Genomic DNA, 72,089 nt, shown 5'->3' on the forward strand with positions numbered 1-72,089 from the left:
ATTATCTTTTAAATGTCCCTCAACTTCAAATGTGGATACAATATCAAAACCAGGAAACTACAATAAATATGTGTTAAACTTCTGTAACACAAAGGCTTAATTACAATCTGCAATATGAATGGTGTGGTATTTTGGGAGTTATATAGGTCTGTTCATGAAGTAACTAACAGCCACTAACTATATAGATGGCAGTATTGCTAAATTATGACTAAGCACAACTCAAAAGTGTGGAGAAATTAACAATATAATAATTGTATGGTGATATATTTAGATTAAGTGCATCTTATTAAATCATTTTCCCTATGTGAGCTGGCTTGTTTCTTAGTTGAAAACGGACTAATTCACGTTTGTCACTGAACGATTTGAATAGTAGACGTAGTCACAATGACATCATTGGTTTTGAAGCCTCATGTTGGGCATTTTAGCCGACACCATCTTGTTTTTTGGAACAAGCATTGACACAAGAGGGTGTAGCAGAGTACCACAGTGTTGAGCAACACATTTTAAGATGTTAAAATGTTCCTTTTCCTTTTATGATCTAAAAACAAACCGTGAAAGAGTTACATTTGTAGGACTAAAACTCGAAGAGCACCTAGAATGGCCTTTATTGAAACCTGTCAATCACAAATGAACCATTCCCCCTATCTACTTAAAATAAATACATTTCCTAAATAAACATTATCCTGTATTGAAGAACACTTTAATCTAGCAGGTCATTAGCTAATTTGAAAGTGGAGCCATTATTAATCCAGGACAACTTTAAAAAAGGGAATTTATATGCCTAAATATTTATGTTTTTCAAGATGGTGCGTTAATGAACTTAACATGCATTGTAACTGAGCACACTCGGAGCACAGAGCTGATCGTAGAATTGTCCCATTTATTTTATACAGACAGGTACATCCCTTCTCAGATGGCTGGCTATAGATGACATGGAATGTTACAGTAAGATTTGTTTTCTTGCATAAAATCCTTACTGTTGAAAATGTTGGAAAAGTTTAAGTGTTCATTTTTAAGATCAAGAAAGCCCCAGTTGTTGCATTTTTTAGTTAATTACATCATCAACACTATCACCACACACTGTACATCGATTCCGCCTCATCAGGAGAATAAAACAAACAGAGGCAACACTGCAATTTTTTTTCAAATCTCTGTAGTTAACTCAAGAGTGCAGTCAGTCTGAATGAGAATGGAGGGGGCAGATGAGTAATCGGCTCACATGAGAAGCATACGATGATGCGCATGAAGGTCGGGGGGCGTTGGCCTCATTGGATCTCTCTTCGTCAGGGGTCACTTCATGTCACTGTAGATGGGGCTCACGTTGAGTTCATGTCCGTGCACTTTTGAAGCACGTGGGTGGAGAAGACACATTCAAGATTTCTTTGTTATAAAAAAAACAAATTTGAGTGAGCCTGGTCAGGACTCTCCGTTCTGGACTCTGGACACAGGTGGCTGCATAAAGTCTTTAAAGGGCCCCAGGGCCTCCTTCAGGGCCGAGCTCACCTCAGTCGAGGAGCATGTAATGCACTCTACAAGTGTCGGGTACAGGGCGATCACTTGAGCCCATGTGTTGCCATCCACTGTAGACAGTAAACAAGAGAGAACAAGAGGGAAGAAAATACAAAGGGGGGAGTGGGGAGGGGAGGAAGAAGAGAATATGAATTGTGATGGAAGGCAATCAAAGAAATAATTTCCATCATGAAATTCCCACAGGCGTACGGAAATGAGTTTTGCTCTGAATAAAGGGCGATGTAGTGCAAACATCCTGAAGGGCACTTCAAAAATGTAATTTTCAAATGCCTCACTTCAGAACGATTGCGGTTAAAATAATGATTTCTAGTAATTGACCTTGCTGGAGACGTAAACAGCTCCACCCAGATTGGAGATAAAAACTCATTTGAAAAACGGTCCCAACTGTACTCTGACACATTTAGCTGAAATGAATAGATGATGTTTGTATCATAGTGTCACCTCTTCCAAAGATCTATTTAATCCATTTCAAAAGTTTGATACTCACCATTCTCTGGCTGTGTCTTTTTAAGCGAGTCCATCAAAGTGCTGATGGCTTTCAACACAAAGATAATCTCCGTCACTTGTTGCCTAAAAAGAGAAATACCAAAGACCTTCATTAGCTACACCTACATACTGTACAAAAAACCTGAAGATGTTACAGTTAGAAGAATTTTGTGTTGCTCAAAAGATATAAGCTAACAAAGGAGATGTGGATTTAAGGTATTTGACCACTATGACTATGTTCAGAAAGAAATAAAGCATGTGTTCGGCACTTTTATTGAACGACATATTTTAGTTTCTTAAAATGTGTGTGTCTGAATTTAAATAACCTTGCAATTGCTCTTCATATGTATTTTCTAATTATCCTATTTTTCTCAACCCCCCCCCCCCCACCACCGTCCTTTAGTCATTTTCTGTACTAATGGTGCAATTTCCCCATGGGCATAATTTAACTTCTATCATGTCTTGAGGAAAAAGAAAAAATGCAGTATGAAGCATGACACCGAACCCTTTAATGTGGTGCCAGTTTGTAAAAGTGGATAAGTACAGTGGTTTTTGTGTTGTTTACAAAAAGAGAAAAGGACAAGTGATGGATGCAGGGCTGAAGCTCGGTGGTCTTTTTTCTTTCTTGCGAAATGTCTCAGGGTTAATGATGACACTAACAATAAACAGTATTATGGGGTACGTTTCTGGTGGAAAATCAGTTCAAAATCATATAAAAAGATGTTTTTTGCAAAAGCAGGTGCAAGATTCATATTAAGAGGTGTATGGTTGGGTGTACCTGGGCAGGGGGCAGCGTCCGCTCAACCTCTCGTCCTCTACGTAGCGTCGGAGAACATCCTGGGACCGCTTGAGGAGCACAGACAGCGCCATGCGAGAGATGTAGCCCTCCTGTGGAGTGGACACCTTGTTGCTGAAGGAAAACTGCAGCAGCGTCTCGAAACACACCTTAGAAAACTCCTCCCTCATCCTCACATCGATCTCGGCCTCTGTCACGAGAAAACACTTTACATATGAGACGTTCTGCTGAGGCTGCTCTCCAGAGTGATTTACAATGAGGGCAGACACAGGGCTTTGCACAACACATGAAGAGTTTGACAGCAGCCATTGTTAGTGATGAGCCACAGGGAGGGCCCAAGGACTTAATAGTTTCAGTGTGCGGCCACCCTGCCGTCCCGTGAGTCGCAGAAACACAAAACAACAGAGCTGAAGTCAAATGCAAAAGTGACATCTTACCTGTAAATGAGGGCGACTGCGAGTGAATGGAGCCTTTATTGAGCATGGCCATTATCTGGCCAACAAAGTCTTTGGGGATGAAGTTGGCAAACGGTAAAATCTCTGTGCTGATCAGCTGGACCACCTAAAATAAAAAAGACACAATGGGTCACCTTCAGAATCCAAATCAGAAACAGGTTTATTGCCAAGTAGGTTTACACATACGAGGAATTTGCCCTGCTGTATTATGTTATTATAACATTAAAATATAGCAATATTTACATGGAATATAGAGGAAATATAGATACACCCGTAAAAATAAAGTATAATACAATTAAATATGTGCAGTATTGGTATGTTTCCCATTTCGGAGGGTTGTGCAGGTCTGACAGTATTCAAATGTGTGCATTAATGTAAGGCATAGAGTCTATGAAGTGGTATATATATATAATAAAGAGACACTGATATACTGGATGCTAGGAAAGTATTTACCTCTACATCAATGGCTTCATTCTTCTGAAACTCTTGGATAGAAACGTTATCTGGGGGTGTGCTATAAATGGAAAAAAACAACGAAATAATGAGTTTGGTACCTTAAAAAGGTGCGTATTCAACCTTATATTGCCTGAATCTGTACCTTTTGGTAAAAAGAAAGTCTTCAAAGGCATTGGCCAGCTCCGGCCACATAGTGTCGAACTTTCCAGACGAGGCGTGCTGACGCGCCACCGGCAGCCCGATAGACAGCACCTTGAGCAGAGATGAAACGGCCAGCTTCCAGGTGCTCTCTGATGGACAGGCGTACTTCAAACCCAAGGGCATTCTTAAAGTCTTGAATGTGAAAGGGGAAACAAAGGAGAAGACGGCAATTACAAAACATCTTGAGACTGAAACACAGAGAATGGAGGTAAAATATATCAAACGAAATGCAGCTGAAAACCTTTCATCTCCTTCTCTTTTAAAACTGAAATGTGGAGAAACTGTTATTTATATAGCTAACATCAAAGTCAGGACATTCTCTTCACTAGCAGTATTCATTCTACAGAACGAAAAAAAATAAAACATATTTTTTGACAACGTCCTCTTCTGAGAGAACAGCTGGGCTCCCTTAGGTTGGGATTTTGCAAGCATTGCCTTCTTGTTTTGGAGACGAAAAAGGATGGGAGCCAGATTTGGATTTGCCTATGGGGAACCTTTAGTGCTTTGGTTTTAGATTTCTTACAAACAGACTATGGGAAAAGTGCGTTTAAACACAGGTGTTAGAAACGAGACGGTCAACTTTGAGAAAAATTAAGGATTTCCATGACTTGCACTAAGGACATATTTCAGAAAATGCTGCTGATCTTGTGCCGCAACTTCACTTTACACTTACCTTATGTAATATTTCAACCTTAAGATCGATACTATCAAGTCAGAGAGACAAGTGAAGTGAAAGTTGCCCAGAGGCAGATGGACATTGACAGATTCCTTTTAGACAGCAAACAGAATTAACTAATGATTTCTAAATATACTAAACGTTATGCATACAAATTATCTGTATTACATTTTACTTTAGACAAACATCCCTTTGGAAATTAAATCACAAGATCCAGTCAGTCAATTCACCACCCATTGACGGTTTGCCGTTAGAAGAAATGGCATGACACAAACAATTATGAATACAGACTATTCAATCGCATAGTTGTCTATAATCAAGCTGAATTGAATGGGACACTTTATCAACCTGTAGGTCTGTCACTATGAGCAACTAGATACATGCAGTCATTTGATCCATTGTTTATATAAACTAGTGTTTACAGTGCAGCAAAAAATAACACAGGGTTTAAAGAATTGGTGGTTTGCCTTAGTCAGCATATGTAAAACACCTGCTTTGACGTCATTGAGGGTATGCCAGAAGATCAACTTGCCTAGGAGGTTTCTTAGGAGTGCAGCAGCAATGTTCTACCGTGTGTAATTCTGGGTCAACAAACTATATAATAAAACACCCAATTGTATGACTGAACAGGCTTCAACAACAGCTTCTGCTCAATGGGCTGCCAGAAGGAACAGTTGAGAAAGAAAACTTAACAAGTCACGGTTCATTTGGGCAAGTGCTCAACATTTTGACATTGTACACTCGACAATGCACATGTAAACTAACTTTAACAGACGCTTTAAAATTGACAAAAAGTGTGAGATTGTACATCCCAACTTTTAGTTTTGTTGCTTTTGGTACAATTTGTCAGAATGATAGTCTTGGAAAACATTTCCAAAACTGTGCCAGGATTTTCTTGCCCACGATGACCCTATCTTGGTGACAATACCTTGATGATGTTCTGCAGAACTTTCTCGTTGATGACAGCTTTGTGGCACGCCGTTTTATGGTGCAGGTCCACCACCACCTCCAAGGAGCGCTCAGCAAAGGGCACGTAGTTTAAGGCAACCCATTCTGCCTGCGGGGCAAGAGCATTGAAGAGAAACAGGATATTTAAGTCGGACTCATCTGAAAACCTTTGTTTGTACTTATAACCAGAACCACATTGAAAGCAGTTTTTTAAAGGCACACTTTGTATACGTTTATGAGTAACACAGAATTTGTTTTTCAGGTTTTTCGTTTAGTTTATTAGGCTTACCCAAGCTGACATGTTACAGCCAAACAAATGACTTAATGCTACAAAGTGTGTCTTTAAGAAATATTAACAAAACCACACATGTGCGTATGAACATCACCAAAAAACACAAAATCAACTGAAAATGGAGCTGCACAGGGGCTGTGCACACAGACGCATAACCACCAGTTAGTGGCAGGCAGAGAGGGGGGGGGGAGCATGGAGTGAGGAGACGCAGATGAGACGTGAGAGCCGACCATGCGGTGTGATATCTCATCTACCGCAGAGGGAGGCTCGCCACCTTTCAGCACAGCTTAGTAAAACTATAGAGGGGAGGGGGAGGGGGGGGGGGCTGAAGGAGATGATGACGGAACTCACCGGTGCAAAGAGCTGGATCTAAAATGGTTATCCAGTGAGAAACAGAATGAGAGAAAATCGCAATTAAACTGGTGTTTCGGTTGTAACCCATTTGCAGGAGATTCTAACCAGGACTGAATTAGGGGAACACTCCTATATGGTGTCCGACAGGTGCTGACGTGCTACAACGCTCAAAAACACTTCCATTATGCACTGCAAGTTTCAAAAAAACAATGCTAATCTGCCAAAACACATTGAAATGAATGAATATATTTACCAAATTGACAACACATGCGCAGCGTTTACTAAAGGCGCTGCACAAACGTAATGCAGCAAATACAAAACACAACCAAGCTCAAAAGACAACGGAAAAGGGGACCAACAGTTACAGTTTAAAATCCCCGAGCTTCAACATTGTTTTCTAAACGCTGCGCATGTGTTGTCAAGTTGGTGAAGATGTTCCTCTATTTGCATTGGCACTTTTGTGTTTTTATATTTGCATAGTTTCTGATGCTGCCAGGCGTTTCTCTTAAATGGAAATGTTTTGGGCGGTGGTAGCGCGTTTGCACTTGTCGGCCACCGTACTCTTAGCACCAAAAGCCAACGAGGCATTATAAAGACCACCCAAAGCATTTGTTTGGCTGGGTGGAAATGTTGTTTGACGCTCTCAATTAAACAACTTAAACAGATTCAGATTCTGAGGGCCAAGTCTGGACCCCACATGCAGGACTAACAGACTGGTACTCAGGATGTCAGACAGGAAAATGTGTGGCGCTAACATTTCTCTGTACCAGACTGCAACTCTCAGCGTTTCCCTGAAGACATAGCACCTGCTGGATGTTGTAAGTTTAGGCAACAACAATGAGTAAGTAAGATATCAGTGTTGTGATAAGACTCCTCTGATCTTAAGAAGAAAGGAGAATTGTTTGTGGTTTTATAAATAATGTAGTCTTGCTTAAGATCACTGGCAAACAAATGTGTTCTTTAAATGACTTTGAACTGTGTTTGAACTTAAAAGTAGTGAAAGATGTCTCTGGTGTGCTGCCAGCAGGATGTAGCACGAGGAAGGGAAGTGAGGAAGAAATGGCTCGGGGCCACTAATGGGGGTCCTGAGGAACCTGTCAATCTCCCTGAGGGCCGTGATAGGGGCTTCATAAGGACAAGACTAAAGGGAATGGGAGCAGGGGTGCTTCATGAACATCAAAGAAGAGGGATGATCTTGTAGAGGATGGCTGGAGAGAGAAGCTCAACGAGTAACAGAGTACACCATCCAACATTTTTAATGAAACAAACTGTAAAAAGGACGTAAATCGCAAATGATAACCAAGCAGTTAAACGGCCGATTCTGTTTCCTCGTACCTGGTTGTATTTGGCATTGGCCACGTGTTTGGTTTCCATCCTGCCGTACTGAGGAGGCTTGCAGGAGAACTCCACGAAGAGTAGCAGCTGTTCGAAGATGGCCGGGTACATGACCTGCAGGTTCTCCGGTCCCACACAGATGGCCTGCAGCAGGGAGGGAAGGGAGGAACAAACACTGCTGACATCCACCACGGGACTGCGTATTGCATCATTTAGCACACTGACACATTGTTTCCTGGACTGAGTTGACACTGAATGGGAAGAAATAACTTTGGCTCGACAGGGAAGGTAAGGGTCTGCTTTTACCAAAGACATGGTACTCATTTAGAGTCATAACTTCAGTTAAAAAGGTACAAGAAAAAGCTTTGTTCCGATTACATTCACTATTTCAGTCCAATAAAAACATTGCTCACATTTTGTGGGTCCTATGTCTCAAATGGAAGGATTTGCTTTGCTTTTATATAACTGTTTGGTGAAGTACAACCAACAATTTATCACCCTAAAATTATGACATTATCAGAATAATTAAAATAGTAATTAGTTGCAGCCCTTAAGAAGTTATTTGTAGTATTGCGATATATAGGTTAAGCTGCTCCTACCCCGGGATTAGGGGATAACTATGTTTTCTTGCTATAATTTATCTCCTTGGCTCTGTCTTTAAAGTCTAGAGATGGACAGGAAACTTGGAGAGAGGAGGATGAATTCAACAAAGGGCTCCTGCTGAATTCAAAGTGGAGACCTCATCATCTTCGACCATAACTCAACATAATGGACAATAAATGATAAGAGCCTTTTTTCACCCTTATTCTTATTTTAACACATTTCTGCTTTGCCCACCTTCTGCAAGACATCCAGCGCGGTGAGCACAGCCTCCTGCAGGCTGGTGAGCACCGCCTCAGTGTAGGAGGGTAGGATGAAGGGCGAGGCGTCGCTGCTGATGGGCACGGACACGGCCCCGTGGAGGATGACCCCCAGCTTCTTCAGGTCTTCCATACTGAAGTTGGATTTGATGTGCTGGTAGAGCGCCGGGAAAATCTGGATCAACGCTGTGAGGAAGGGCTGGCTGGGGATGAAGGAGAACTTCTCCGTGGGGCCGCTGGGGGGCCGCGTGCTGTCCGTTCCTGTTCGATACCACGTGTTCCAAGCCGACCACCACAACGCAGAGTCCTCTAAGGCTGACTCCTCTCCAGGGGGAGGGGCCTGCAGCTCGGCGCCGTTGTACCGCGTCAGCCGCTCGACTAGAGAGTCCGAGCGCACCAGGGGTCTGCCGGGGCCGTACGCCGAGAGGGGGTCGATGAGCACAGGGGGGACGCCGATAGCAGTGAAAGCGTCCCCTGCTTTGTCCCAGTCTCTAACAGGCGTGACGATCTGGAGGATCTCCTGGAAGCTCTTGAGGGCCGCCAGGGACACCTCGTTGTTTTTGCTGAGCGCCGCCGACTGGATGTGGTTCAGCAACACCTCCCAGGCCTCGAAGAAATCCCCTGCAGATACACAGCACGATGATGGAGGGGTGTGAGACTGACAATTAGCGGCATTACTGGCAGTTCATATTTGCTAATTCATATTTTTTTATATTTTCACTTACTTTATAATGCTGCTACTTTTGTTCTTATTTTTAATACCATGCATGTGTATTTATTAGATTTTTATCTGCACTGCGCTCTTTCCTGTTAATGATGTTAATGGTGTGTGATGAATAAAGGATTTCTGATTCGGATTCATGTTGTACATAAAGTGCCACAAATAGCACTTTGATCAGAAGTTAAAGAGGACACATACTGACAACTATACTTAGAACTGCAGGTCACAGTTGTCTGTTAATGTTATCATTATGAAAATGTGCCTATTTAATTAGCGGCACTACTGGCAGTTAATATTGGCTTAACATGTTTTTTTATATTTTCACTTTCACAGGTTTTGAAACCAAGATAACACATTGAAGTTAAAGAGGACACATTCTGACAACTATACTTACTGTTTCTATTTTCATCATTATGAACATTAGCCTATTTTCAATTACATAAATGTACCCCAGGAGGCCCATATGATATGCTACTGCCAGCAACAGTAATTACTTTTATCTCAGCTATATGTAGGAAGAGCAGAGTCTAAGTGATTAACTGTAGTTGGCTGGAATGTGTTGTATATTAGGAGTCACCTGACCTCGGCTGAGCTGTTCAGAGGGATGAGTGCAGTTAATGAGGAGCTCATGTTGTATCATACTTATCTCTGTGGAATATTAATCCTGTCCACATGGGGCTCAACATGAATGGATGTGTGGTAATAAATCAGTAAAAACAGCCTGAACCTTTGCTTCGCCTGACAGACATATGAATACATTTGAATATGTAATTGCTATTGTTTACAGTTCCGTGGTGGCAAACTGCAGAAGTGTGGCATACCTTATGTACAGCAACATCACATAAAGGGCTTGAGTACCATATCAGATGAAGCCTGGCTCACCTAGCTGCTGGAGGAGGTACCGCCTGGTGTTGAAGATGCGTGCCACCCCGGCTAGTGTCAGCACCCACGTCTCCGCCCACTGCTTTTCAGCGGTGTCACGTGAGTGGTGGATGAGGATGTTCCCGCCGCCAGACTCGATCTTCTCCTTGTCGGCCGTGGTGGAGGATGTCCTCACGCGGCCTAGCAGGTGGAACAGTACCTGATGGTGACATGAAGAGAGTTCAACCGTCAGAAAGAGATTAGGAGACAGCCTTTTGAGGTCTATAATCATTTAAATTAAGATTGTAAGTACAAATAAAAAATGTGTTTGTGTGCCAGGCTTGAAGCAATGTTTTGTAGCCGCCGCATAGTAAAATTACAACTCCTGCAATTGGGCTACTATTTCCCATTGACTGGAAAGCGCCGTCTGTAAACAAGAGTACGGTATTTTGAGGTAAATCAAATACCCAGTAAATTGCACTAGTAGACAAATCCAGAGGTATTTTTCCTCTACGGCGTGGTGCAGGAATTAAACCTGGACATTATCTAGGCTTTTAGCACTTCTGACCTCCCTTGTCCCGATGTCAATGACTTTTTGATTATATTTTTGGTTAGATTCCCAAATTAAGGTCTGTACTTAATACAATTTCAGTCAGTAAACACTCACTGGCGTCTAAAGCTCCTACGCATCTTTAAAACAGGGGTTGCTGATAAAGAAGATCCAGGACAGATCAAAGTAATGTTGCACTCAAAAGTCAAGACATTTTGGTTGCATGAACCACCAAGCAACTCTCATAGGAAAGAACAGAGCCGCTCCTCTGACTCTGTACTCAGTTATTTTTATACATCTTTGATTATTCAATACAATTAAATATCATTTACAACTCCTTGGGTGTTACCTTCCAGACCACAATGTGCCATGTGGGCTGCTGCAGCAGGGTCCCGTGGGCGGCTATGGTGGAGAACATTGTCTGCCCAGCGCTTTTACGCACAGCAGGCCGGGGGTCCACACACATCTCGCCCAGCTTGGCGTACAGACAAAGCCACAGGCAGTCGAAGGGGGGGGGCGGGGTGGAAAGGCCTGTTCAGGGTCTCTCCCTTCTCCTTGGCCTGCTTCTGCAGAGCCTCCTCCTCCCTCTCCAGATCCTGTGTGATGGCCTCGCCTCTTTGGAAGAAGTAGTCTGAAATGTTCCACTGTGGGTGAAAATGGGAAGTGGGGTTAAGGAGTGCGGGCATTAATTGGAGAGGAAGGTCGGTAAAACGCTGCTGGCAGTTTTGCTATCATATTACCATAAAGTAATCTCGCAGGAACAGCCACACTCCCAAGATAAATAATTCCGCAAACCACAGATCAATATTGGGTTTTGCATGTCCTGAATACTGTAGAGAGAATCTATAAAATGTCTGCAGAGTGCTTCAGTGCTGTTGAATTAGATCAAATAATGCAAAACAAGGAATTATCAACTTTAATACTATTGGAAAAGAGACGGACCCAACCTTTCACAAACAAGTCAAAAATACACTGTAGTAATATAAGGCAGACATTTTGTTTTACTATTTATTTAACCATATTCTTGTTAGCGTAGCCTTGCTACAAATTATAGTAACACACAGTTACACTTGAGAATTGACACCTATTAAACTTAAATTGAAACAAAATCAAAATGCGTGCTTTTTCCTTGAGCCAGACATATTGATTATAATAATCTGCAGCAAACAAATCTATTATTGATATTGGTATATAAATATTTTGGCATCCGGCTGAATTACAAATTCCATACCAAATCTTGTGAGCTAACTGCAACAGTAGATTAGCTCCTCATACAGAAAAGGAACCAGCTTTTATATGATTAGTAGAAAGGGGATGCGTTTGCTTATCAGTTCTGGACTATAGCGATGTGATTGATAAACATAAAACCTTAGACTTGCTCTATCTTTGACTATGACCTTGTTACCTGTATAATCATTTTGTTTGGTCTTCTCTTGCAGAGAGGCAGGAGAAATATTGATATTTTCTTATTTACAAAGTCGTTACTGGGTATCCGCCATATATCACAATAATACTGGACCATATCTAACCCACTCAAGTGATTGGCGTATGAGTAAGACCCCCTGAGCTCGTTCTGATCTTGGAAAATCTGTCTTTCCTTTAGTTTATATTGCATAATTTGACCTATAGCCTCTAGATCAGGGGTGTCAAACTCAAGGCCCGGGGGCCAAATCCGGCCCGCAACTTCATTTTATGTGGCCCGCAAGAGCTTGCAAAGAATATGATACGTTTATTATATGGTTACATGCCGCTTTACAGAAGCACGTTGCCAATAAACTACATGTCCCACAATGCATGCGCACTGAAGAGACTTGCAATTATTTGCCCTAGACTTTTGCCTTCAGACGTAGTTAATTATGAAGTTATTACCCTATCCGATAATAATCCAATGCAGAGGCAATAATGTCATAGAATACATTATTTTATATATATTATATATTTATATAATCTTAAAGTAAACTGGCCCTTTGAGTGCAACCATAATGCTAATGTGGCCTGCGATGAAATTGAGTTTGACACCCCTGCTCTAAATGAGTTGACCATATGTTTTACTGAGCATCTTAGCAGTAACCCCGAGTGTGTGTCTGAGCAAAACACTAAAATAAAAACGTCTACAAGACAAGGTATCTCACCAGTAGGCCAATGGAGGTGAGGCTGATGTTGAGCTCCTGGTTCTGGAGGCCGAAGCTGCCGGCTACATCCACTACGATCTGGAGGCACGTGCAAGGCATTGTGGGTAGGAAGTCTGTCACCACCAACTGCAGGCACTGGAAAGCTGTGCGGATTAAGGACTCGCTGAAGGGGAAAAATAAACAAGGCACGCTTCGGTTGAGGTCAAATTCATGGATTATTCGCAACAGATATTTAGGCTGATTCCCTAGATTTGTCCATCTCTTCCTCCTTCTCGGTTCTCTTACCCTTGATCATTGCGGATGGCCCCGATGACTCCCAGGACGAGGGGCCAGCCGGGCCCCAGGCCGTCTCCCTGGCTCTGCAGGATCTGCAGGACACTCTCCAGCTGTTTCTGCCGGATGTCTGCATGCAGCACGTTGGACAACTCCTTCAGGGGGTTCAGCAACAGGAGCTGCAGTCGCTGGGGGACAGAGAGAGGAAGATGTTGACCGATTTACCAGAGATAAAAGAGTCATCTAAAACATTTGATTTAATACAGTTTTGGGGAGACATACGGGTTTAAACCGAATAATGAGAGATTGCTCAATGCTGTTGACTGCAAGTTAATTGTTGATCACTTTTTTGGCAACAGTTATTTTTTTAAGTCATTTCAGATATCTCTGTGCTTTTGCAGACGGTTGTTAAATGTGAGTCATAACCGTCTTTTTTGTATTTGTTCTAACACAATGGATTAGTTGCATAAACCCAGTCCTCTGAGTGGCAGGGATGACACACAGACAAGCTAAAAGAGCTACATAACTAAAAGAGTATGGAAAAATATAATGAAAGCAGAAGCTTGAAAGTGAAGCAAACTAATCGATTTTAATATAAAGTAGTCATTACAGGCATTTTGGTGCCAATATATAAAATACATTTTATAAGAGTTAATATACTCAAGGAAAGCCGTCTGGAAACTTAAAGATGGGTATTCAAATATCTTACAACTTTTTTGGGGTGATTGGTTGTTATAAATATTTAACATTAAAAGGTCCCATGTCATGCTTTTCTGGTTATTACCCGTCCCCTTGTGTGTTATGTAGCTTTTTATGCATGTAAACGGTCTGCAGAGTCACAAACCCTCAAAGTACACCCTGTAGCGAGTAAAACCCTAACAAAGAAAAGACCTGTCTATGCTGCCCCAGAACGCCTCGTTGGACATTTCTCTTTTTCTTCCTGGGTACAGTGACGTGCCCATACCCAAATGGACCCATTGGTTCAAATGGACCAATCCGTGGAGCCATTACGTTAACACACACACACACTCAATCTTTTCTCAGCTGCAGCTCTGCCGATTTCTCCTCCCTGAGACGGCGGGACGCGGCGAGGCTGTGAGTCGGTGTGTGAGCACACACACAAACTCCCAGCCAGGCTGCGGGTGTGTGTGTGTGTGTGCTCGGGCTGGTTTCGGGCTGGTTTCGGGCTGGGTTTCGCTGTGTCTCGCTGTCTCGCAGACGGCCACTGGGCTCATAGGGAGGGGGGGCAGGAGCTCCAACAAGCCGTGTAGGACAGAGAGTGAATACACATACTTTACAGAGATGCTGTATGAGAAACCAATGTGAGTTTGGAAAATTGCACAATATAAATCTATTTTAGTATAGCTCAACAATGGAATCATGATCAGTAGAAATGGCCATGACATGGGACCTTTCAAATGAATTTCCACTGCAGGATTTAGACAATGAGTCTGACTCAAATGTCTCTCTTTTTCTACCTTTTTTTGAATAGATGCATTATTTAACATTAGTAGAGTCGTGGGCATACTGCACGAAAGGCATTGAAGAAGTGATTGTATTGTGCATTTCCCACAGTGCACTGCAGTCATTGCTGGTATGGCTCTGTGCTGTTTCCATTAACCTCCACACAGTTCTCCTGCCCTCTTTCAGATAAGCTCTGCGCCGTTCCCTTTATCTGTCTGAGTAGGTGAAGGTCACAGTCTGCGTTTGTGAGTGACAAGAGAGAGTGACTGTGACATTTCTGTTTCCCACACTTTAAGCATTTGGCACTCTCTTATCTATCCTGACATAAACTGTGACGGTGGAGGAGATTTCTCAAATGTCAGCATTTGAGAAATCCTAATATTTTTAGAAGTGAAACCCAGAGAAAATACACCCATCTTATAAATACTCCCTACACTGTTCATATTATGGATAAGGGCTAAGAGCAGAGAGGTGACCTGGAAGATGTTTAGTTCAGTTTGTCCTCAATGTTGATACATATAACTTCATAAAGCAAGCAACATCCCCACCATTTAACCATAAAACCCCTCGTCCTTAAACATTTGCATATCCCCCTTTTACACTTCCTTTTGCCCTCCTGCAATGTAAATCCTCAACATATGTCTCTGTTAAACACATACAAGACTACAAATACAATTTAACAGTGTAAAAGGCAATCAGAGTATAAGACTATGTTTTAAATGATTATGAAGAAGAAGATTGAAGATTCAACTTATTGTCATTACGTAGTACAGGTACTATGTAACAAAATGGTTTCTCTGCATTTGACCCATCCTAGTGTTAGGAGCAGTGGGCTGCCATTATGAACGGCGCCCGGGGAGCAGTGTAGGGAACGGTGCCTTGCTCAGGGACACCTCGGTAGCACTTGGTCTTTCCGGGACTTGAACTGGTGACCTTCCAGTTACCAAGCCAAGTCCCTGTGGACTTCTCCACCACCGCCCCTATTATATGATCATTTGACACGACAATGTGTAATGTACCTGATTTTGGGCGAGGGGAGGGTCGTGTTTGTAGGCCAGGCCAGCCTTGATGAGCGCCGTCAACGCCTCGGCCCCCCACTCTCTCATCCTGGAGTTTGTGTGCTGGCAGACCTGCAGGACATAACACACAGACACACAAATGCAGAGACATGCGCACAATGATAGATTTGATGCAGAGAACAGTGTTTTACCCAGCAGTGGGTGAGTGTGAAACAATTGGGTGACATACACCAGGGTCTGTGCAATAAAGACTGGGATCCCCTGTGATCACAAGATATGTTGTGACAGATATATATAGATACACATGAAGAGGCCAGGCTCAGTAGAGAAAGGTACACAAATGTAATATAAACACTATTTTCTTTTTAAGATTTTAAGTTCATCTGTGATCCAAATGAATCATCTTTGGTGTATAGGGAGGTTTACTTTTATACAGGGTTCATACACTTTTTCACCAATGATTTTCCATGACCTTTACCTAATTTTCCATGACCAAAAAAATTACTCTTTCTCAGCGGTACCACTGAAAATGGTTTATTTGAACATGGAACAGGAAAATAAGGTCTGAAACATGTTGTGCCTATCTAAAACAAATCAAATAGGCTTACTAGCTTCTACAGGCGAAAGCAACTAAAATCTCTCACCAGCAAAATACCTCGACAGTTAAATGCCAAGTTTCATTACTATACGATACAGTATGTATTATCATTATAGTATTACTATTTCGGCGATTAGATAAAATATAAATTATATTTGATGCAACTTTAGTTACAATTCCATGACTTTTCCAAAACTTTGAGAAAAAAATTGTTTTCCATAACTTTTCCAGGGCCTGGAATTAGCATTTTGAATTTCCATGACTTTTCCAGGTTTTTAATGACCGTAAGAACCCTGTTTATAGCATCAGACGTACAATTCCTAAGAGGATCAAATCTCTGTTTTGCTTAGGGGAACAAAGACAGACTGTTAAGTACCTGTTCCCCTGCAGAATCTAGATGGCCCATGTGTATCTATGATTGCATTTTAATGTTAATCTTTATTATACTGTACATCTGTTAATCAAGACACAATAAACCTGTTATCATTTTCACATTTCAATTCAAATATAGAAGCTGCATTTGAATTTGAAGTCTGCAAAGAAAGATAGGCAGCGTTTTATCGGAGCATTAAGAACATATTGGCAGGTGCTGCGTCAGATTCTGATTCTGTGACAAATCAGAGCTTCACGTTGGAAATTGCGCACAAGAATGCAAGGTCAAACAACACAGGAAGCGGAGCAAATGCACTGTGGACACATCTCGACTCCAACGTGTGGAAGCCAGACTGAGAGGAAGAAAGGAAATATCGGGGGAAAAAGGAGATTGGAAAGCCAAAGATTATAGAGGAGGGAATCTCAGCTTACCTTCTGCAAAACAGACAGGAGTGCAAAAAAAGAGAGGGGAGATAGACAGAGTAAATGTGAAGAAAACCTCTTAACACACACCTTTCCACACATAACAATGAGATTCCACAGATATGAAGACGTGTGCCAATACCCACAGTGAGTAGTGAAAAGTCAACTCAAGTTAAATCAACTTCTATGAATAACACGGTTGACTCCATATGTTTTAAATCCAAATTTGTGTCCAATATATTCTTACATTAAAAAAGCACTTTAGATAATAATAAGAAGTTGAATTTAAAGCATTCTGTATTCATGTTGCTTCATCAGGGAAAATACGCATTGGGGCTCTCTTTCTTAGATATTCCTGTGCCACAAACAAAAAGCTATGTCCCATGTACTGTCACACACACTCAAAATATGCTGCGAATAATATTGCTTTATTATCTGAATTTCCAAAATCAGAGATATGCTCTAACAAAATGAGCTCAACTTGGTACTGCCTTAAAACAGATGTGTAGACACAAAGAGAAAAAGCATCATTTTGCATACACTGGGCATTATTCAGCCCATCCCTCTGATTTGATCAAACTCTGTAATACTTTTTACAAACTTTCAGCCCCTCTACAGCTCATTAAACTAGATGTCTCCTTCGTGACTGTATCCCACCACACGTGTGCCCCAGACTCCATGGAAAAACGTTCATTATTAGAGCTTTGGTCCAGGGTAAGTGACCAACCGGGTAGAAGGGGGCAATTTTGACATTCTTTTAGGTTTGAGCTTCCATTTTTATTATAGAGTTTGGTTCCAAATTACAATGACATCATCATCACTGGAAAAAGTGACAATCACTGTAACCAAATTTACACGAACTGCTTATTGGACAAATTCATTCTGCGTTTATTTGACCAATGGAAATGAAGTCGGATCAAAGTGTAACCGGTAAAATAAACACGACACAGCTATTTCTGTATGAGGTCTGTTGACATCATTTCAACAGATTTATGAAACTAGGTCTTTACAGGGTTTGAATACACTGTGTTGACATTGGCTCTGCACATTATGGGATGTAGCTGTAAATAAATGTTACCTCCAACAGGTGGCCCGTGAGGGGTCTCCACAGGATCTCTATACGATCCATGTTGACCAGGCCGGTCTCCAGCAGCTTGGCCACAGCAAACAGAGAGGGCTCCTGGAACAAAGAAAATAGAAGCCATTTATAAAGACTTCTCACATTATACCCGGAGCTTACTGATGATCAAAGGCATAGGAATGGATACCTATGATAGACAGGGAAGACAACATCCATTTCTTGTACAATTGTATGAAGAAGTGTTATTCTTAGCCCACAGTTGATATTTTAACCAAAACAAAAAAATGACATATCCAAAACGTACACCAACCAAGTTAACGAGTAATACATTATAGAAATATTGACCTTGTTGTTTCCAGAAGCCATTTCCATCGCCTCCAGTGAGAGGGAACACAGAGCGTTGATAAGGTGATGAAGGGACACATCATCCAGGTACCTAATCGCATAATAAAAACACATAATGCTTTTTAATTGTGCATATTTTGTATCATTTCATCAGACACAAAAAAAACATATTTATGTCCATTTGGTTATTATTAGTTCTAAGCAGAAATTGTAGCCATTTTGACCGTTACCAGCAAATATAGGATAAGCAATTTGAGTTTATATAATTCTATTTCATTTAACTTTACTTACTGAGAGCTCTCAAACAGTCTGGACAGGATGTTGGCGATGAAGGGCAGGTCTGTCATCACGGCTGTGGTTAGCACCTTTAGTTTAATGACACACACACACACAGCCAGTTAGATCACAACCTTTAACAACGAGGTGGAAAACTAACAGTGTCATGCAGACTAAACACACACTCCCTAAAAAAACTCACTGTGCTGGGTCCCTCCACAGCTCGGCCAGGCTTCAGGACCCCGCCCGGCCCCGGCTTCAGACCCAGGATCCACACTAAGTGCTGGGAGAGAAGTGAGAAGGTGAATTAGAGTTGAAAAGCGGAGAAACTACACTTACATTCACAGACAAGGTCATCAAATGTACACTGACATACTTGAAGACAAATGTATCAAATGCAAATGATCAACCTAAATAAGAAGACATTTAAATTATTCAATTAAACTCTACATCATCTCCTGTTACTAAAAAAGCACAAAAAAAGGACATATTTTTATAGTTTAGTCTATAAGATGTATTCTTAGCAGGTCATGTGTTTTCTAATAGGAAGCAAGCAAACATTTATGCATGTTCAAATGTAAATTTGCTTTATTAGAGAAGTGGGGGAATTGTAAATTCACGTATGTGTGTGAGAAGTAGGGAGAGAACGTGGACTGTCTTATCTAATTAGAAAAGCGTGTGTGTGTGTGTGTGTGTGTGTGTGTGTGGTTGGTTAGGTGTTAACGTGTGGTATGAGGTGGTAGAAGTACCTGCAGTGTAGCCAGCACCAGCTGCCAGGAGGTGCCCAGCACGGCCCCGTGGCAGTGGGCCAGGTTCAGCAGGGTCCGCATGCACTGCAGGTTCTTTGAAGTGAGCTGACAGAGGGACAGACAGTCATATTATAGCAGATTGTAATACGCGTCATCATGGCGTTAGCTTAATCACACCAAGAGAAATAGCAGAAGAAACTGAAACGTGAGGTATTACTAAAACTCAAATCTGTAAGTACCATAAAAGAAACACAGCCATCCGACTATGGTAACAAAAAAAAGTGGGACGCACACATAGTAATGTAAGAGCTTTGACCATAAATGCAATAAAAAAAACTCCTAGTTTTATTATTACTATGGGGATATTTCTAATTACAGCATATTGGTTCCAGGTTAGGGTCAAGGTTACTGCCCAAGTATGTTCAAATGTTATTTCCCTCAAGGGAAATTTGATGCACATACTTGCCTGATCTATGTTCTTAACAGTTGTCCCTTACCTGAACTATTAACAATTTAATGTGGCCGTTGCTACACATCAGACGTTGTACATAATATATAATGCATACTAATAACCTGATTTGATGTGATTGCAATCTTAAGCTTTGATACTCAGGACTCCCTTATCAGGGAATTTATCTTCCCAAACAGTTTGCTTTGTTTTTGCAGCTGTTTTCTGAACAAGTGTTGTATAATTTGTCTGGTTATATAAAATGGTTTGTTTTGGGAAAACTGCTAAATTAATTCAATTATAATAATACTTAGTGTAACCATAGCCTCTTCGTAATTATGTGTGTGTGTGTGTGTGTGTGTGTCCTTACCACCACAGTGCCCTGGGGCTGGGAGGCGAGGGGCTGCCCGACAGCCACCACCTGCTGATGAGATTCACTGGAGGGACTGATGATCTGCACAGTCTGGCCCAGGATGGAGTACGCTGTGGAGAAGACACGCACACATGTGAAAACACACACAGGAGGTCTTACCATGAGAGTCAGTAATGCACACAAACATGTTTTGTAACAAGCTCACGACATGCAAGAAAAGCTTTCCTAATTAACTCCAAAGCATCGTTATTGGAGACCCAATTTTCCGGCTTTATCTCTACAAGCTAATATGCAAATAACGTCTGAGTGTCTGAGCGGTTGGTGTGAGAGCAGCTGTGTGAGTGTACGCCTACATTCCCCAGACACGTTACTAATTAGAGCCTGCAGTTAAAAAAGTTATGGATTAATGCAATAAGAGCGGGGCAACAGGGACCGGCAGACTGCCATCATTTCACATGTTAAGCTCAGTTTAGCAGCATGCACGTCTCACCATATGGGAGATGAGAAAAGCTCATTAGTGTAACAAACACACATGACCAGAGGACATCCTCAGGGTCGGAAAGGGGACTTTAGGATGTGTGTGGTACAATTAAGCAAATCTAGGAATACAAATGTGCATACCGGCCCCAAATGGTTTGCAGTGTTATCAAGGTAATTCAGGTATTTTTGTGTATGTGTACAGGCAATTAGCAGTGAAAGCCAGGGTCTACTGGGTTTTCTATGTAGTTTTGGATGGTTTAATAAGTAAAGATATTTACATTTGCCGGTGAGGCTGGCGGCGTTGCTGTTCAGGACAGTCAGGGTGTAGTGTGGCGGCAGAGAGGCCTTGCAGATGGCGGTGATGAAGGCGTCGCGGGGCGTCACCAGGCCCAGGCGCCCACACAGCGAGGCCACCGTCAGCTCTGCCTTCAGGATGTTCTCTGTGGCCGTCTCATCAGTGCTGACAGGACGGGACAGGAGGAGACAGAAATGCAGACAAAGTGAAAAAAGTGTGCTGTTAATAGCTGTTCTGTTATTTGTTTGCATGTAATGGATACAATTCCATCAAGGGCAGAGGGGGGGGGGGAGAGCATGCTCGTGAACTGTCAACGGGGGGCGGAAAATATTCGGTTGACGCGACCTCTGATCAAGGGTGATTGCAATGATTGAATTTGTTATAAGAGGACGATACCTCTGGAGAATAGAAGCAGTAAGTGTGTGATGCAGTAAGACTAAAGCATGCTTGGCTTGAAGAGTACTTTGCATTCAAGTTGCTTGTACAAATGTGAGTATCTGACTAAAACAACTACGGAACAGCCTATAAGACTGTTTCCTCTGAATTGCATTGCTAAAAATAACTTTCAAACACTGCAAAAAGAAATCAATGTGTCCATGTTTGTTTTAAACTAAGCACACACATGAATGGTTTCTTTTTCCGTATCTTGAGGTTTTCCTAAGGGACATTTCGTTATTTCCCTTTGGTTCCCAAGTGGACATACACTATGACTTTAATAAAGCAGTTTTGTCAGAAACAGAGAGTAGAGAGTCCAGTTACCTGGCGTCTAGCAGCAGAGACAGAGCAGCGAGGAGACCGCACCAGCAGGCGCTGACCATCTCCTCCCACACCTGATGGGCTCCTGCGACAAAAACACAAAGCATGAGTGAGTTTAACATATGTATTCCTAACATATGTAATATGACTTTAAAAATGTTTGATTATCTTTTTAAATGATGTTATGGTTGATTGTATTGTGAACTGTATTTGAACTTCTATGACTTTTCTGGTATTATGTTGTTTTTGTTTTTGCCTCTGAAGGTGACTTTGATGAGTCCTACCTTGAGACTTGAAATATTATTGTTTTGTTTTGTTACTGAGCTTCTTTATTATGGAGTTTGTAGTTATTTTTAAATGTCAGATGTTGATCAGGGGCGATGTGATTGGATAAATCAAGGGAGGGCTTTTTTCTTCCTCTATTTTCTACCCGCCTGCTTCAACTAACTCTGTTTTCTTGTAGCTTGTCTGTATGAATTGTCTGTTTTAATATTGAATAACTTGAACAAAAAATATAGAATCCAGGACTCATTTCACTCCATTATCACCCGGGAAAAGAAACATGCCTCCATTTTGATCTCTTATTGGAAAAAGAAGACATACTGGCCACCAGGGGTCATGGAAGTGCTTCCACCCACAATCCCCTTGGGTTTGGCCATGACGCAGTAAAACAGTCTCACCGGGTTGTGGCTGCCACTGCTGACCAGGATGAGTGTCCCTGAACTCAGCAGCGGCCCCCTCCTCCGCGGCCAGCTCCCTCTCGATCATGGAGGTGATGCCCCTCACCAGGTCCAGCAGGGCGCTGAAGGCCACCGACATGGCGTAGCCCTCGGGGATCGACGGGGGCTCCACCTTGTCCAGCATCTCCAGACTAGACGATGAAAGAAAGGGACGGAGCAAATGAGATAAAGATTGTATCCTGAAATCAATACTGTCTATGAATGAATAAAAGTCTTTCCGTAAATGTTTGCATGTTCAAGCAAGGCAGGCATATTTGTATATATTGCATCTTGTACTTAGAGGCAGTGCAAGGTGACTCAATAATATAATGTGCATATTGTTTTATATAAAGTTTAACAATACACAGGAAGCAAGAATGTACATAAAAGTATATATTTTTCTTTGAGGGTCATATCATGGCATGACGCCTCCCTATACACAAATAGTTATCCTGAGTATTCAGACTTCTTATTACCATGCACCTTACATCCCAAAACTGCACATATTTTCATTTTATTTTCAGAATACTACGCCATATAATACTGTGCTTAGTCTATTTCTTGGTCCTTTTCTTACAATTTATCTTCTCTAACTGTGTTTATTTATGCAAAATACACCCCAAAGCAAATTCCTTGTTTGTGTAAACAGGGTATATGCAGGAACCCTGAAATCAAATTTAAGACCTTTTAAGACCTTTTTTAAGACCCTTTCCATACATTTTAAGACCTCATCGCCACTTGGAGTTCTAACCGGTTACATTGGCGACACACTTTACCTCACATTGACTATGTACAGTATTGATTGTCCTTCCTCCTTATCTTCCAACCATTTGGACGCAAACTTGCATTTCCCCATAACGATGTTGTTTAACAACCGGCGTAAACAGAACCTTCGCGCGCTATCAAGCAGTGAGCGTGCGATGTCCTGTTCAGATGACGTCAAATCCAACGGGATGCCATAAATAAACTACACAGAATCACACTACACACCTACGCAATGATTACATTCAGGCACACTGTAGAATACAACCTCTTTGGACAATTTATATACTTATTGAAAACAAGCTACAAAATGTAATACCTTGGAAAATGCCATTTAAAACTTTTTAATAGCCTTAATTTTCGCTAAATTGATTTATCAACTTTTAATACTTTTTAAGACCCTGCGGACACCCTGGTAAACCTACTTGGCAATAAGCCTGTTTCTGATTCTGATTCTTCTGTTCTGATTCTTCTGTGCATAAGCCCAAACAAATCTTACAAAAAGGTGTGTGCCTAACTCTCCCTCATACTAAGAAACAGCCTAAAAAAACCACCAGCAAGAATCCCAATTACAGCAAATAGACGCCAATTTAGACTCTCTTTGCGACAGGAAGGCCTCTGGCTAATGCAATTCCCTGTATTATCCTACAAACACCGATGGCGCACAACAAAAGCATTTAAACTCCTCAAGCAGGTTTAAGCCTCTGATCTCTGCCCTACACTGATCCCCTGTTGTTTAACACTGAATCGTTTATCACCGCTTGCAGGATACAGCTAATTGAATAGAGATGCTACAGGCTTATATTTAGGCAGAACCAAGATAGTTTCCCTACGCTTGTTCTCTGCAAGGAATTACATTTGTGTACATGTGAATGGAAAGAGATAAAAAAAGGGAGTCAGAAAGGTGAACTTCTTGAGTCTTTGTAGAAACAGTACTTACTAGGTGGCTTTGGCGCTGCCCTGGACGCTAACAGTCATGAGTGGGATCCAGGTGCCGCGGTATTCAAACGCAGCCTGCGTGGTCTGGTTGCTGTTGATCCCTCCTGGCCCCAGACCCCCCTGTGATGAACCCTGGGCCCCCGAACCTGAGCCCCCTCGAAAGAAAGACAACATGGAATAAAGGAAAAGAGATACAAAAATACGAGGACACTTGCTACCAAATATCCATGACATTCCCATGATAACTTGTACATCATGTGTATTGATTTAAAATGTTACTTTCTGAAGTTATTTGTTTAAGAATTCATGTACAATGCCTCTTAATCTGGCTTACAGGTTTATTTGAAACATCTACAGACCTTAACCGACACAAAAAAAAGTTGTGTATGTCTTCTCTATGTCTCCGGGCTCAAGGAACCACATTTGTTGAATAAAATACTTTGCAACACACTGTACCACGGTCTTCCAGAGCTCAAAATGAGGGTTTAGTTAGTCTTAAAGATCAGTGCACTGACCAGCAGGTGCGCTAAGAGCAGCGTTGTTGCCCAGGTTGGGGAGGATGAAGAGGGATTGGATGAAGGATCCTAGAGCGTTGACGATGTCTCTGAAAACCTTCGTGGAGTGCTGCTTCATGTCGTATGACTGGCAGAACGAACTGTAACGACACAGAACACAACATTAGTGATGGGGAAAAAGAAAATGGCCATTTGGGTGCTGATGGTGCATTATTATACCGTCACCGACTCTGCTCTATTTTTTCAGACTTTGCTCAACTTTCATGACTTAGCTTGCCATCAGGTTTGCGCTTTGTCAGCCCCAGCACTGCATAGTAGCTGTTAGCATGCTAACGCTACATGTTACATATTGGTAAGTTAAAGTCAATTGTGCACATTGTACAATTCATATATGGATGTAACAGTGTATATATTACAATATATGCAGTGGTGTTTAAGTAATAATACTAAGATGTTAACACAAGTTTAACAGGTGTCACTGACCAACATTAATTACAAGAATCATGCTGATGGAAAATCAAATATTTGGATGGTAGTGGAGAGTGTGTTCCACAGTGGGGTTTGTTTTGTCCGTCCTCTATAGTTGTATCAGGGGGTAGATGAATCAGCAATTATAGAAACATTGAGCCATTATGAGCAGATACATCACTGCAGTTATCTGCCAACTAAACTAAAGGAGATTTAACCCATTCTCAAGCAGTCTGAGGCACAAAGTAACTCCAGTCGTTTTTCACACCATGCAGCTGTGGAATATGAGTTCAAGAAACACTTCAAAGTTATGAAACTCATTAATTAAAATGTGCTATTGCTTACCGTAGTAGATGTGGCTGAACACAGAGCCTATGGACTGACTCTACAGCCACCGCCCTCAGCCACTGTGGCTTCTCCCCATCCAGAAACTTCACCAGCAGAGACAAGAAGATCTCACACTCTGTCACCTATATAAAACACACACACACACACACCATCAGATTGGGACAGATGTTTGGCCAGCTTTGTCCTGTAACTGGAATCTGGCTAAATCCCATAATCCCTTTAGGCTTTGATGAAGCTATTTTGTAGCTCTCCTGACAGACGGGGAAAAACCAATTTCCATTTCAAATGATATAATATCACTAATTAAAAACAGCTGCATTGGTTAATTGCTCGGATGCAGCTAAGCTCATTAAAGTGCCTAAAGCAGAGCTAAAACAAAACTAATACTACGCTAATCCAATGCTAATCAGACCAGATCAATTAGCAGTTCTCTAAACCATCCGTCAGACAGCAGTTCTGGCCTGGTGGACCATCACTGCAGACCCCTCCCTTACCAGTAAGCTGTAGAAGTGCTTGATGAGGACCGAGACCACGCGCAGCAGCCTCATGCAGATGGGGAAATAAGGTTTCTCCACAGGAGCCGGTGAGGCGGAGCTGCTGCCCTGCCGGAACTTGATGTTGGGGGAGAAGAGCTTGATGACGAGGGGACACACTCGCTCCTTCAGGAGGAAGCTGAACTCCTGGTGCTGGGGAGGAAACGGAGAGAGAAAGAGAAGGATATTACCACACACTACTACCCAAAACATAAGGCATGTTGGGATCAGGTGAAGCGTAGTAACATTAAGGATCACTACTGTTAAGGAGAGTTGGCTTCACTGCATTAAGATGCATCTTTGATGTTAAGATACAATAATAAACACAGGTGGAAAAACTAAACCGGAATCCAGTGATGTTGATAGAATCTGTGACGCATCGAAATCTAAAAGGACAATGACACTAAATGACGTTGCAGAAACATACTTGTTAAATTGTATTGTATCACTAGACCATCAAAAGACAGTGCTTTACTACTTTACTGATGCTTGTGATAAAATATCTTACTCAATACATTTTGGTTGATATCACATTTGATTTGTGAAAAGTAAAAAAAAGATAATTGGAGATACATTTTTCAGATCATAAGAATATCCCCCAAATTATAACCAGAAAACACAAGATTAACACCACAATTTGCAAAACATAAAATAAAACTATGTTAGGGATGGGATCAAATCAATTTCTCTGGGACCCTACATATAAAACGTATCAACATAACTTCAATAATAAATATGAACATAAATCACACAAAAAAAATCAAGGTCATTATTTGTAACGTGCGTTTCCTTGGGTTTTATATAAGTGCTATCTTAAATTATTTATCTGATAAGTGTCCATCAGTGCATGTACCTGTAGGAATACCCCGGGGAAATCATTAAGAACAGACTCCAGCAGCTCCAGGCCGAAGGTCCGGGTCATCTCTGTCATCCCCACCAGCCAGTAGGGGGCGTCGGCATTCACCAGCTGACACAAGTCCTGCAGGGAGGAGAACAGCAGCGTTAAACAATGGAGTTTTATTATATGCTACACACTTCACAGAGGATGAAACAGTGCTGTCACTGAGCTCTGCTGAAAGGATGATCACACTAAAGTGCATCGTGGGTGAGGACGACAAGGGACCTTTGAATCCCTTTTACTTGCAAGATTCACTTCATTGCAAAGATGAAAGGAATGAACAAATTGTATATTTCTTTAAAACTCAACGTCAAAAGCTTCAATCAATTATTTACAGTTTTGAGAACGACTTTGATTTAGGGCTGTGCAATTAATCGTATTTTAATCGCAATTACGATTTTGGCCTGCCACAATTACGAAAACAACATAATCGAAAAAAACTATTATTTTGCTTTGCTAGGTTGTGACAGTGCACTGCAACATATTTGATCAAATCTATTTGTATTTATCATATTTATATATGTTTAGTAGCTTGTTGAAGTGCACTCCAAAATATTTGTTGATCTTGTTTATTGGTATTTATTATTTTTGATATTATTTATTTAAATGTAAATATAAATGTATAATTTATTTTATTTATTTTTGTATTGGTTTTTCAGTTGAATTATACGCTCAGGGAAATCAACAGTTAAAAAGATACTGTTCAAACTATTATTTGTATTTAAAAGTTCAATAAATGGATGTTTTCAAAGTCAATGAATAATCGTATGTAATAATCGTGATATCAATTATTGACCAAAATAATCGTGATTATGATTTTAGCCATAATCACACAGCCCTACTTTGATTTATGGTCTCCATTCAACACTAGCTAAGATCATAAGCATGTTTCTAAACCAACTTGGTGTAGAAGGGTGGCGCCCCCTGGTGGACGTACCTGGAACAGCATGTATGCATCCTTAGCACTGGGCCTCAGCGTGCTCACAGAGCGCCGGTTGGTGTTTCCCTGGACAGGAGGAGGATGCTCTACAATCCCTGTGGAGGAATGACAAGTTAAATATTAGTTGTTAAGCTTCTTTTGGCAGAAAAACAAAAAATGTAAGAATCAACAAGAAAAGTGTGAGCTCACAAAAACAAAGTCTAGCCAAATTTGAGAACACGTGAAAAAGAAATCATATCATCTTGAACCTTCTGGGGATATTCTTCAGTTTGATGTTCATGTCTTATTTTCTAGTTGTTTTTCTTTAACTATTGCTTTTGCTTGTTTGTGAAGTTTTGTGATAACAGTTATTCTTCGTCGTATATCTTGTATGGTTTGTTTGATGATGTTTTTTTTATGTTAACATAGGTTTAATTCCTTTTTTCTATTGTTCGCATTTTTTATCTTATCATTACAACAATAAGAAAATTACAATAAACTAAGAATGGATGTTACAATGAATCAATCACTGATTAATAAGCTTTGACCCTGACCTTCCATCAATCATACATATAACCTGGATACCAATCGGCACTCCATACGTAGACACCTCCACATGAGAGCACATTGTCTTCTCTGTAAAAATGGTGCATCCCATCAACATTTCTACCGTCTAAAATGTGAACTCTTATGGCGCGTTTCCACTACAGCCCGCAGCCCGGTTTAAGAGGGCTGTGACGTCAGCGGCCCGTCTTTGGTTGCGTTTCCACTTGGCCTAGTACCGGCCGGCGGGTCCTAATTCACAGTTTTTCTGGCCTCATAAAATCGTGGGGCCAGGGCCAGAGACAACGAGGCTGAGTCGGGCTGAGTATGCTAAACTAGAGAGAGCGTCGCTGGCAAGGGGGCTACAACTACAACAAGATGGACATATTTGACCGTGATTTAATTGTAATACACGTTTCAAAAATGATGCCGAAGTAACAACATACTGATACCGGTTAGTAAAAACCATGAATTAATGCTTTGACAAGTCTGCAGACAGACGGCAGGGGAAAAACCTTTTAAAATGCGTGTTTTCTAAATGGAGATTGGCTCAGCTAACGCAGTATATGCTCCGACCGTCCACACTCACAACAACGGCCTATACAGACATAAATAAAGCAGCGACTGTATTCACCATGACACAGGCAGTCTGTGGTTTGTACTTGTTTAACTTTTGTCTAGTTTCTGAACAGATATGAGGAGCTGTGAGCTCTGAGTGCTAACAGCTAACGGCTGTGTTGTTTTTCTGGGGTCCTCTGAAGATCACGTCACGGCTCCGCCTACACTGCGTTACTATAGATACTGCCCCAGTTCCTAAACTGTAATGGAAATGCGCCATAAAGTGAGCCAGTCCTAACGAGGCCCAGCCATACCGAGCGGGGCCGAGCGAGGCCGTGTAGTGGAAACGCGGCATTAATGTTCCTACAGTGCCCTCTCACCTTTGTAGCGCTCGTCCTCAGCCACCATCCTCTCAAAGACCACGGTGACCACCTGCCTGACGGTGGCGGCCGCCGTGTTGTTGGTGATGTTGTCCTTGGTGAAGTGAAGACGGAAACACAGCACAATGGCCTGGAGAGGGACAACACATACACACATTATGCAGCATGTGAATACAAATACATTGTATGAAGTAAATAGAATTACTGCTACAGGTGTGGTCCATCAACAGAAGGGGTAAAATGCTAAGAATATATTTAAGCCATTACAGGTTACAAAGATTGATCTGGTTTCTTCATACAGTAAGTGAGACTTAAGAGTTGGAAATATGTTGGTATGCTGTGAAATTGAACAAAAGTAGTGTTAAAATATAATTTGGCAATGTTCTACGATGATGCTGCAAGATCTGGTGCAAGGACACCATCAATATATTTATTTATAGGTATGATAAAACATTACAGCTAGTTTAATAATAGATGGAAGATGACTCACTACACTTGGCTATAAGGATACCTGCAAAGTCCATACTACAAGGAAGTAGGCTGTATGTATATACTAAAAGCCGGTGTAATAGTGTGTTGTCGTTGTACCTTAGAAAGTACTTCATCGTGTACCACTGTGTTGGTGGTGAGCAGCACCAGGACCGTCTGTAGGAGTTTCAGCTCCTCCAGACCGTTCTCCATCAGCTGCCACAACATGTTGATGATGTTCCCCGCAGCGGCCTGTCACACACACACACACACACACACACACTCAACTGTTAACATTCATCTCAATCTCAGCATATCATTGATCATCCACCAGTATGCACACACAAGTATTAGTAGCTCAATTTACAAGTATCAGAGTTGCTACATTGTGACAGAAAAGGTCAAAAGATGGCCTGAGGTCACAGACAGACCTTATACAGCGACACAAACACACACTTATGGGAGCAGCTGGTACTGCCTGCTTGAGGGTCATAACATTATGGAGTTAAAAACACCAAATGAAGCTGCCAGTCGATATCATGTCACTTGATGCTCACAGCAAGTGACACTGCATGTCCTTTCGTGGGCCAAGCTGTCCAAAATGCAACTATTGTTCATGCAAACCGTCTGAGCTGGAGCCACACGGGGACTCAATATTTCAAAAAATGAAAAGAAAAAAGAAAATACAAGGACATCTCATTAAGATTTCTTATGCTTTCACTGATTAAACTATTATTTAGTAGGTTCTTAAATTAATCATATGGTCTATAACATATTACAAAAGTGCTTATGTTTCACCAGAAGTCAGAAATATAGCTTGACAGAGAATCAGACATCTTCGTAATTGAGAGGCTGGAAACCAGCACATGTTTAGCTTGATTACTGACCTAAAATATTTATTGATTATCAATATGTTGTCTTATTATATGCTGTATAATACTCCGCTATAAATCCAAAGCCTGTTGTGATTTCAGTCCAGGTCATTGTTGACTGTTATTTAATGTCATATAATTATCCAACAACAACAACAACGACCTTGTTTACAGACACATTTTTCTAAGTAGATGTGGTTTACGAGCCTACAATTATCATTAGCAGTCTTTTCATTGCAGAGGTTGATAGCCAGATTTGGGAATGGTGACAGTCTTGCTCCTGGGTGTTTTAACACCAGAGCCCTACAAAGGCATTCAGTGTGTGCTCTTTCCTTTTACAAATGTCAGAAAACATTTGAACGGATCCCTCTCCTTCCCAAAGGAAACTAAATGACACTGACGATCAGCACTTTCTCTCTGCATGACACAGTGTCTGACTGTTGCCTCCAGTGAAACCTTAAGAATCAATACTGAGGCGGTACACTTTAGTCTTGTGTGGCCCTCGGGTGGCTTTGAAACCTGCAGTTCAGAGCTACAGATGAGGTAGAGTGCTTCTGGCAGAGGAACACTAGAGGAGTTACATTGTTCAATGGATCAGAAAATGTGTGTGTGAAGAATATGTGATGTGTGTGTCCTTAGTTGTTTGCAAGGCGCAACATCGTGATACTAGCCAATCGTAGAGGGATAAATGCTATCTTTGAGGCCTTGGTGAATTTGTGAAATGTGAGACTACACATCTAAGAAAATCTGCCTCACACACTCCTGTTGGGATGCCCTTGAACAACATAAAATATGCAGCTAGCAATTTGAAGATGTTGCAGTAAGATCTGAGACTTCGGGCTTTTTTCCAAAAACAATTCTGATATGTTATAGTTTGTTGTTTAATCGTAGATAAAAATAAATGGGTAAAGACTTGACCAAAGCCACACCAAATACCCTTTAATATCACATTTATTTTATGAGAGCAGCATAGAGAACCTAGAGTCTCCTACCAAAAGTAGAAGCTTTGAAAACCTACATTACCTAATTAAATAAACGACTCATAGCAAAGCTTAGAAAGCATGAGATGGCTCCATAAGCTTTTTATAACAGTTGTTTGTACGCTGTATTAACAGAGCAGTTGTGCATCAATTCCAGGGAGCCGTGGCGCTGTAAAAAGCACGACCAATTATTTTAGCCGGGTGATGGCCTACCTGCCTGTCAGCCTTCCATCTCGTGCACAAACTTATCTCGTGCCCTCATTGGTCATGTGTGCGTTCGTGTGTGTTGGAGGAGGGGCTCTTTAAGGAAGTCTGAAGGAAGGGGCAGATTCTTTTCGGCTGCGTATTTTCAGATTCTAGCGCACTCGAGCTGGTTTCTCCATTCTTACCTACCCTACCTTTAACCTTGATTCATTGTGGAAAAACAAGCGTTTAAATGATAAAGGGAACTTCAGATATGTCCTTTTTGCTCATATTATTTAGACATTTGTTTTCTTAAGGAGGAAAATAAGGTCATCAGTATTGATTCGGCACTCTAGTGGGTGGTAATCACCTCGTGTCATTCTCTGAAGTAGAGTGACAAGAGCTGATGAATCCAGATGAGAGCAATGGGTTCTTATTGATTGTGCGTTTTAAAACCACCTTAATAATCAGGAAGACGGAGGAAATTAAGAACAGCTTAATATCAACGAGGTGTTTTTATGATTAAATTCTGGGTGCAGCTTTAATTTAGAGCCTGGACAAAGAATCATGAACCTTGTTGATCAGATGAAAGGCAAAGAAAACTATGTAAGACAAGATAATGGTATTCTCATTACAGTTATACTTTATTTCACTATCATTTCACTGGACTTATATACATTAACAATACCATGGATGTAGAAACGTTTTCTAAATTGCCATCTACACTTTCTTATTTAGTCCATTAGTTTAATGTATTTCCTCATATTGCCTGTCTTCTCTATGTTGTGTGTGTGCACATGTGTGAACTCTGAACGTAGTCCCAGTGCACTGTGTGTGTAAGCCAGCTGAGTTTTAAACCCCCGGCTGCCTCAAGGTGCTCACCTCAGATACCACCTCGTGGGACATGAGTCTCTGGATGGCAGCCAGACACAGCTGGGTGATCTTGGGCTCTTTGGTGCCGCAGCCCATCAGGAAGGGCTGCACCACCTCGGAGCTGTTCTCCTTCAGAGCTGCAGGAGAAGGACGCAGATAAAAGGGAAATGTCAGGGTCAATTCTCCTCAGGGGGAAATGAAGAGAACAAAGATGGGAGTTATTCAGTTACATAAATGATTTACAATGCTTTGATTGAATATCAAATACAAACCTTCCAGCATCAATCGTTGCATGTTGTTTCAGACAAATTAAAGCGTGTTAATATAATCTGAAATCCTTGATCTATTAGATTTGACATAAGTATAAAATACTGTTACTACATTGGAAGGGATGGAGAACAAATTCAATAGTGAAAACTACACAATAAGAGACACTGTGCAACTTAATAATACCTTTAATATATTTAAACTGTTAATGCAATTTGTTTTAACCATCAGGCTATGGAATTTTAAATATTTTGTTAACGTGTAAAAACTGAAATTAAAGTGTGACCTTGACAGTGAATCAGTTCTTTGCATAACCTGTATCATTTTCACCTACGTTTAGTTCCCCCCCCCCCATGAATAACAGGTTTCACCGCTCAGACTTTTTGCCACACATCATTAGGCTTTTCAAACTAATCCATTCAGGAAACAAATATAAATGAGCCCTCTTGTGCAGTTTACACTTTGCAGAGAGGCAGTCGGAGTCAGACGGTCAACAGGGGAACTCGGAAAATGCCGACTATGTGTCAACTCTGCAAATGTTAATAAAAGCCGGACGCTGTTGATGAAGACAGCGTAGACACCATTTTCTATTCAAGTATTCACCCAGCCACATCAAAGTACTCTGCAGTTCATTCAGAAGATTTAGCATACATTTTTATTTACAGCAATTTACCGACAAAGCTTTTTATATTAATATGCAGGTCTCCTTTATCTTGCAGTTCAATGGGTGAGAAACAAATACGACTTATTTTTGGAGGAATTAGATATCATGTGGCTACAGTACACAACTCATGATTGCCACAAGCTGACTTCATAAATAAAACTAAAATAAATCATAATATAATGGATCATTCCCTTCTCTATGTCCCTGATGTGTCATGTGAAAATAAAAACATGTACTCACTTGTGTTTCTTCATCATATGGGACGGTGCCCATTAGTAAAGATTTACACTTAGGGTTAGGATAGGGTTGTGATGTAAATAAATCAGTCAAGGGAATTACATTACATGTCACTTCAATCAATAATAATCTCATTAACAAGATTAATCTAATTTAAAGAGGACATATTATTCTCATGTTCAGGTTTATGTTTGTATTGTGTTGGTGGATCAGAAACTCCCTCTGAAGGAAACTTTGGTATTTAGCATTTGCAGACATTTAAATGCACAAAAACTTATATAACTCACTAAAGGAAAGGGTAAACCGCCACAAAAAAAATGATAGGGCCTCTTTGAATAAGTCAACAAGATACAATATTTTATGTAAGTTTTCATCACTATATTTTATATTTCATATTGTTGCATCGACTCAGTTGTCTTGTGTCTTATCTGTCAGAGAGAAACCAGTATTTATTTTATTTTATTTTATTGTCATACATTTGACCTCCTTGTCTATTAACCTGATCAAATGTTATATTTTGCTGCATGTAGCTGTAAAGTTCTTAACAAATAATCTGAGGGGAATTTCTTGTTATGTATTTTTAACTTGTGATGTATGAAAAAGTGCTATATAAATAAAGCCTTATTATTATTATTTAAAAGTGTAATGACAAAGTGTAATGACATAGCGGCATGCTGATATCTCACTGTGGTTAACCACCACTCTTGTCACTTCCTCACCTCCCAGTATTTCTGTATTCCTGGCTGCGATGGTCTTTATCTTCACGATGCCAGACTCTGCAGCCTAGGGGGGGGAAAGAGAGAGAGTAGACATGTAGGTTAACATTCAATGTAACGTGTATCAAAGCTGCTGATGGTGGTGGAAACTACATCCTGTAATGAATGGCCACAGAGGAGAAGCAGGAAGGCCTCGCTGCAGTTCGACAGAATGAGGGCTGGTAAATGTGGTAAAAAACAGGCTTCCACTTGATGTGCTAGTGGAGAGTGATTTCCCTGGTGAGGTGTCTGGCAGGGGTGAAACGGTGAAGGGGGAAGGAGGGATGTCAAGAGAGAGAAAGGGCAGGAAGAGGGGACGACAGACTGAATGTGAGTCAGACTGTGTGACATGGACAGACACTGAGCATTAACCAGTCAAAACAGAGGTGTTTTTATCTAAATGTAACTGCAAACCTGTCAAGATCTTCCCTCAAACCACTGCTCCCCCTCCTCCTCCTCCTCCTCTCCCCATCACTTCTCCCTGTCACCCTTTCATCTTTTCACAATTGTCTTCTCCTGTTCTCTGACATTTGATGTGATTACTATAAGACAGAACCACTTTATACAGCAAAGTACCCGTCTGAAAGTTTGAAATTGCAAATGAGTACCATCAGAAAATAGCTGCACTGCAGGTCTGCAGACTGGCTGACTACAACTGCATTATTCATCTCATATTTGTCAATCATCTTAGTGAGCATTTCCAACCCAATGCTTATGTAACCGGCATCTGCAAAGCCCACATAGCAAGACAAAATTAGAACATGATGGACAAAGTTGGTGACTATAATTTCACCCATTTTTTTTTTTTAAATCATGTCTGTTGGTGTGGCTTTCTTGCAAATAAATATATATAAATGTATGAATATTAAAATGATATCATAGAATACAAGTTATATTTAATACAGCATCACCTTCGACGAAACAAACGGGCCCTGATACTTTAGTTTTTACAGCCAGTCAATCTTTTGGATACAGCACGAGCATAACTGTGTTACAATATCTCATCATCCTATAATCTATGCAGCGACAAAAATACAGTGTGAGGCCACGTTTAAATATGAAATCTTATCCAAGTAACCACTAAGTTATCATCTCAAGATCCAAAATAGTGTCAAATGTCTTATTAGATTGGTGAGAAAAGCAGCAAGCCGTTCCAGGGTATATGCAGGAATCCTGAAATCAAATGTAAGACCTTTTAAGACCTTTTTTAAGACCCTTTCCATACATTTTAAGACCTCATTGCCACTTAACCGGTTACATTGGCGACACACTTTACCTCACATTTACTATATACAGTATTGATTGTCCTTCCTCCTTATCTTCCAACCATTTGGACGCAGACTTGCATTTCCCCATAACGATGTTGTTTAACAACCGGCGTAAACGGACCTTCGCGCGCTATCAAGCAGTGAGCGTGCGATGTCCTGTTCAGATGACGTCAAATCCAACGGGATGCCATAAATAAACTACACAGAATCACACTACACACCTACGCAATGATTACATTCAGGCAAACTGTAGAATACAACCTCTTTGGACAATTGATATACTTATTGAAAACAAGCTACAAAATGTAATACCTTGGAAAATGCCGTTTAATACTTTTTAATAGCCTTAATTTTCGCTAAATTGATTGATCAACTTTTAATACTTTTTAAGACCCCGCGGACACCCTGCGTTCTATTGACACATTCTCCGTGTATTTAAGCACAATGTAATGATAAGCAAGTCATACCACTTTAACCATCAACAGGATTGCGGACTCAAGGTCGGGCCACTGTGAAGTCAACAATTCATAACCTGCTGAACAGTCCGTTACCAAGCAACCGCTAGTGAGTGGGCCGTGCCCGTTAATTCAAACTTAACTCAAAAAGTTAATCTTCAGAAAAATGCTAGTCTCCCTCTTCTCCTTTGTTGCTCAAACAGAGCCAGAGGTCTTTACAGAGCAACGAGGAGAAAACAGAGAGACGATTTGAGTCCCAAATAATTACAACCATGCTGCGGCTACTTTTGCTTTCCCAGAGGCTGAGGGGAAATATACTGTCGCTCTGAGGGATACATGAAAAGTGCCAGGACTGTGAAGTCTGGGGTCGTGGTGAGGTTTTTTAAAGAATTAACAACTGAGATGATATTTCCAGCTTTAAAATAAAAGCCTGAGCAATATTGTCTCTGACTTTGCATTAGTCATTCGAATTTGGACCTATGTTACAACATCTAATACCAAACATTTGCTGTTATTGTCTTACAATTTACAACTTTAATCAGAATATTATCACTATAAATAATATGATTTTAGATTAAACTGTTGGTTTGATTTTAAAAAAGTTATTTAAAGGTGGGGTAGGTAATTTTGGAGAAACCAGCTCGAGTGCGCTAGAAAAAATCTGCCACGTCCTACTACGTTCAGAGTTCACACATGTGCACACACACAACATAGAGAAGACAGGCAATATGAGGAAATACATTAAACTAATGGACTAAATAAGGAAGTGTAAATAGCAATTTAGAAAACGTTTCTACATCCATGGTATTGTTAATGTATATAAGTCCAGTGAAATGATAGTGAAATAAAGTATAACTGTAATGAGAATACCATTATCTTGTCTTACATAGTTTTGTTTGCCTTTCATCTGATCAACAAGGTTCATGATTCTTTGTCTAGGCTCTAAATTAAAGCTACACCCAGAATCTAATCATAAAAACACCTCGTTGATATTAAGCTGTTCTTAATTTCCTCCGTCTTCCTGATTATTAAGGTGGTTTTAAAACGTACAATCAATAAGAACCCATTGCTCTCATCTGGATTCATCAGCTCTTGTCACTCTACTTCAGAGAATGACACGAGGTGATTACCACCCACTAGAGTGCCGAATCAATACTGATGACCTTGTTTTCCTCCTTAAGAAAACAAATGTCTAAATAATATGAGCAAAAAGGACATATCTGAAGTTCCCTTTATCATTTAAACGCTTGTTTTTCCACAATGAATCAACGTTAAAGGTAGGGTAGGTAAGAAAAAAATCTGCCCCTTCCTTCAGACTTCCTTACAGAGCCCCTCCTCCAACACCCACGAACGCGCACATGACCAATGAGGGCACGGCTAAAATGATGGTCGTACTTTTTACAGTACTACGGCTTCCACAGATGACATTTTTTTATGGATTTTTTGTCAAAGTACTTAAGATATTCATTGCTATCGGGATGTTAAGAGCATTCCATGGAATATAACAAAAAGTGTATCTCGAGCCGGTTTCTCAAACTTACCTACCCCACCTTTAAGTCATCGATTTAAGCTATGATAATCATTTTTACATACCAAACAATGTCTTAGAAAAATAATAGGGATTTCTTGAAATTGAAAATGATTTTTAAAAACACCCCATGTTCTTGTGTGCTTATTGTTGTTGTTTTGTTACAGTAAGAAAAAGAAAAAAGACGGACCATTCTGTAAAACTATTTAACTACATATGTATAAGTACACTGAATTGTGGTTATTTGTTGCAGTGTAATAGCTATTTAATCATCAACTCGGAAGTAGACTGGTCGAGATGTCATTTGGATGGAACAAGTCTGTTGGTACGTGGTCATTTACTTTTAATAAACGAATGTTCAAGTTCAAGTTTTTAGTTGCAAACATTTGTTCAGGAACTCTGATGTATTTACCTGTGAACCTGTGATTGCCTGTCAACTCCTTTATGCCACAACATACAGTATCTGCTCTTTGTGCTACAGCTATCAATCTAGTAGGCTAAAATGAGTCACTGAGATATTCAGCAGCTTGTGGCCCAGGGCAGTGAGAGATACGAGCGTGTTTTCTCCAATTCGCAGAGTTATAAATAGTTGTCTCCTATCAAAGGGCCCCACTTTGCCAAGCTGGCCATGTATGTTTAGAAATGAGACAACATTGCTGGAACGATAAAATGAAGGGAGTATGTTTAGAAACACATAAGTGTCTCTGAGGATGAAATTATAATTGAGGATCTTAGGTGCCGTTTACACGAGAACGCAAACGGTTGTATCCGCTACTTTTCTCTTTCGTATAGCCCGTTCGTTCACACGAGGCCGTAACAGAAACGCGGAAACGGACGCCGGAAACGGTAACGGGTCCCAAGGTGGATAGATCTGCAAACGGAATGCTCTGGGGGGGCAAACGGCTCCGTGTGTACGCCCTATACGATCATTTCCTGATAACAATGAAGCCATAGCCCCACCTCTGCTGCTCACTGCTGTAGCATGGTCAGTAGCTACTGTCAGTAGCTAGTGCTACTGCTACTGACCATGCTACAGATGTTAGTGCAAAATCTACAGCTCCTCTACCACAACCATCAGCAACAAGTGGACATGGAGAATTACATGAACTACATGTTGCTAAATCTACCGCGGGGCATAAACAGAAGGGCAACCATGGCAACCATGCTCGGGGGTCTTCTTCGCTGCTTTTGGTGTATTTTGTGGCGGAAGTACAGCGCCACTTACAGGCCCGGCATATGTACTACAGCGTCTCCAGCGCTTTCGAGCGGTCTTGTGTGAACGGAAGACTTTTTTGATATCGTATTCGGTTCGTTTGCGTTTCGTATGCGTTTGCGTGTAAATGGGGTCTTAGGCAGGTGGTTTCACAGGAGGACGATGACAAGACAGAACATCTTGATTGAGCTCATCTGTCCACTGAACAACTCCTCAGAAAGATGCTGCTATTGTGGTGTCTGTGAGTCAGCCCAATAGAGCCAGTAAACCAATAAATGGCTCCAATTAGAAGCAGATTGTGTGGGTTTCCTTTGTTCAGCCTCGAGTGGACCCATATGCTCCATCTGGAACCCAATCACAACAAATCCCTGCGTGTGAAAACACATTTTGTATGCACAACCTTGTCAAACTTCAAATTAAAAATTGTTTTGATATTGGCACTTTGTGATGGAATCAAAGATAACTTCCTCAGAGAACGTGCGGTTTCATCTTCCTGTTAACTGTCCGTATTACACAGTCATCGCCATGGGGAGAGACATACAGCTGGTTTGATGATGTCATTATAACAGAAAGCAGAACATATTAGATTATGGAGAATTTATTCCATCAATCTTTATGAAATGCTAGAACAAAGTAATAAACATTGATACCAATTTCTTGTTTTGTATAAAATAGGTTATAATTGTCTATCAGAGGTATTTAAAACATTTGGTTCTTGAATCTGGAACCAAAAACTGCTGCTTCATTGGCATCAAGATTTAAAATTGTATTTGCCACTCATCTACGTTATCTGATCTCTCAATTCACTTTGTCCATTTGAAAAAGGATCAGTCCCAGTCCAGCACAATGCATATTACATTTGAGAAGCTAATGACATAGTAGTAAATGTTGTATGACATTGTTATATGTGATCTTATCTTGCCATGTAATGATGTTTATGTAACACAATCAATATTTGTCATGCAAATATTTTAGAACTCTCAACTGTACTATTTAGCATTTTTATCCTTATCAATACGCAACTGCATTCATTGTAATGAACACATTTGCCCCTTTTTCTTATATATTTGTGTTACATTTTCAAAAGAAACTGTCATAAAATCTATTTTCCCTGGGGATAAATACAAAAAAGTAAAAGTATTGAAGTATACTATGAAGCATTTTAAGCCTGTCTGTATTGCATATCACTTAGAAGAAATACTCTAACTGTATATACTATCCTGCACAGAGTTGATGTTCAAATCTGACACCAGTAGAAAGGGACTTTGCAGCAGACCACATCAGAAAGTGCTCATTTATTTTCCAGAGTCTTTTGAATTTGGAGATCCTCAAAGCAGAACTGACCCCACGTCTCCAGCCAGCTCATATCTTTGTAAGGCAACATTTGTGAAGCTCATGACAGATTTACTTCCTTAGAAACACTCAGCAAGTCTTTAAACTCAGCAGTTTTTTGGAACCGACTTAGCATATTATGAGAAGGGCTTATTCAGTCAGAGTTTCAGTGCAATAGTGTCAAATAGTGACTTAATCCTCACTCCCTGTCACTTCTTATGTTGTCTCTGTACTGCCTGCATGAACTGTCTGGCACATGAGTTGTGATAAGTGAGCAAAGGTTGCCAATAATGCTCATTAATTCTGCAGCTTTCCCCAAGACAGGCTGTCACATTTCACTGTGAGCCACATGCGTCTGACAGCACCCGACTCACACTCAGCGAGAGGAGAGCTGGCTGTTGGATGCTTGGTTTTTTTGCACCTCGACGAAAGCAATCAGAACCCAACAAACAGCAATTCCTTGGTGGGTTTCACTGACTGCTTCTCAATGAAAGAAAGTCTTAAAGTGTGAGATGCTACAATGTAGAACAATCAATGGGGACTCCTCTTGACTCCTCCTAACCCAGATAAAGCCCCGGCTGTGGCGCAATGTCTCTGTGGGAGATGGATTGGGAAATAGTGGGAGGAACAGGAATGAAGAAGGCCTGGGAAATGAGGACAGAGGTTTCTAATTTCCAAACAAACATGACAGAAATGAATTTACAATGTCAAAGCAGCTAAATGAATGAAAAGTGGTAAGAGCTGAACATGTGGAGCACTGTGAAATAAACTACAAATATTTAAAAGGGGACCTATCATGCAAAATGCACTTTTGTACGTCTTTTAGACATGAATATGTGTCCCCGGTGTTCCAGGGAACTCACCAAGTGTCAGAAAACACAACCCTCTCTCTTTTCCTCCATACCCAAATCTCTAAAAACGGGGCTGCAACGGATCTGATAAAAACTGATCCAGATTTGAAATATCTCTGACGTCAGAAACAAGGAGCTCCGCCTATATGGGCAACTCTCCACCTATCAGGGGAATGAGAGGTTGCCGTGGCATGGTAACAGCATGGTAACAGCATGGTAACATGGCGCTCGTGCCTCACCCCCCTCCTTTGCAGGGGGGCGTGGTCAGCTGCAGCTCATTTGCCACAGAATCAGCCCTTGCAAAAACGGGGCTGGAATACAGCAAATAGAGCAAAATGAGGCATGGCTAAAATGCATGATCTGTTTGGTATTTTGAAAAAAAAACTTCACAGACATGTTTTATATAGGTATGGCCCTACAATATATTATTCAAATATAGCATGATAGGTCCACTTTAAAATAATAATAGGATTACATTTGTGTGCTATAACAGGCACACGATATAGCTTTAATTCACAAGAACTGCAACTGGTACTCAGCTTGTTTGTGGAACAATAACACCCGCGCAAATAAAACCATGACGGCTTTAAATTGGAAAAGGTTGTTTCAATCACAACTCTCTGAAGCAGTGAGCTCAGGTTGTGAACATCAAAGCTGCTCCCTGCTGTGATCCCTGAGGGGAAGATGTTGATGGTAGCCATGAGCGGTGATAAATCAATATTAAAGGAGATGCTTCATAAAGCCCCTCTGGGCAAGGGCCAGCAAGCAGCTGACAGACCAGATGTGTGCAGTGACAGAAGCACCTCGATAAACTGTGTCTCTTTCTTATTGTAATCTTTAAAGAAGGTGATACTTGAGGGGAAACAAACTAAACAAGTGTAGCTTGATATGTTGACCCGTTGAGCTGGCTAGCAAATATTTCCATGGCCTCAAAGGCCCCTACAGCATTTCTTCGTAAGATCTGTGTGACCACTGTTGCATAACATGAAAGCTAGTTGAATCAACATAGGCAAACACAGTGTGTGCATATCAATGACAAACAATTGATAGAAAAGATAGGATTCTCTCATTGCATTTACATTTTAATTTTAATCAAGGGGCATCTTGCACACTTGTATAACGTATGCTTTTTATATACAGTATATTTTCTTTACTAACAGGTTGATCTGTTACATTCAATTATATTCTATATATTTAAAAGTTGTGTATTCTATAGATATTCTGTAGCTATTTATTGTTCTTCTGTTGAAATGTATTTACTGTTTATTGAATTATATTTGTAACTCATGTGCGATGCCTTACAAAACATTACAAAATATATCTAATAGCATCTCTGTGTCCACACTCTTATAAAATGCTACGTGGAGAGTGAATGGATGTTTTGTTTATTCAGTATTGTATGACACCTGCCTCTGAATTATTTGTTGATCTTTTAGTCATTTAGTTAAAGGTGAAAAAGGCATTCAATAACAGATGTAAGTTAACGTTGACCTGTGGACCGCTGAAGGCCAGGGTTCTTTAAGGCAAGTTGAAGTCATAAACGGTTGACTGTTGTCGAATCGGACAGTAAACTGTAGAAAGCCCTCACATTGCACCTCCTTGTACTATTCGGTTCTTAAAACTAAGCCATGATGTCACAGTGCTACACAAGGAAGCCAGTCAGCAGTCGTAAACAGTAACTCAATCCAAGGAATATAAAAAAACAAAACGCAGCTTGAAATCGCCTTTGGCTGTGTCAATACTGGCCAGCTTGTTGGGAAGCCAATTTAAGATATGAGATCTTAGACTGACTATTCACGCCAAATAGAAGTCTCCAATGACATATTTCAAAAACAAAACAATTTGCTGAAAATATAAAAACCTACTGTGTGTCTACTGCAGTGCTGTATTAAAATAAAACCAGGTGGTCCTGACTTAGGGTATTTATCTGGCAAAGCTAAATGTTTTGGTTTTAGTCTGAGGTATACATTCCTGTTTGTGAGCACAGACTTTCAGGGTAATGTGCACTTGACTTAACTTCTTAAGTCATCCTTTACAACAGGGTTGAATGGAAATGGAAATGTGTAAGGTGGTAAAAACATTGGAATATGAGTAACATATGGTATTTAGGATCATTGAAAGACCCTGATGCCAATGCGTGGAAATATGTGTGTAATGTGTAATTTGGATTATTTTACACTTTAACAAGATAATATATGGTGGATATAATCTGTAATATCTGAACAGTAATGTGCCTACTGCAATACATAGGGGAATGAAAAACGTAACTATTTTTTACCACAATTTTATTTCTATTCTGTTTCTTTTTGTCCTATGTTATTGTTTAATTGTTTGATGTCTAACATATATTCATGATGCATTGTTGAAGGAGCCTTCATTGCCATAACTACACTGTTGCTACTGTACATATAACACACCTTTAATCTTGAATCTATAACTCCTAAAAGTTAAGATATTCAACAACCTTCACGGTAGGAATAATTCATATTAGGCCTAACGAAAATAAGTGAAACGTGTCAACTTAAACACCTGTATGTCCCTTTAATTGGACGCCTGGTTGACAGGAAGGCCCAGCAGCTGACTCTTAATTTCCCCACCACAGTATGAGGATAACACAGTGTCCACGTCCTGAAGGCCCAGTGTTTGGTGGGGAAACGTGCTCAAACATGCATTATAACAAACACAAAATCATATACACACACGAGACATGCTGCTAAACAGTAAGGTAGCGGCTCAGTGAAGCTAACTAGCCTCACCTCTTTGACTGGGGGGAATTTCTTCTTGCACTCCATGGACAGAGAGCGCAGGTCCGTCTGCATGTTCTCCAGCAATTTCTTCACCGCTTCGGGGCTGCTGGTCGACATCTTTGACGGCGTCTTCGACAAATATAATCAGGAAACTTCAAAGGGTAATGAATGCAGGAGAGCAGTCGCCCCCCTACCCATCCACAGCGGGAGTATAATCCGTCGCTACTTTATTCTGCTGCCTTGGAAAATAAAATAAAGACCATTGACTTAGTATCCTCAGCTTTACGCGCCTGTGCGCACGAGAGCAGCGATGACACCGGTTCTTCAAAGCCCGGTGACATTAGGTTCGGTAAGTAGCATTATCTTCCTCTTTATCTCTGTTTAAGGATGCTCATTAATCGAGGATATTGGGCGAATTGAGCAGTCTGCCATCAGCAACCGACAGCTCCACTTTCCTTCCCACAATGCTCCGGTGGACAGTGACACGTCACTTGGACTTCCGTAAACAGTGAGCGATTCAGAATAATGGCGACAGCGACCCCTGCTGGGGAACCATGATACAGACAGACAAGCCACGTCTGGGCACTTTTACACATTATTTAGCAAGCAATTCAGACATAAATGCAAATATCTAAAGTTTAAGCACCCCTCCTCTGGATGGAAGAACGCACTTAACATTTTTGGCAAAGTCACTCCATAACATAAAGGAAAGAAACGCCCGAAAACTTTTCTCATGATTGACCTTTACTCTGTTGTTAATGATTGCTGTTTTTTTTGTTTGTAATGAAATACATTTTGTAAGATGTTTTACAAGATGTTTACTGTTTATTTTTATTTTATATATACTGTATTTGTACCATTGACTGAAAATAAGTGCCTTAAAGCTCCCATGTCATGGCCATTTCTACTGATCATAATTCCATTGTTGAAGTCTACTAGAATACATTTATATTGTGCAATTTTCCAAACTCACATTGGTTTCTCATACAGCATCTCTGTATAGTATGTGTATTCACTCTCTGTCCTACACGGCTTGTTGGAGCTCCTGCCCCCCCCCCTCCCTGTGAGCCCAGTGGCCGTCTGCGAGACAGCGAGACACAGCGAAACTCAGCCCGAAACACACACACACCCACAGCCTGGCTGGGAGTTTGTGTGTGTGCCCACGCTGAGTTCCGCGGTGTCTCGCTGTCTCGCCGACCCCACACCAGTGAGCCAGCTCACAGTGTCCCGCTCCTCGCAGCGGCGAGCCTCGCAACGTCCCGCCGAGTGTGTGTGTGTGTGTGAGGAAGTCCGCGGATTGGTCCACACGTAACGGCTCCGCAGACGTAACGTACGCCGTTACGTTACGTTACGTCACTATACCCGAAATACGTCACTATACCCAAGAAGTAAACAATGGAAAAAGAGAAATCCCCAACGAGGCGTTCTGGGGCAGCATAGACAGGTCTTTTCTGTGTTAGAGTTTTACTCGCTAGGGGTGTACTTTGAGGGTTTGTGACTCTGCAGACCGTTTACATGCATAAAAAGCTACATAACACACAAAGGGACGGGTAATAACCGGAAAAGCATGACATGTGTAAATGAATCTTGATTAATAAAGGTTATAAAAAATAAGAAAAAAACGTTTGCATATTATTGGTGTCCACTTGCACCACCAAAACGTTGCGGCAGACGTTTAATACAATTGTTTTTATTAAATCATATCTTTTGTTAAAATAAAACAATGGTTAAATGGACCTTACGTATAATTTGGACATGCTGTATAGGTACATACATTTAGTATTTAAATATCCTGCTACTTCTAGTTAATACTTACTATTTATTCACTTACATTTCAGATTAAAAGATCCGGATAATTTCCTCCCCACTACCTTTCTCTCAGCTTTAGTAGTTTGTGATGCAGATTAGGATCCTGTATCCAGAACAAATGACTAAAATATGAGAATGTGTTATGGTTAAACATCCCAAACATTATAAATAAGTAATCAAAATGACCTCCGATTCAATCAGCTGCAAGATTAAAATGTGCATACATGTTTATGAATCAGAATATTAAGCCAATAACATGATAATCATAGACTGTATATATAAAGGTGATAATAGAATAATGACAGTAGATAGTGTCTGCATATGACTTTCAGTAGGATAACATTGTTGATAGTGTTACTTCTCTAACTTTACGAAATACAATTTTAAATGCAGGACTGATACTTTTCATGAAGTATTATTACACTAATTACAATAAAACTCATTAATGAATTTGACACAGTACGATCTATCTAGAGAATATTGCAATACATAATTCAGACTCTTGGTTTTTGAATTATTTATGTTGAATGTTTGAAATATTGCAATTTCCGAACATGCACTCTGTAAATTTGGACTGAGTGCATGAGGTACTTATTGTAGATTTAATGGCATGTTTGAAGAGATGAGATGCATTCAAGTAAGCCAGGTTCTGAGCAATACTCATAATGGATACTATTTGTGGGACTGAAGAAATGAAATGTGTCAATGAAGGTTTCTCATTTCTCTAATTTCTCTAATTTCCCCTCCTCGACTCCTCGGGCCTCCGGTAGTGACCCGGAAATGGATTTCAGCGCGCAATGTTGAAGGACATCTAATTTCTCTAAATGCACTCAGAGGACCGAGGATCGAGCATCGAGGAGGCTCTCTGGAGGAGCTATAACCGAGGATACACAGGCTGCATCTCACTTCTGTTAAATGCAATCCTTGCGTCCTTCACTTGCGTCTTTTCCTTGCGTCTTAGTATCTCCCGGCCACCAGGGAAGCATGGAGAGACGCAAGGAAACCACGAGAAGGGAGAAGAAGCAGGAACATTTGTTTTAAGAGCAATGGGACGTCCTTTCCTCCGGAGCGTCACGTGAAGAGAGGAAAGAGACATGTTATCTATCAAAACCCAGTTAGATTAACATGAATTGGATTGCACACTTTGTTCGTGTGGATATGTAGCAAATTAACATTTTAAATAGTACTTAATGACTGCGGTTTGGCAGCTGAATGAAAAGCTAATCAGGTCAGTGACAAACTACCAGCTGAAACCCATGAAGGTCATTTAGGAAGAAGGTACCAGGCCTATATAAGTTTCGGATAGAAAGAGGTTCAACCTTACCAAACGCAAGATGTCTGATGCCATTGCGTGCATTACTGCAGTAGGCCTACATAATGCAGGAGCAGTCCAGGCGCCGTCGGGCACGATAACAGGCTATTTGTTTAATAGAGGTAAGCATCACACTAGTCTGGTGCAGTATGAATGGTTTCACCAACAACAGCAATTTAATGTAAGATCAATTAATTGTCGGATATTAGTAAAAGCTAGGTGCTGAAGGTAACGGGTATCTTTATTTTGCAGATGGATGTCGATCCCATCCAAGCCATTTTAAACCCTCATGTGCCAGTCCTTGCTGTGTTCTTTGATGGCCAGAAGGACCTCATGCAGGACTACAGACTGGGGCGCCAGTCACTGGAGGCCCTGCTGAGGATCCTGCCATCAAAGAACACACAAGGCTGGTCACATGAGGTAAATATTTTAATTATCATTTATTGGTTGGCACACGGCTTGTCGTACAGTGTGGTGTCCCGGGCCTTTGATGTCGACATGGCCAGCGAGACCGACTGGCAGGGCTGCTCTCTGCTCCACGTGTGCACCCAGTTGAACTTCAAGACCATGATTATTTGTAGGACTTGAGGACACGAAGGCCTTGGGCACCACACTGTGTGAAAAGCTGTGTGCCTTCATTCGCGGTTTATTGTGTTGTGACAACATGTTTAACAAATAAATGAAAACTGGTTTGACAAACAAAGTGTATGAAAATGGAACAATAAAAACGTTGCAAAAACTTAGAAACAAAATCATTTATTTATAAATTGCTCAAATAAATCTAACAGCCTTGTGTTGTTAGCGTGAGTGGCCTCAAAACGTTCCTGCTCTCGTTTGGCCTCCTCTTTCAGAAATTCTATGAGGGCCCCCCTACTTGCCCTGTTCTTCTTGGCAGGCGGGGGACTGAGAGAGGTGGATGGCTCTTCATCAAGTGTAGTGGTGCTGCTACTTGTGCCAGGCTGCCCAGGATCCTCCTCTTCCTCAATTGCCTGGCCACAAGGAGTGGCCCCAGCTCCACTGGATGAAGAGCCAATTCCACTGGGGGCCACGTCAGCCGTAGGCTCATTTTCCCTGACGCATGAGTCCATCAGGACTAGAGGCTCCATGGAGGGCCGACTCCCGATGGCCTCATGCATCAGGGGAAACCACGACCATGTGGCTGCCGTGGCCTCCCCCTCCTCTGTCCCCGTCCCTGTAGGGAGGGTTTTCAGCTCCTGGGGGAGAACAAGGAATGTATCAGTCAGATGAAGACACAATAGAAATAGCTGCATTGTATGTATCTAGAAATACAATATCTCACCTTATATTGTCTTTTGAGGTTGTCCCACTTGTTTGAGAGTTGGGTGGGAGTGAGCAACTCCTCCAACCCCATCTTCTGCAGAACCTCTCTGTGGAGTAAACAATTTGTAAACTTATAGCATCCCGGCATGCAAAGTGTGATTACTCCTGACAATATGCTTCATGCATAATAATTCCATGACACACTCAGGTTCACTGTGGTTCATTCACAGTAGTGGTTACATTGATTATCATAACATGCAGCAAAACAGTATTGTCAAAAAACGGATGTAAAACTGTAGCTCACCCCCAGGCCTTCTTGGCAGTGTATCTCTTTCCTGTGAACAGGTGCTCATTCTCAGTCCTGTGTTTAACGAGGGCTCTGGTTTGGGCCTCCGTCCCTGTTTAAGGAGAAATATTTTATATACATCAGCAAAAGGAAACCTTAAGCCATTAACATTTCACTCACATATTGCAGCATATAAATGACAGCTTCATTATTGAATTGAATATATTGAATATATTGAATTATTTATTACAAATAGATTGTGACTGCATGCCAAATGAATGCTGGTACCTTAGTTACGTCTTTATGTGGCAGGTAGTTTAATGAACAAACACGTGGTTTCCAACCGAACTATGTCCGATAAATAACGAATGCTATGTGTGTAGCCTACTAGTATACGCCATGGATGTATAATAAGAACTGGATACAGCGTGGGAGGCGGGGCCTCATTCATTCCTATGAGAGTTGCTCATTTGCGCATGATGATAAAATGGCCCAACTTTTGAGAGAGCGAAACGTCACAGATTACCCGGCATGCCTGAGAAGTACCCGTATGTGCGCTCATAGCGCATGCGCAACTTTAACCATGCCCCCCAAAATGCTCGTTCACATCAAGCACGTCAATTTGCGTACACGTAACAGCACCGCACGTTCATGACAGCATGGTAATGTCTGTTATGATAGATTTGATATTAACGAGGCGGCAGTTAGCAGCTAGCGGTTAGCTAGTAATTATCCTAATTTACACATCAATCGTTATGTACTTTTATATTACGCTGTAACAGGATCTAGTGATATCCAAGCAACAGAGCTTCATTTAGCATGAAAGAATTATTGCACTGTGTATATATATATATATATATACATACAGTGCAATAAGCTTCTTAGTGCAATAAGAAGCTACAGGGACGTTAATCTACGTCGGTAATATTAACTTTATTTAATACAACATTTACGGTACAAGATTTAATCATACAGCCCATGTAGTATAATATTTTACAAATGATGAATTACAGCAAACATGTGCAATATATCCATTATTACAGCCCCGTGGGCTGGCAGTAAGGCGATATGGGTCCGTTCTTATTGTGCATCCATGGGTAAAGATAAACGCATGTAGTGCTGAACACGTAACATGAACGTGCCGGGCGGCGCGGTCCCGTGGGTTAGATGCGCGTTCATAATGCAGAGGGAAATAACTCTCAGAATAACGTTATTAGCACATTTTACAACTTGAGGAACGAATGTTTTTAATAAGGGCTATACAAGTGTTCATACTGGGTAGTTTATTTAGTTTAAAAAAAATTATCCAACGATTTACAGACCACTCTTTCCCCATGTAAGTCAATGGGAAAAAGTGTTTCCGGGCCTGGCAACCAAAAGGAAGTGTAGTACCGCCGTTTGGCCAGCACGAATATTTTCATCAGAGTCCGGCGCACTTCCTGGGGGCTTGGTATACGCACGTTATTTATTGCAAATCTTGCCTTTAGTTGGGCATTTCACATGAACATTGTTGAGAAAATATAAAGCGTTCAATAACAGAAATATACGAGTTGTGGGTTAAATAAATGTGAACAGATGTTGCATTATCGTAACGGTATCGTTGTAGACATACAAATAACATTAAGTAAAGACACTTACACGTGTGTTGTGTTTCTTCCGCCATGTCTTTCAAATGTGCCAGCTGCAGGTTGGAGGCAGGGATTTTAAACCGAGTGAAATCAAGGAATTCATGCCCCTCAGCTGTGACTGAATGGAAATGACAATAAATGAAAATGTAAAACGATAAAAGCGATCATGAAAATGTTTCCAATAAATGAATAAAATGATTGTTGTCCACTTTGTTGTTCAGACATATCACAGATATTTCTAATTAAATGATACATTAATTGAAACAAAACACTGATTATACTGAGGAGTGACTCCCGTGAGGTTCATGTGTTTTCTTCATTCCGCTGGTAAACTGCTCTCATGTCAAGAAGCATCAGATCAGTGCATGCGCTGCGACGTCCAATCAGTGAGCGATACACAGAAGGTTTCTCATTTCTCTAATTTCCCCTCCTGGACTCCTCGACTCCTCGGTCCTCCGGTAGTGACCCGAGAACAGCTGTGAGGTCCGTGCAGAAAGCAGAGCAGTGTGTATAATATATCACTCAGTATAACAGGCCTACATTACTCTCTTTATTTGTATGCTTTAGTTTAGTAGATATCTACAAACAAAGAGTCGATATTTTTCTAAAACCATTTAGTGCTTCACATAATAAAATACACATGGCTGTAGCCTGATATATATTATATGCTTTAAGAGCTGTAGGTGTGTGTGGTACAGACGTGTGTGTGTGTGTGTGTGTGTGTGTGTGTGTGTGTGTGTGTGTGTGTGTGTGTGTGTGTGTGTGTGTGTGTGTGTGTGTGTGTGTGTGTGTGTGTGTGTGTGTGTGTGTGTGTGTGTGTGTGTGTGTGTGTGTGTGTGTGTGTGTGTGTGTGTGTGTGTTTTTCAGGGATTTTGGGCCCCATGAAAATATATCACATTGGTTACTTAAACATTTTTTTCTTAATGTTCTAAAATTGTTTGGGCCCCTGTCAGTCACGGGCCCTTAGAATCGTCCTAACTTTTCACCCCCTTACGGCGCCCCTGTGTGTGTGTAGATGCGGCGGACTGACAGGTCTCAGTTGGTTTGGTGTCCTCTGCTTACTTTTAATACTTGTAAATAAAACTTTTAGCCCGTAATTTCCCCATTGTAGCAACCAGAGAGGGGGGGGGGATATATCCAGTCTCTGATAGTGTTACGTTATTATGAGAGTGCTCTCATACTTGTTTGATTCTGAAATTGTATATATTTATATAAATATATATGTGTGTGTATATGTCCGCATCTGTAGCCTGTTATTGTCTCATTATACCGCACTGTCAATGAATTAAAAGTAAATAATAAGTCGTCATGAACACATCTGTCCATCAGACAGAGGGCTGCTGTGCCTCCTGTCATCATTAATGGACGTCTCTTTAAAATGACCGCTCAGAGGAGAGGATGTCTGTCCTTTTTTACTGCAACGTTTTCAGAAAAAAACAAGTTTTAATCATTCTTCTTGTTTGTAATCTAAAAACAGCCAAGAAACAATTCAATATAACAGTATTCAACTTTTCGGAGCTGCTCATCCCACAAGAGGCCCTCCACATGTTGCCTTTTGTTTTGGAGGCTGCTGTATTGTTGTCATCTTGCTGAAGAAATCTTGTCCTCAGGGAGTTGCAGCACAAACATCCACACCTCCTTAAATCCTTTTGTATTGTGATGACAGTGAAAACATCAAACAGCACCGAGATTAGCATAGTTTTTCATACCATGTAGGTGGATTTACTTTCTAAATAGTTGACTTTCTTGAAGGAAATATTTAATAATTAGTCCTTAATATACTTCCTAATTATCAAAATGTGTAACTTAAACTAAATAGAGTTTAATGTTGATGAAAGTCTGGTAATAGTAGTTGAGGCTTTTGAATCTTAAATTCAATAGTGCACAAAGTCATTAACTTTTAATATTTTAGTTTAGCAACAGTCTTGCCTGTTATTACATCAAATGATTGATTCTCAGAAGCACAGTGTTTCACTCCAGAATTCTGCTTATAATACTTCACTAAATGTTAAATTGAGACATACATTCTATTTCATCGCCACTACTGAATCTTGTCAGAAGATTAAAAGGGAATACGCCGAGCAATTCACAATCTTTCCAGAGATTTCCGCACCTTGAGATGTGAAAACATGACAGCTCAAAGCTGATTTCCCAGCACTACTGGATATAAATAACCTCTTTAAAAGCAACAGATTTGTTTTGTCTTGGAAAACATTTGTCCTACTTTATTCAAGAACCCTGCTAATGACACACAGCCTGCCGATGAATATATGACTCTAACAAGTTTACATCAACATTTCAAATGAAAATCAAGTCCAGACATACATCATTGTGTGTACAGCATAGTTTTGTCTACACTTTTTGTGTTATACATGTCTACCATAATCATTGAAAGTATGTCATTATGGAACATACATTACACTAAGATGGCAAAACTCACAATACTTCAAATCCTTTTTTTAATGGAATAAAGGCTCTAAGAAACATTAGACTTTTAAATGTTGTTCAATCACCACAACTGCCTAAAGTTCAAATATATATCTATTTTATTTATTTTATACATGGTGCAAATTAGTAATGTGTTTAATGTGTTGTGCTTTAAATCTAAAGTTTGTAAAACAATACATTTTCTTAAACAGCAGTGTCATTTCCACAACGGTATCCTAAAACCCCTAATACTTTAAAATATTACCTGATAGCAAGTGAGATATTAGGAGGATTTAAGATCATGCATGAATTGAATAACAAACTCCATGTCCCAAAAAATACATACATATATTTAAATGTATATTTTAATTAAAGTGTTTTTTATTAATTCATAAAAAATCATTTATCATAGTATATAAAAGTTATATATGTAAAAGTAGTCCCTATTGGCAGCACATGATCATATACTCATTCCAATATCTAAAAAAACACATGCAGAGGTTCATTACAGCAGAAAAAGAGAAGACAAGAGAGATGTTCATTTTGGAATAAAACCCTCCTCAGCGTGCTTTGTTCATATTATTAGCAGCACAGCTGTCAACTCCAGGCACTTCACATTTTAAGTTCAAACAATTCAATGCATTAGAGATAAGGCAAAAGTGACTAAATTAAAATCATGTCAAAAATCTGAATATTGAAAAAAAGCATGTAACATTCATGCAAATCTGCATTGTTCTGCACCAGAAATATAAACATATTGAACAGCAAAGATTAGTTGAATTCTACTAAATATACATTTCATGTCCTTGCTTTCTCAAGTATTGGTTATTATTAGCATGATTTTGTTTTTTAATTAAAATATGTAACATCCTGAGATGATAACAATCTTTTTATAGAGTAAAAACAGAGCTGTCAGCTTTATTTAATCTATGGATGAAACACGCTTGCACTCTATATGCAGAAGTTCATTCAAACACACAGCTTTTATTCGTGTGACACCTCCGCAACAGATAGCTGGTATAATCAATAAAGTAACTGGAATGTCAAACAAGCTAAACATAAAAAAGGCTTCCTCAGAAAGCAAACACAATCAATGTAAATTCTTAGCCACTGTGAAACAACAATGGCTGCAATTTTCAAGTGTAAATATGACTCTGCTACTGGCAACAAGATGGTACCCAAATAATTGTTACTCTTTAAGTAAGAATGCTGACATGCTGTTAACAAAGGAGAAAAGCTCCAGCAGCAGATCAGCAGTAACAGGTCAGGTGACTCTTAAAGTCTGCGCTGTGTCTGGTGAGGTATTGAAGGGAAGTTGGGATGGGGCCAGACAGAGTGTCAAGGCTAAGGAATGACCTTTGACCCCATTCAAGGCTCTGAAACCAAACCTCATGTCTCTAGCAGTTTGACTCCTTTTCATCAACGGGGAAGTATCCTTCCTTGGTGGGAGGTGATTTCTGATGGAGGCTGTCGCCGTCCGCTGCGAAGATGGCCAGCAGCCTCGCCTGCTCCTTCTTCGACTTCGGTAAGTCGATGGAAGGAGTTGTCAAGAAAACGAGGCGCTGTGCACAGAAGATGTATACAATGTAGGAAAACTTGCTATATGTCAGTGATGCGTTTGAAAAAACAATGACTATTCATTTTAAAACCACATATTAACTGCAATATATAGTAACCAACATCAATCATTCTCATTAAACTGTTATTATTTACAATATCGAAGAGATTATTCAAGATCAGTTATGCAATACATGGAAGCATACACACTTTTAACCAGGAGCATTGTGGCTATTTGGCAAAGTCCCTGATCACTAGACTAATAATTGTTGCTTAAAAAACAAACAGTTCATGACTCTAATGACTTGTATTTATCAAAAGGGAAACTGGCTCCAAACACAATATTGACACAGTATAACCTTTATAAAGTTGTTAAGGTTAATGGGGAAGCAAACAGTTACATATTTGCTTATCCAGGAAGTACCAATCTTTGTCCTCCCAACAAAAGTCCAATATTCCCCCTGCTTTGATCTCTGTTTGGGTCTCCACCTATCCACTCCACTGCTATCTTTGTTTATGTGCCATTTTGTGCTGGGCTGGTAGTGTTTACAGTGAAAGAAAGAGAGCAGTGAGGCTGAACCCGACCGTAAAGCTATGAAAGCAAAGCAATAAGCTATGATGATTAAATGCTCCTTGGAAGAGCTGCAGTATTGGGTGATCATCTCTGTGGATTTGTTACTAAGAGCAACCCATTTTACAAACACATTATCATGTGATCCATTGCCAATACAGAAACTAAATTATGAGAGCAGCTTTAACACAATCCCAATTATCTGTAATCCTATTTTTCGTTTCTCTGTTTAGTCTTTTTTATTTGCACCAAGGAAATGCAGTTTTTAGATAGAAAAACGTACCTCTCTCAGGGTTCCAGGGGTTTTGTACAGTTTCACTGCAATCCACACAGGAATACACAGCATGGAGGATAGAGCCAGGACCCAGCCTATCCCATTGCCCCACCATGGGTATACGTATTCATTGTTGTACTTCAGAGGTGAGTACTTGATCAAGGCGAAAGCAAAGGTTCCCTGAAAACAGAAACAGAGAGATTTCACGCTTCTGTATGGATGCATGTTGATACAACACTACTGATATTTAAAATACTACTAAATAAATACAAAATCACTGATAATAACCATTCATCTTAACTTCAATGCCTTCTCTGATAGCTTTATCAAATCATTTGTGATATTTTGCAAATTAAAATGGTATTTTCCAGGTTGGCCAGCAGAGGCTGCTCGTGCTTTAAGAGAGAAGTGTGAAAGCATGCATATTGAAAATGAATGAGACCCACAAAGCAAGTTGCAGGGGTGAAATAAAGCCAGCAGTATTTAATGACAGGGCTGGGCCGGTAACCAATCATGTCCTCAATGTTGTCGTAGAAACGGTCAGCCCCTGTGATCAGGGGGAGATAAAGCAAACGCATACAATTACATCAATATCAAACAATCATCTGCAGCAGAAAGGTAATAAGACACAATACATGTCATGACGACTGCTTAATAAAGAAGTCTACTTAATTGGGATTCTTATTATTCCCCAAATAAACCAGCTAACAAAAACTAACATGTGAAATACTCTCAGGCTCCAATGTGAGGAAGAAAGTAGATTGGTCGTGATTGGCTGAATGTAGAGGGCACTGTTTACTGGGATGAATAGAGCCTTGTGAGAATAAAGCCTTTGTCTTTCAAATTCCCCCTTTATGCATTCCCAAATAGCCTGCCTAACACACTCACCATAAATCCAAGCAATGCAAACAGTCTCAAACATAGCCACGAAGAGCAGGCACATCCCACTGGCTGCGTAGTAGTCAAAGAGCTGGAAGATGTACATGCCACCCTGTGGAGACAGACATGGGTTAATAACCCTATAAGTATACAAGAAAGACTGACTCTGTATACTATGCAGGCCAATCATCCATTTTGTACTTGAAGACATTTCTGCAAAGCGTAAATTGGCAGTTCTATTGTTGTGATGAAAATACTGAAACAATACACACTTATAGTAACACTTGGTTTGACAGGAGGAAAGGCTCTGCTGTCTACATAAAATGAGGGTTTAAAGGAAACTGTAATAAGTAGAAATAGGCAGTTTGGTTTTTAAAATGAGTTTGGTTTGTTTTATGAATTGCAAAGACAAGAAAGTATTTACCTAAGTGTGAAAGAAAAGGCTTTTAAGATGCCACCAGTGCAACCAAGTCAGCATTTATTATCTTATTTATATTCTTATAGCATTTTTTTTTTTATGTATCTTTACTATGATTGCCCAATATTACTTTGAAAAATACAGATTGTGGTGCAACTGCCCTCGGCCTAACTGCACTGGAGGCTCCCCACTGTTCTGCTTATTACCCCAATACAGCCCGGGAGATGAAGAATGAAGTGAAGCGTCGTGCAGAAACACTAAATGTCTGAATGCTTATTCTGAAATCCGGTTTGAAATAAATTGGTTTTGCACACAAACTAGGGGTTTACACCTTCTCTTGTCTCCTATTGGCAAGATAACAAACTTAATGTGTAATCTCGTTATGTTAAAATAATAACACAAAAGTCCCAAACCTCTGTCAGCATGATGAGCCCCAGGAGGAAGGACACCACAGCCACTGCCAGGATGAAGAGCTCCCTGCGGTTCTTACGCCGGAAGGTGGAGGGATACATGTCCACCATGGCTGTCACCAGGCTCTCCACACACACAAACTGATCAGGAAAGACACAAGAAGTAGATATTTGTATATATGAGTCTATATATGTTTGTTTTTACATGTGTGTTGCTGACTTACCCAAAACATTTACAAGAAAACAACATTTAAAGAGATCTGTGCAAATTGGCCTTTATAAATATTCAATGCTGTTTTGCAAGAATTATGTTTACAATAGAAATAGTGAAATGTAGCTATCTCTGTTATCTCTGTTGTGTGTGAGGAGCATATGTCGGACTCACTTGACTGTCCAGTCCCAGAAAGACAATCATAATGAAGAAGCAGCAGGCCCACAGAGGAGGATAAGGCATCATGGACACAGCACGAGGATAGGCTATGAAGGCCAAACCTGGACCTGAGTTAGACAGATTTAAAATGTAAAAGATGAGATTTAAATAACTATAATTGGTCATACATGCTCAATGGAATGCTATGAAAGTATATCATCAATATCATGAAACCATTGAGGCCATTGAGAGGCTGAGGAAAAGGAATTATGACTCGTATCTTTTTAAATAATTTATTAAAGTAGTACCTAATACAGTAAAAATAATAACCAACCAGATTCAGCAACTTCTGAGATTGGCACGTTCTGCTCATAGGACATAAAGCCCAGGATGGAGAAGATGGCAAACCCTGCTATAAAACTGGTGCCACTGTTCAGGAAACAGAGGGACAGGCAATCCCTGCACATAACACACAGAGGGACATGTTATGATTAGAAACTGCATGTGGTAAAGGCTTAAGAATGGTACCAGAATGATACCAATCATATTGTCAACTGTGCAATAATGGCAGTATAAGGATGAAAAACAGGTTACATTTCACTGTGATGACAGAATAGAGAAGTATTGTTGGGCAGTTGATAGAATTGTTAGTGCATTATGATTTCAGTCCTTACCTGTAGCAGTTGTTGTTGTATTTGTTGTAGCTTCCCAGGGCAGTGAGACAACCCAGGCAGATGGCATACGAGAAGAAGATCTGAGTTCCAGCATCCAACCATACCTAAGGACAGAAGAGAAACAAGATAAATGAAACGGTGAAAAAAGGGGAAGTATCCACACTTTATGACAATTCAATGCCTGGCAAAACATTTAATGTTTTAGTTTTGTGGCTTTGTTGACTTTGAAATGTCCCTTAGATAACATTTAATGCTGAAAGTATAAGAGCCAACTTGTAAATGTTTAGTTTTAAGAAACACTGTACATGTATTCAGACTGACTGTATTCGTGTCTCTGTTACCAGACCAGCTTCCTTATAAATTAGTTGTCACGGCTTTATGAGCTCAGACAAACAGAATCATAAGGAATGTAATATAAAGGGGAAAAGATTCAAAACAATTACTACATAAAGTGTTATCTCAGACAGCCTCCATGTACTTGTCATATTTTAAGAGTTATCTCCAATCATACCTTCTCATCTTGTAGAAAACTCACAAAGCATCTATCAAATGTCAAAACTCTTTACCCTCCCACCCACACAGCAACGTTTTTATCCATCTCCGTCGCCCCGAGGCATAAAGTGAAGCACTTTCCACCCTCTTTTAACACTTACTCTCACTTCAAAATTCAAATGAGGTTTGTCTTTATGCTTGCAATTCTGGCAGAGTGCTCCCGGGGCACTGGGGCATGTTTTAGATAGTTAGCAGCCAGAACTGAAGATCCGATTGACTGGTGGTCCAACCAACAACACAAGTTCTGGACACAACACGACACAAAGGCAGGTAGTCCCAAAGCACAAACTGCACCAGCCTAGATTGTCTTGGCCTGCACACACAGAACTTGTATTCATCCCCTGAGTCCTGAGAGGGACTTAAGAGGGCCCCTCTTTTAAATGTTCACACTGGTTGCAATCTCGCGGCAAGGAAAGAAGAAATTGTAAAGTCCCTGTTAGCAGCCCCTTTCTAAATCCTTTCTCTTTCCCTCAGCAGTGATAAGTCCTTGGCAATCTGCTGGACACATTATTAAATGACATTGTCCGCTCTAGACAAATTGGCGGCAGTGTTGTTTGTTAACCTGCTTAAAGTAAGCTTGGTTTGTGTTCAGTGCGAGAGCAGTAAGTAAGACGTCCGAGACAGGATTCACATCCTGTGTCAATAAACCTGCAATATCTGATTTTGTTCCCCCTAGGAAGAAGCTTCGAAACAAGCTATGAACACAACACTAATGTTGTTTGGACAATTTAGGTTGATATTGCAATCCTGATAGCAGAGCGTAATCTTTAGGGAGTGTGGGATGACGAGTTAGTTTGTCTTTCTCTGAAACATTTTAGTAACTCAAGTTCGTAAAAATGCGATGTGTAGATTTGATATGTAGAGCTGTTTTTCTCAAGGCAATACTCTAACAGTTTTTACCAATTTTAAGATTAGGGCATACACTTATTTCGGAAAGCATTGAAATGCTTATTTAAATGAGATCATCGTCTTCTTCAGTCAGATCTGCATGTGTTAGAGTGAACGTTCATTTATGTATGTCTGAAATTACATTCCCTACCTGTGGGTCAGACAGACGTTCCAGGTCGGGGTAGAGGTAGTAGGAGATTCCTATGGAAGCTCCTGGCAGCGTGACCCCTCTGATCAGCAGGACCACCAGCATGGCATAAGGGAAAGTGGCTGTGAAGTAAACCACCTGCAGGGACATAGCAACATGTTTTATTCAGACATGCCTACAAGACGTATACAAAACGACATTCTTCCTTCTCAGATAATGTTTTATACTAAATGTAAATGATGTTTATATGTGACAATGTTTAAAAAGTGTTTGCACAAGTTGAAGCTTTACCATTTATGTTTGGTATGTTGGATTTTTAGTTGTTAAGGGTGTGTCTTAAACTGATAACTCTAGCTGCCCAATTGGTGCATTATTAATTCCTTCTGCAACTTGAATCAACCCAACACTTCCTGCATAAAAAGCTGATTTAAGGATCCTACCACAGAATAAGCTACTGTCTACTAATACTCTCTTTTTCCTATGTGAATATTTAGCTATTATATATTGATGAGAGGTTTTACCTTGCCAGTAGACTTGACTCCCTTCCAGATGCAGAAGTAGCAGATGACCCACGCTACGGCCAGACAGATAACCAGGTCCCCATTCAGAGAGCCAATATCATGAATACCTGAGGAGATTCTCAGCACCCTTCGCCTGGGGCACACACACAGACAAACATTAAGTATTTTCCTCTTGTCCTAGAAATTAGCAATTCAAAAGTCCTTGTAGTAAAATTACAATACTTTGGAACCGGTTGTTATTGTTGTATCTAGTCTAACAGTCGTACATTTAAAAAAACAGGATGTAATTGAAGGATAAATTGCTAAAGTTAAATACTTGTGAACTCCTTGGCACCATAAGGCCATTTGAGGACAAGACCAACAAAAAAAGAGGCACTTACTCCCAGAACTCAATGACAGGAGAGGTGATGTTCTCATGGTGATTGATGGAGCTATTCCCCCTCTGAAATGCCATACAAGAATCTTGAATGAAAAGAAAGACAGAAAGACATTCAATGCTGTGAAGAAATCCAAGCTCGTCTGTTTCCAAGTTACACACAGGCAACCGAAACAATGCCACCTCTGAGGCGAAGGAGCGAAATGGTGCATGAACAGTCACTCCATATAAAATGAAATTAAACTATGCATTAATTGAATGGTGAAGGGGAACGCCACTAAAAATGTATAGCCATGTTGATGTGCTGTAATTTACCGACTGTTTACAATCTTAGCTTGAGGTGTTATCATGCTAACATATGCTAGCTTGCACTACAAAAAGTAAAGCTGGAGTTTATGGAATAGCCATTCGCTTTTAAGGTACAGTAGTTGTTCATAATCCAACGTATTGGGCGAATACAACATTTGACCTGAAGTATTGCACTAGATGAAAAGTCAGGAAATCATCAAAGTTATTACAATTCATCCTGAAAGGGAATTAAAGGTCCTCCTGACAACCCATCCAATAACATTTAAAAACATCAACTTTATGATGGCTCAAGAGGAAAAGACAAGGAATTAGTATTCATTCTTTTAATGTCATGGCAATCCATTGTTGTTAAGATGTAGTCTGTTAGTTGGTCTATGTGTTGGAAAGACAGATCACCGATCCATCACATATGGTTAGAATATGTATTCAACCCTCCATAAAGCATACACAGATAGAGACATGGCTACACCTGATTAATGTGTTTGTCACAGTCGAGCAGGAGCAGGTGTTTTGCTGTGGCTCACCTGTGTTCCAGGTATTGTTGCAGGAGGCCCAGGGCAGATCCCAGGTGAAGGAATTGGACAGGTAAAAGAGGGCCCAGGCTAACACCACAATGTAGTAGATGTTAAGCAGGCCAACAATCACCTGGGTGGCATAACCCACACCTGGAACAAACAAAACATCAAGTTTATGAATCAACTTTTCAAGTAAACTGAAAAAAGATGCTCAGCGATTACAGCATTTAGTCAAGCAAAATAACACACTTTTACAAGAAGTCTAACATACAACCAACCTGAACCAGTAAACAATATTTTTACATGTAGTTTAGATGTCCAATACAGCTTTCTGGCATGCCAAAATGGTTGAGTGTTCATTATTTTAAAAACACATAGGGGGTCCAGAGGTCTATGGATTGATTTTTCATGCAGGTGCTCGAGTTTCAATACCATGGGGAGGGGTGTATTGTGTCTTCTGCTATGCTGATGTTAAATCTCTAGAAATTGTCCCCACCACTTTGTCTAACAAAGTGACGCCCATGCTACAATAAATATATCGCCTCAACTACTAATTTGCCCCCCTCTCATGTTTAATCCCTTGGTCCCCTCCCGGAACGTTTGTTTGTTTTCGTCACTTTTATTATATAGAGTCGTTATTCATTTGTTTTAAAGCTCAATAAATAACAAAGAAGACCTTTGACCGGCACTTTTCTAATTTTGTCCGGAAGATTTAAACTTTAACGGACATCTTGACCGGCGAAAGAAACTGAAACTGAAACTTAACCGGAGAGAATTACAGTGCTTGCCTCGACGGGGAGGGATTGCATTGCGGTTTATATCCCGGTAGGTCTGGTCATAAAGCACCGGGTGATTGATTCGCTACCGCTCATTTCTCCTCCATTTTTTGGAATATGAGGAAATGACCTGCGGTATGTCTCTCCCAGCATACACGCCGTTTGATTGGCTAGAGCTTGAACGGTCAGATTTGCGTACACGGGATTTGATTGGCTGACGCTTCCACCTCAGCCTCAAAAGTTGAACATTGTTCAACTTTGAATCCTCAAAATCCTGAAAATCTCCGCTCGCCTGCCCACAATGCATTTCGGCGAAAAGTGAGGGAAAGTGACGTCACCCCATTCAAAGTGAATGGGCAGAAGCGTTTCAAGATTTTTTTAACGCTGCTGTGTAGACGTACCGTAACGGACCGTCTCCAGAGCAGCGTTAAAAAAATCTTGGAGGTGGGCGTATCTGAAGCTTGAGGATTTTTTGCGAGCAACCAATCACATGAATCTCCCGCCCGCGACATACGAAGCCAAAAAGCCCGAAGTAAACTGGATATAAACTCCCCAAAACAGGCGAAAACCTACCACTGTCTCTGCCACCTCCCTCCATGCCTGGCTCCTCCGGTTTATATCCCGGTAGGTCTGGTCATAAAGCACCGGGTGATTGATTCGCTACCGCTAATTTCTCCTCCATTTTTTGGAATATGAGGAAATGACCTGCGGTATGTCTCTCCCAGCATACACGCCGTTTGATTGGCTAGAGCTTGAACTGTCAGATTTGCGTACACGGGATTTGATTGGCTGACGCTTCCACCTCAGCCTCAAAAGTTGAACATTGTTCAACTTTGAATCCTCAAAATCCTGAAAATCTCCGCTCGCCTGCCCACAATCCATTTCGGCAAAAAGTGAGAGAAAGTGACGTCACCCCATTCAAAGTGAATGGGCAGAAGCGTTTCAAGATTTTTTAACGCTGCTGTGGAGACGGCCCGTAACGGTCGAGGAGTGAAGATCAGTTGAACGTTTCTGTGACTCCGCCCAGCGGCTGCTCTTCTGAGAGGCACCGCTCTGACAGCTCTGTCTACTGGGAAACGCGCTAAAAGTCCTTCTGGAGGTAAGCAACACTACACAATTTCACCAAGTCTGAGAGTAAAAGCTTTCTCGAAGGTTCGTTTTGCTTTCTTACAACGTTACGTTAATGTTAACTTAACCTTACGTTTGCTAGGAGGCTAGCTGTCTTAGCTAACAACGGTTAGCAGCTAACGTTTTCTCCAGTTTGTGTTTCCCCTGAAAAACGTGATGCAGCTATAAGTTGTAAGTTAACTTAACGTTATCTTACAAGTTGAGAGAGTTACGTTTTGTTTAAAATCGTCAATGTAATGCCATTAGAGGTGTTGTGTTGAACATGAAGTTAGCTAACTGTAGCTCTCCACCAAAGGTTAGCATGTTAAGCTGTACTTTCTGTGGCAGCTCGCTTAATACAAAGAGGGTTTTTGTGCTTCATTGTAAACTTTTCTTACAAATGTGTGTTAATCTACCTGAAATTGTAGGGACAGTTTTTTTCTACTCAATGATACAGACCATTGTTGAGGAGATGCAAAACATACTGTAATTGAGTTGGGTCTGACATATACTCTGAGTAATGTTACTTTACTGCTAAAAAAAAGAAACATTATCAGAAGAGGATATCACCAAAGTGTGTGAGTCTGTCAGGGGATTTGATCTGTTCTCTGCATGTCGTACAGGGCCTATGTACACACTGCTCTGGTATTAATTAAAAATATAATTGGAAAATGTAAGTCTCCCGCTCTTGTCATCGTTCAGGCTTTGCATTTGAACTCCTATGACTGGTTGCGGACTTGAAGGGAATGACTTCCTGGCCTTCCTGACATCCAGGAAAATGGTGAGATTCTAATCCATTTCAATGCCAAAAGCAAGTTATTGTTTTTAACTTTTTTAATATGATTTTTTGGGGAATTTCAGTTTTATTGGACAGTAGAGATCTAATGGAAACAGTGGAGAGGGAGGAGATGATATGCAGCAAAAGGCCGAGCCGGATGGTTGCTGCTCCATGTGGAACGTGTTCTATCAGGTAAAGCACTTTGGTACCCAGTTATTTATGGTATTGAGTTTGAATTGAGCCTTTAGAAGGTATTTTCCAACATTTCATTGTAAAGACTGAAAAAACAGGCTCAGGTTAAAGCTTGACATGATTTGGTCTTTTACTTAAAGGTGGGGTAGGTAATTTTGGAGAAACCAGCTCGAGTGCGCTAGAATTTGAAAATACACAGCCGGAAAAAATCTGCCACTTCCTTACAGAGCCCCTTCTCCAACACACACGAACGCGCACATGACTAATGAGGGCACGAGATAAGTTTGTGCACAGATGGAAGGCTGACAGGCAGGTAAGCCATCCAGTTACTTTAGCCGGGCCGGCTCAGATGATTGGTCGTGCTTTTTACAGCACCACAGCTTCCACAGATGACATTCTTTTATGGATTTTTTGTCAAAGCACTTAAGATTTTCATTGCTATCGGGATGTTAAGAGCATTCCATGGAATATAACAAAAAGTGTATCTCGAGCCGGTTTCTCAAACTTATCTACTCCACCTTTAAGAGGATGTTTGTACTCCTGTCTTCTTTTATTTCCTTATCTTTCTTTCAGGTGTAACATCTACCAATGGTTGTACATAGACCTCCTCCACCTCTTTGCTGTCCTACTAGTCAACCCTCCTGATCAGAGCCTTTCCTAAATAGTGGTAAGTTGTTTTACAGTTCAGTGTACGTTAATTTAGCAACTTAAAGGTAGGGTAGGTAAGTTTGAGAAACCGGCTAGATACACTTTTTGTTATATTCCATGGAATGCTCTTAACATCCCGATAGGAATGAATATCTTAAGTGCTTTGACAAAAAATCCATAAAAAAATGTCATCTGTGGAAGCCGTAATACTGTAAAAAGTACGACCAATCATTTTAGCCGGCCCGGCTAAAATAACTGGATGGCCTACCTGCCTGTCAGCCTTCCATCTGTGCACAAACTTATCTCGTGCCCTCATTGGTCATGTGCGGGTTCGTGTGTGTTGGAGGAGGGGCTCTGTAAGGAAGTGGCAGATTTTTTAATTACCTACCCTACCTTTAATGCTTTACTGCTGTTCAATAAACCCTATATATATATATATACATCCATCAGCAATCAATAAAACAAATCATCCAACACAAAATAGAAGAAATCTATTTATTTTTATACAACAGCATCTATTGGGACTGCGCATTGATGTCATCAAGAGCATTGAGTCTACCTTTTGTAGTCGGCCTATCAGAATGTTTATAATTTCTTTGTCTCTTAACATTCCTATAATCATTTGTTTTTGTATTGTTGGTATTGTTTTGTTCTTTATTTTTGTTGGGAGAATCACTTTGCAATTGTGTAAGTGCTATAAATAGTTATACTAATATTATTGTTGTTACCATCATTACTATTATTAAAAATGTTTTCTTTGTTTTCTTTATTCATCGCTGCAGAAAGGATCATGCCAGCCCACATCAAACACCTGATCAAGAACTTGTGAATCTTCAGGCAGAAAAGATGAAAACACCTGTTCAAAGTTCCAGTTCCCTGTACATGGAACCATGCATGTACTCTGTTCCACATGTCTTCAGTCAGTTCTGGACCCTATGACTCGGACACTGGTTCTACCAAGGCTCATTAGAGGTAAGCAGTGGTAGGAGAGTGGAGTTATCTTTGTATTTAGGCTGCAAGTCGACAAGAATAGATTGTTCAGACAAGAGGCACCATGTGTTACGCAGGTGTGGCGCTGATATAGTTTATATAATATGCGGTTGGACTTTAAAATTAAATTATTTCCGGTGCAGAGACAAACACTCGAGGTGGATGTATAAAGTACATACTGGTGTTAACAAAATATAGCGTATATCCCTCAATTTATCGACAATAAGAATGACAATACATACTTCCGGGTGTAAAGTAATATATCTATCATACTGTAGCAGGGTGTCCGCGGGTCCTTAAAAAGTATTAAAAGTTGATAAATCAATTTAGCGAAAATTAAGGCTATTAAAAAGTATTAAACGGCATTTTCCAAGGTATTACATTTTGTAGCTTGTTTTCAATAAGTCTATAAATTGTCCAAAGAGGTTGTATTCTACAGTTTGCCTGAATGTAATCATTGCGTAGGTGTGTAGTGTGATTCTGTGTAGTTTATTTATGGCATCCCGTTGGGTTTGACGTCATCTGAACAGGACATTGCACCAGGGTTCGAGTTATGTGGGAGCCAATGGGAGCTGAGCTCCCATAAGGAGGGGTCTGAGCTCCCACGGACGCAATGAAATCATACATCTGTGGGGGTCGCTAATACATTACCAACAACCATTATTTTAATCACAAATAATGCATGTGTCAATGTAATGAGTATTATTGAAAAGAAAAACATGTTTTCCAAAAGAACAACTCATCTCTTGAATAACAATATGCCTGCACTGCACCTCCAAGGTGCGCAATACTTTATTGCACAATCTATGCCTGTGAGCGTGCTGCGCGAGCCGAGATGATGAGTCACTGTGTGCATAGTTGAACCTTTTCATACAGGGCGTGGTAAGTAGGGGTGCTGAGGGTGCTGCAGCACCCCCTGATGGAGGACAGGGAATCTGCACGTCCACAAGATTAAATGGAAATATAATACAAATATAATACAAAAAAAACTTATTTTCGGCCTTGATGTTCACATTCATAATTAAGTAAAGATAACACCCTTTTCACCCCGGTTACATTTTCCATTTGCCCTGAGAGGCTCAGTGAGGTAAAGGACTCTGAGTGTTTAGATAGTTCACTTTAGTCTAAGTTATCTCAGTGTGTCTCAAACGGTTTTATCACAATTTATGTAAACAAATATTTCCAAGGCACACCTTTATAATTATTAGGATAAATAAAAACAGGTTTGAAATCATTCCAATGTATACTATAGGACAGTAAACCAACAATATCCTTTAAAACTGGAGAGATTAAAAAATATGGATAAATAAATAAATGTTAACTGGTAAAATAAGATATAAATGAACCAGCACAAATCTTGCCTAGGGCAGCAAATTGGTCAGAACCGGCCCTGGTGTCATCCCCACAGCACCCCCCATTTGAAACATGTTCCCACGGCTATGTACAACAATACGCCCAAGCTGCCCCTCCTTAACTAGTTGTGTCTTGTTCTTGTTCTATCAGATGTTTAATGATTCAACATGTTTTTACACTTTCCTGTTAAGATTCTGCCTCGTGTTTGTTCTCATTGGGCCGTATGAAACAACATGTTCTATTCCAATGCTCAATTGCTCTAGGTTGGATTTCCTACTAACGTAATAGACACTTTGGACATTTATTAATCCTAGTAGATTTTGAGTCATCACTAGGCATTTATATAGCACCTTTCAACACAAAGCAATTCAAAGTGCTGTACAAAAATATAAGACAATAAGATCTAACAACACTAACATGTGTAGTCAAATTTGTCTGAAAATGATTTAGAAATGTTGCTTCATTTGGATGGAAAATTTGCGAGGCAAAAATGTACCTCACTCTTAGTTTATGAAATCATCAACTCACTTTCTAAAAAAATGAAAATTGGCATCAACAGCACGAAAACAAAACCGGTTGCAACCATGTTGTCAAAGTAGCAGCAAAAAGAGCCAATGTGATGTACTGCCCGCTTGTTTGTTTGAGAGCTTGAACAACAACTGACAAGTGAAGAAATGCATGGATGAAATGTTGATGTGTGGTTCAGTTGCCTCTATATGCATTGAATAAAAACTGATGATTATTTGCGATGCATTTGTGTGAAGCAGTATTTTATTGGTGTTGCTGGTTAAGATAAGTATGATGTAACTATTTTATAGACTAATATGTAGCTTTATCAATAATGCCGTGCCACATTTTATAAGCTATTTGTTTTGAATGTAAAGTAGTGAAGTGGGAGTTTAAACTAACAGAGATTTCATAAGTAGAGCTACTTCCTTATGCCCGGGCAGCCAAAAATATGTTTTGTGTGCACAATTTTGGGCCTTTTCCAAGGCACACCTTTATAATTATTAGGATACATAAAAACAGGTTTGAAATCATTCCAATGTCATTTCATTTCATTTCAAACCTTTATTTAACCAGATTGGTCCCATTGAGATCATAGATCTCTTTTTCAAGGGAGACCTGCAGCATATAGGTTCCACATGAAACATAAAACAATAAAGGACATCATACATTATATTTACAGGATACATTTACATAGTTATAGACATTTACAAGTACCCATAGTATCAACGAGCATTTCATTTAGCCTAGCTTTAAAAACATGCAGAGGAATGAGATTGCTCAATTTCAATTCTTGCTGAAGATTGTTCCAAGCAAGTGGAGCTGCGCACATAAAAGCTGTCTTACCTATATATATATACATCTATATTGATTCTGACTTTTCTACATCCAACTCACAGGTTTATCATTATTTTGAGAATAAAGATTATTACTTTAACCCTTTTAGAAGGGAAGATATGGTAATTTGTTCTGGGAATGTCATTTTCGAGCCTGAGACCTGAAAAACAGGCTCAGGGTTTAAGAGGTTAAGTAATCATAACACAAATCTAAAAGTTAATCTGTTTTTCCTTTCTCTTTTCAAGAGTGCTTCAGAGGATGGCTGAATTCACAAAACGTGGAGATGACCGAGAGGGAAAAGTTGGCCGGTTACTACATTTCACAAAAAATACAGGACCTTGTGAAAAGCGGAAAGAAACAGTTGAAGGAAACTGCTTACAAATATGAAGTAATGGGTGTTTTGAAAATGTTTTCAAATTTGTGTTAATGTTCATTGTGTGTTATACATTTTCTTCCTGCTTCTAATCATTTGATGTATGAGTATTTATTTACAGACAATACATTCTATACATTCTGGTACCTTTCTGGTAAGGTAGGTGCTCTGATCTGAAATGATAGATTGAGCTACTGCAATTGGGTGAGAGTGTTTCATCATCACATATGACCAGCTTAACCATCAAGCAGAGATGGAGTACTCGAGTCCTGGACTCGGACTTGAGTGCCGATTTTCGGGACTCGTGACTCGACTCGGACTCGCGCACTGATTGACGCGACTCGGACTTGGACTCGTGAATTCTCGCGCACAATGACTTGGACTCGGACTCGGACTCGTGAATTATCGCGTACGCTGACTTGGACTCGGACTCGAACACGAACACAGGTAATGATGACTCGGACTCGGACTCAACTCGGACACTCCTTGGGTGACTCGGACTTGGACTCGGACTCGAACACAGGTAATGCTGACTCGGACTCGACTCGGACACTCCTTGGGTGACTCGGACTCGGACTCGACTACGACTCTCCCTTGGTGACTCGGACTTGGACTCGGACTCGAAGAGTGGTGACTCGAGAGTGACTTGGACTCGTGAATTGGTGACTTGACTACAACACTGCCATCAAGTAATCCCAGCTAAAGTTCTACTCAAGATCATACAAGTCTGACCAGCTCATGGTGACCAGCTAGAACACTGACCACCAGCTTTTACCAGCTAAACCAGCTATCCTGACCAGCTAATGGTGACCAGCTACTAGACCACTGTGACCACCAGCTTTTACCAGCTAAACCAGCTATCCCGACCAGCTAATGGTGACCAGCTAGACCACTGTGACCAAACCAGCTATCCTGACCAGCTAGACCACTGTGACCACCAGCTTTTACCAGCTAAACCAGCTATCCCGACCAGCTAATGGTGACCAGCTAAACCACTGTGACCAAACCAGCTATCCTGACCAGCTAAAGTGTCCAAAACCCCTCTTAACCAGCAAACTAATCCAGCCTAATATTGACTGGCTGGTCAGGCTGGTTTACCAGCCTGACCAGCCTTGTTGGTCTTAGCTGGTTTTTTCAGCAGGGTGATCAACAAATATTGCTACCAAAATGTGGTATTATTGATGTCTGTGCATAGTTAGGCTATTTGTTAAAAGGGCAAGAAATACAAGAAAACCATCTATGATACGCTAAAGCCAACCGCAACGCACTACATGTACACTGAAAAGGATATGAGCACACAGACCCTAACATATCTGAAATTCCTCTCCAATCCGACATTGTTTTGAATATGTATAGATGTTGTCACAAGTGTGGTGCACAAGAAACTCATTGTTTCAGAATAAAATGCATACTGGGATCATTAGATCATTACATTTTAAAGGTAGGGTAGGTAATTCACTTCAGAAACACCTTTTGTTATATTCCATGGAATGCTCTCAACATCCCGATAGCAATGAATACATGAAATGCTTTGACAATAAATACATAAAAAAATGTCACCTATGGAAGCCGTGGCGCTGTAAAAAGCACGACCAATCATTTGAGCCGGCCCGGCTAAAATAACTGGATGGCCTACCTGCCTGTCAGCCTTCCATCTGTGCACAAACTTATCTCGTGCCCTCATTGGTCATGTGCACGTTCGTGTGTGTTGGAGGAGGGGCTCTGTAAGGAAGTCTGAAGGAAGGGGCAGATTTTTTTCGGCTGTGTACTTTCAAATTCTAGCGCACTCAAGCTGGTTTCTCCATTCTTACCTACCCTACAGTACCTTTAACGTTCTAATCATCATGAAGATGGATGCTTCCGCCAAGTAAAATAATTGTTGGAAGTGCATGCTGTAAAGCTATAAAGTGTTTCGACAACATTAAACATCCATTTAATTATATTTCTTAATAAAATGGGTACCTTCAAATAACGGGCAGATTTTCCTCCAGCAGGTGACTCCTCCCTCACTGGTGAACTGACCCAGAGACGTCTCCAGGAAGAAGACCGGGATCCCACAAGCAAACAGGAAGATGAGGTATGGGATGAAGAAGGCCCCTGTATAAGCACATAGATTTAAGGAACAGTTCACTCTAATACCTTTAATATGCTCTCAAACCATGTAGAGTAGAAGATACTGATGCATTAATTTAAAGTATTGTAAAGAGAACATTTAAACATAACAGTTGTCAAAATATTATGAATCTGAAATCATTCATGTGGTTAACAAGAGAGTTACACACTTTTACTGTCTCTTGGACATTAATGAACCATGTTTTTATTGTTTATTTTTTGTCAGTGAGCTCTCTCTTATCAGCCATTAGCCACACCTAAGCTAACTAGTTTCTCAAATGAGTCTGGCTCTTTTCTGTGAACTATGACCCTCATTGATCAATGAATCTCCTTGGAATAGATTATATATTAGCGTGTGTATTACCTCCTCCTAACTTAAATCTCTTATTTTTAATCAGAAGCTTAATTGTGCTGCTTTACAATTGCAATCAGTGCAAAGTTGGAACTTCTGGAAGAAGTTTGGAGTAAATCAAGATATGTATGACTGAATACGAAAGCTTTTGTGTTAAACATGCCAGAGAGAAGTATTTGAGCACTCACCTCCTCCATTCTTGTAACATAGATAGGGGAAACGCCAGACATTCCCCAGGCCAATAATTTCTCCGGCCACTGACAGAACAAACTCGATCTTGTTGCTCCACTGACCCCTCTCTATTAACTTATCCTCTGTGCTGGGCACGATGTCCAGGGGCCTGCTGAGCCCATTGGAGGGCTCCACTTTGGACATGTCCTCTGTGTCCTCCATGTCCCCTGTGGGAAGAAAGGGAAAGAGTGGAAAAGAAAATTACAAAGAAGTAATGTTGCAAATGGCATTATCATTATTTCATATATCTCAGAGGCATAACTGATTCCTTGTTTTCAATTGAAATTCCTTTGACAAATAATTAAGGACACAATCTCATAGTAGAAGTTCTAAAGCGCTGTTTGTAATTTATTTATTTCAAAAAGTTACTATTTATCTAAATAGCAAATAATTGAATTCCATAACTGGTGATCATGTCATCTGAAGACATCTTTAAATATGGTAAATGTGAGCAAAATCTGAAAAACCAGAATCAAAATTATGACGGTTCAGTGTCATCACTATTCACATCAGTTAAAGCTCTATACTTGTGTAAAACAAGAACTTAAGTAACTAATTGTGTTTGTTTATAATGCAAAATTGCTTTAATATTTACATCTTGATACCTTTCTCAAAGGATAATGTGATCTGACCATATCATCCCAATATGATTCAGCTGACATGTTCGTTTTAGAATACCTCTTTTGTCACAGTTCACACAAAGCAAGTCATGAAAAAGTAGGCAATGGGTTATGGGAAAAAATGTTTA

At 40.4% G+C, this 72,089-nt stretch overlaps 3 protein-coding genes across 4 annotated transcripts in view; all 3 read right to left on the bottom strand.

Annotated features, from left to right (window-relative positions):
- Window positions 1-589: 589 nt before the first annotated feature.
- Window positions 590-44,346, bottom strand: mon2 (MON2 homolog, regulator of endosome-to-Golgi trafficking). Its single transcript, XM_034149431.1, is given in 36 exon segments — window positions 590-1,580; window positions 2,018-2,100; window positions 2,795-3,002; window positions 3,250-3,373; window positions 3,721-3,781; window positions 3,866-4,056; window positions 5,529-5,657; window positions 6,192-6,209; window positions 7,530-7,673; window positions 8,367-9,010; window positions 9,993-10,191; window positions 10,871-11,035; window positions 11,037-11,165; window positions 12,654-12,816; window positions 12,939-13,114; window positions 15,410-15,520; window positions 17,881-17,982; window positions 18,229-18,319; window positions 18,520-18,593; window positions 18,707-18,787; window positions 19,254-19,358; window positions 20,072-20,184; window positions 20,833-21,014; window positions 21,609-21,690; window positions 22,286-22,476; window positions 24,027-24,171; window positions 24,541-24,680; window positions 25,354-25,478; window positions 25,851-26,042; window positions 26,743-26,868; window positions 27,725-27,822; window positions 29,188-29,317; window positions 29,776-29,907; window positions 32,573-32,700; window positions 34,451-34,514; window positions 43,890-44,346. Coding segments are annotated over 36 exon segments (5,118 nt in total). The 5' UTR covers window positions 43,998-44,346; the 3' UTR covers window positions 590-1,416.
- A 2,996-nt stretch (window positions 44,347-47,342) lies between these two features.
- LOC117497457 lies at window positions 47,343-50,231 on the bottom strand. The gene is made up of 6 exons (XM_034149444.1): window positions 50,207-50,231; window positions 48,587-48,680; window positions 48,302-48,389; window positions 47,788-48,215; window positions 47,470-47,601; window positions 47,343-47,385 (listed from the first exon to the last, which is right to left on the bottom strand). The coding sequence occupies exons 1-6, from the start codon at window positions 50,229-50,231 to the stop codon at window positions 47,343-47,345; spliced, it is 810 nt and encodes a 269-aa protein (XP_034005335.1).
- Window positions 50,232-52,389: 2,158 nt separating this feature from the next.
- slc6a13 (solute carrier family 6 member 13) overlaps window positions 52,390-72,089 on the bottom strand; it is a 47,570-nt gene continuing 27,870 nt past the window's right edge. The window contains exons 1-14 of one of the 2 annotated variants that reach the window (XM_034149438.1): window positions 71,299-71,503; window positions 70,609-70,743; window positions 61,095-61,235; window positions 60,266-60,347; window positions 59,886-60,018; window positions 59,368-59,502; window positions 57,777-57,880; window positions 57,437-57,561; window positions 57,118-57,230; window positions 56,736-56,873; window positions 55,914-56,016; window positions 55,472-55,572; window positions 55,035-55,205; window positions 52,390-54,185 (exon numbers count right to left, since the gene is read on the bottom strand). In XM_034149438.1, the coding sequence (XP_034005329.1) occupies window positions 54,021-54,185; window positions 55,035-55,205; window positions 55,472-55,572; window positions 55,914-56,016; window positions 56,736-56,873; window positions 57,118-57,230; window positions 57,437-57,561; window positions 57,777-57,880; window positions 59,368-59,502; window positions 59,886-60,018; window positions 60,266-60,347; window positions 61,095-61,235; window positions 70,609-70,743; window positions 71,299-71,503 (1,851 nt within the window). In that variant the 3' untranslated portion in view covers window positions 52,390-54,020. Of the gene's footprint in view, window positions 54,186-55,034; window positions 55,206-55,471; window positions 55,573-55,913; window positions 56,017-56,735; window positions 56,874-57,117; window positions 57,231-57,436; window positions 57,562-57,776; window positions 57,881-59,367; window positions 59,503-59,885; window positions 60,019-60,265; window positions 60,348-61,094; window positions 61,236-70,608; window positions 70,744-71,298; window positions 71,509-72,089 lie in introns of those variants that run through there. The other variant, XM_034149440.1, reaches the window with a different exon arrangement.

The sequence above is a fragment of the Trematomus bernacchii genome, unplaced genomic scaffold (assembly GCF_902827165.1).
Source record: "Trematomus bernacchii unplaced genomic scaffold, fTreBer1.1, whole genome shotgun sequence".
Taxonomy (NCBI): domain Eukaryota; kingdom Metazoa; phylum Chordata; class Actinopteri; order Perciformes; family Nototheniidae; genus Trematomus; species Trematomus bernacchii.

Coding starts and splice junctions, on each gene's coding strand:
- LOC117497457 (XM_034149444.1), bottom strand. CDS start 50,231: ATGGCGGAAGAAACACAACACACGT. Junction 48,681..50,206: donor GGAAGAAACACAACACACGT/GTAAGTGTCTTT, acceptor CTCCTTAAACAG/GGACGGAGGCCCAAACCAGA. Junction 47,386..47,469: donor AAGGCCCGGGACACCACACT/GTACGACAAGCC, acceptor CTTTGATGGCAG/GATCCTCAGCAGGGCCTCCA.